This window comes from Arachis hypogaea, chromosome 17 (assembly GCF_003086295.3).
Source record: "Arachis hypogaea cultivar Tifrunner chromosome 17, arahy.Tifrunner.gnm2.J5K5, whole genome shotgun sequence".
Taxonomy (NCBI): Eukaryota; Viridiplantae; Streptophyta; class Magnoliopsida; order Fabales; family Fabaceae; genus Arachis; species Arachis hypogaea.
In genome coordinates, this window is record NC_092052.1 from 129109316 (window position 1) to 129181404 (window position 72089).

The 72089-nt window shown below is 34.6% G+C and overlaps 3 protein-coding genes and 2 non-coding genes across 7 annotated transcripts; 1 reads left to right on the plus strand and 4 right to left on the minus strand.

Moving 5' to 3' along the window:
- Positions 1–17791: 17791 nt before the first annotated feature.
- On the minus strand, positions 17792–17899 carry LOC112767686 (small nucleolar RNA R71). The gene has a single exon (XR_003185127.1). It is a non-coding gene; the product is annotated as a small nucleolar RNA R71 (small nucleolar RNA).
- Positions 17900–26701: 8802 nt separating this feature from the next.
- Positions 26702–30472, plus strand: LOC112765037 (uncharacterized). 2 transcript variants are annotated; one of them, XM_025810894.3, is made up of 5 exons: positions 26702–27198; positions 27587–28034; positions 28139–29438; positions 29542–29688; positions 29798–30472. In XM_025810894.3, the coding sequence occupies exons 2-5, from the start codon at positions 27972–27974 to the stop codon at positions 30274–30276; spliced, it is 1989 nt and encodes a 662-aa protein (XP_025666679.1). In that variant the 5' UTR covers positions 26702–27198; positions 27587–27971; the 3' UTR covers positions 30277–30472. The 2 variants fall into 2 exon arrangements, with proteins under 2 accessions (XP_025666679.1, XP_025666680.1); XM_025810895.3 differs by lacking the exon at positions 26702–27198 and adding an exon at positions 27203–27383.
- Positions 29834–33203, minus strand: LOC112765039 (protein WHAT'S THIS FACTOR 1 homolog, chloroplastic). The gene is made up of 2 exons (XM_072223601.1): positions 31081–33203; positions 29834–30560 (listed from the first exon to the last, which is right to left on the minus strand). Exon 1 carries the CDS (start codon positions 32681–32683, stop codon positions 31466–31468), a length of 1218 nt encoding a protein of 405 aa, XP_072079702.1. The 5' UTR covers positions 32684–33203; the 3' UTR covers positions 29834–30560; positions 31081–31465.
- Positions 33204–46029: 12826 nt separating this feature from the next.
- TRNAY-GUA (transfer RNA tyrosine (anticodon GUA)) lies at positions 46030–46121 on the minus strand. The gene is given in 2 exon segments: positions 46030–46065; positions 46085–46121. It is a non-coding gene; the product is annotated as a tRNA-Tyr (tRNA).
- Positions 46122–46992: 871 nt separating this feature from the next.
- On the minus strand, positions 46993–53275 carry LOC112762841 (probable pectin methyltransferase QUA2). 2 transcript variants are annotated; one of them, XM_025808669.3, is made up of 9 exons: positions 52646–53275; positions 51175–52028; positions 50957–51089; positions 50299–50539; positions 49359–49572; positions 49069–49244; positions 48645–48948; positions 48077–48215; positions 46993–47685 (listed from the first exon to the last, which is right to left on the minus strand). In XM_025808669.3, exons 2-9 carry the CDS (start codon positions 51879–51881, stop codon positions 47527–47529), a joined length of 2073 nt encoding a protein of 690 aa, XP_025664454.1. In that variant the 5' UTR covers positions 51882–52028; positions 52646–53275; the 3' UTR covers positions 46993–47526. The 2 variants fall into 2 exon arrangements, with proteins under 2 accessions (XP_025664454.1, XP_025664453.1); XM_025808668.3 differs by having other exon boundaries at positions 52884–53229.
- Positions 53276–72089: the final 18814 nt, after the last annotated feature.

Here is a 72089-nt window from a genome sequence, read left to right on the forward strand (position 1 = left end):
TAATACAATGCATGTGGATAGCTCTCGGAGGATCCCATGCTCCATTACTATGGGCTATGGCTGAAGTAATGGACTCATGACAATCAGAAATAAGACCCACACCATCCTGAGTCACGACATGTCTTCTCAAATTAGAAAGGAAAAAGTACAATACATCAGCAGTCTCCCCTTCGACAATGGCAAAGGCAATAGTCACAATATTTTCGTTGCCATCCTGTGATACTGCAACCATCAGAACTCCCTTGTATTTTCCATATAAGTGTGTGCCATCTACCTGCACAACTTGTTTGCAATGTCTGAATGCTCTAATACAAGGATAAAAACTCCAGAACACATGCTGTAATACTCGGGTATCCCGAGCCAACTCATCTCCTCGATAATCAGGCAATGTTTCAAACTACACAGCTGCTAATGGTTCTTTGTTACACATAGCTTCAAACCATGTTGGCAGAGCCTCATATGAGGCCTCCCAACCACCAAAAATCTTCTCCACTGCTTTTTGTTTTGCCAACCATGCTTTCCGATAGCTCACGATGTAATTGAACTTTGCTTGCACATCTGCAATCACAGATTGCCAGAGATGGGTTAACTTCAACTAATGGCTTTATCGCTTCTGCAATTGTGTTTGAGTTTAGCTTGCAGTGATCTTGAGAAATGGTAGATCTGGTGCAAGTGTGGCTACTATTGTAACGTCTTATTTTCCAACAATATTTCTTTCGGATCAAACTTACCCTGATAAGCCAATCACAATTGTTGCCATATTGTACACATTTGGCATAAAATGTCGTTGGTTCAGACTCGTAAACCCGATAGTCAACTCCTCTACAAATTGTATAGTCTTTGATGGCTGCAACCACAAAAGCAATTATACAAGAGGAGTGCTAGAGGACCAGCAAGTTTTGTGATTTTTAGCCATTAATTAGCCATCATTGGTGATTTTAATGGTGTGAGATTTCATTCAAGGGTATGAGATTACTCGCTTTGCTTTTGCTGGTTAAGTGCTGGCCAGATTTCAATAAAACTGCTGGCCCCTAGACTTTTCCATTATACAATATGATTTACCAACCACGGTAGAATCATCATCTCATAGCACAGAAAATATATCTACTCTCTTAATATCATATTCACATACCAGCAGTCACATACTCAGGAAACTCTGGTGTACTCAACGCCGCAAGGTCCAAAGCACGTATAAAAGACAGCTCCCCAAATGGATGGCTTGCTAGGACATTTACCACTTCTTTTACATCTGGCTCATTAATGCAATCAACATCGTCTCCATCTACGTTTAGATCATCTATTTCATAGTTGCCTTCAAATTCGTCTTCGCTTTTACTATTGTAGCCTTCCCAATCCATGTCTCCATCAGCTTCTTCAACACCATAAGTCAAGTGTTCGAACTCAACGTATAGCTCGATGACAAAGTCATGTGGTCGACTTTCGTGATATATTGAAAACATTTCTTGCATCGTTGCTTCATCAATGACATACTTCATCTCGAATTGTATGAATTCTCTAAATACTATTACAAGATATTTGTACACAATACTAGTCACTCTTTTCAATATCTGAGGATCTATCCTTTCACAAATTATACATTTTAGTTCTTCAAATAATATGGTGAAAGGGATAACAATATCACATGGATTTTCACACATAAATTTTACACCTTCAGATGTCTGAAATAAAATTTGGCCATTATAATACACTCTCAAACGAACTCTATCACCCATTTTTTCCAATATTTTTTTTAAAAAATAGATACAACAGCAACAAATTACTAGAATAAAAAAAAACAGAAACATAGAGTAGGAATGAAGAACAACAAGATGAGGAAGATGAATGTGAAGCCTGGCTGAGACCTTATTTGTAGCCGCTACAATTCATTTTTTTTCTGGACAAATCGCCCTCTTTATACGTCAAGTCGCCCCCACCATCTTTCAATTCGCCCCCTCCATTTTGTTCTATTAAAAAAAACTCCCTACACCTGTGCAGTAATCGCCCCTTTCATTTTCTAGCTTTTCTTTGTTGTTTTTCGTTCCTCCACAAATCGCTGGCAGCGATTTCTGCCTCTAACCAATATTCAAGTAAAACACGAATTCACATCATAATGGGAAATAACAGTAAAGGCACTCCAATATTAAAAAAATGAGCCTACTTATGTCCATTTGTTTTGGAAGATTTGATGGTAATCAGTGGCTAAGAGAAGGGGGGTTGAATCTTAGCCCCTTTTTGCTGAGTATCACTTTCTGCCTTTTTAGATTAGTTTCAAGAGATATTTCTGTTTTTGTCTCGTAACTAGTCAAGAGACATTTTATTTTTGTCTTGTAACCGGTTAGGAGATATTTTTCAATTTTGTCTCCTACGCAACAGAATCAGAAATGGAGTAGAAGAGAAAGAGAGAATCACACCCAGAAGTATCCTGGTTCAACTGCTAAGTGCAATGCAGCCTACATCCAGTCTCCATCACAACAGTGACGGAATTTCACTATAATCAACTGATTACATACACCAATTCTTTCCTAGGAACTATCCATTCCTATCCGGAATAGGTTCAGAATCTATCCCCAAAACTGAACTTGACTTGGACACCTACTAAGCTTTCAACCACAAAGTGCTAACCCAACTTGCAAGGGAATCTCCACAAGATCATAAAACACAACACAGATGAACAAAGGAACTCTTAGACATCTATGGCTTTTTCTTTAATTTTGCTCTCTCTGCCTTTTTTCTCTCGCTAGCTTTTTCTTACAAACCTTACTCTACTTGCCTTTTTCACCATGAGACTCAGACAGACAAAACTAAAGAAAAGAAAACAAAATGTAACACATTGAAGGAGAAGAACTTCGGTTAGCTTAGGTAGCTATGAGAACTCTGTGCTTACTCTCCTTGCTTCAACCCTTGGCCGTTCACCCTTATTATAGAAGGGGAAGCTTCCAAGGTTGAAACCTGTTCAACCAAGCCACCAATCCTCTTCTCCAACACAAGGCCGGTTTGGACAGAGAGAAGAGAGAGGGAAACCGAAAGCAAAACCAACATGCATGTACCTCTCTCTCATCCCTTCTCATCAAGCTTCATCCATCTGAGCCTTCCATCTTGACTTTGTCCCCAAGAAAGAATTCTGACCGTTGATGAACTCTTGATCCTTAACAGCTCCTTCTGTTCCATATTTGCTCCTTTCTCAACGTAGCTCCAGTAGCTACCTTCTGTGATGATGAAAAAAAAAGTGAAAACGAGCTTCACCTCAGAGATCTTCTTCTCTGATCGAGCTGATTGCTTCTACATTTGGTATGAAGATCTTGAAGCTTCTTCTTCACATCTTACCTTTAGTGGCAACAATCTTGCCACAGCCATGCTTTAGATCTTCTTTTCTCAAGGCCATCATCATCCTAGCCTTTTTTCTTCTTCATAGCTTCACTGCTTTTCTGATTGTTTCTTCTTTCTTCCTTCCTGCATGACATGACCGAAGAAGAGAGAGAGGAGACAAAAGAGAGAAAAAGCTTTCAATAGAAATAACGAATGAAATTAAAATGAATTAATTTCTACTTCCATTCCCTTATGCATAGTAACGTGTGGGGGTTAAGTACTGAAATCGTCCCTAAAGTCTGGGGTGAAAATTAAAATCGTCCCCGACCTTTTTTTGTTATTAAAATCATCCTCAACGTTACAAAACGTTATAAAATCGTCCTTTTCCACTTCAATTTTATTTTTTTTACCATATTACCCTTCATTATTAATAAAAATAATTAAAAATAATATTAAAAAATTAAAACAAACCCCACCTCTCCCCCCCCAAACTCCCACCCCTCAACCATCCCCCACTCCGCCCTCCCCCTCCCTCCCGCCTCCCCCCTCAGCCCACTCCCTCACCCCCACCCCTCAACCCTCCCCCCTCCGCCCTCCCTCACTCCCTCCCGCCTCCCCCCTCAGCCCACTCGCTCACCCCCCACCCCTCAACCCTCACCCCTCCCCCTTCCTGTAACATCCCTCACCCATCACCCCACTACCGACTCCCTTCACTCTCTCACCCCCTCAGCCCACTCCCCTCACCCTCCCGTAACCCCCTCACCCCACTCCCGTAACCCCCTCTCCCAGCAATAACAATAATCAAAACTCAGCAACAATTCAACAAATTCAACAACAACAATAATCAAAACTCAGCAAAACTTAGCAATAAGCAATAATCAAAAGTCAGCAATAAGCAATAATCAAAACTCAGCAACAATTCACAAAAAATTCAAAAATTCTACAACAAAAATCCAGTTCACAGAAGAAGAAGAAGAAGAAGAGTGGCGGATCACAGGCGGCAGGGCGGCGGTGCAGCGGTGGCGGTGGTAGCGAAGATCGGCGGCGGCGGCGAGGACCCTTCCCCTTCCCCTTCCCCCTCTTCTTCCCGAAACCCCCTCTTCTCCCTTCGCGTTCCCTTCCCCCTTTCCCCGAGGAGCAGAGCAGCGAAGATCAGCGGCGACAGCGAAGAACAGCGGCGCACGGCAATGAAGAGCAGCGGCGCGCGACAACGAAGAGCGGCGGCGGTAATAAAGACCGGTGGCGGTGGCGAAGAGAGAAGAAGAAGAAGAAGAAGAAGAAGAAGAAGAAGGTGGTGCGGTGCGGCAGGGCGGCAAGGCGGCGGGCGGCGGTGCGGTGGTGCGGCGGTCCCCTTCCCTCCCCCCTCCACCCCCGCCCCCTTTTTCTCGCCCCCTTTCTTTCTCTCCCCACCCCCTTCTCTGATCTATCCCTTTCTTTCTTTTCTTTTTTATTTATTTTATATTTATATTTTATTTTATAATTTTTTTAATGAGGGGTAGTTTGGTAATAAAAAAAATAAAATTGGTGAAAATGACGATTTTAAAGCGTTTTTGAACGTTGAGGATGATTTTAATAACGAAAAAAGGCCAGGGACGATTTTGATTTTGACCCAAGACGTTAGGGACGATTTCAGTACTTAACCCTAACGTGTGGAGCATTAAAAGCAATCAAATCAATTTGAATTTTCTCTTTCTTGTTACCAATGCATTCAATTAATTTAATTAAACTTTAAAGTCCATAACCCATGAAAAAATGTAGTCGTGGAAAGCATGCTACCAATTCCTTTCTTTCTTCTTTAATTTCGGACTAACACTTTGTTGGATCAAAGAAATTTGTTTTGGGCTTTCATTTGTTTCCTGGCCTAATAAACATTTGCTTATGCATCAAAAATAATTCAGCCACTTTGTTTAAAATTATTTTTGCACCAAAATTAAATACTTTTTCATTCTATTGGACTCATGTGAATTTTGGCCTAATAACAAAATCAGCATATTAACAAAATTATTAATCAACCAATTGAAATAAAAAAATCAACTTAATAATTTTGTAATTAATATTTTTAATAATGTTTGATCATCATCAAATTTCAAGTTTTTCAAACTCAACAAGATTTTCAATTTGATATGTTTTGTTGTGCAAGTGTGAATCACCCATTTATTTCTAATGAAATAAAATAAATACCTATCTTTATCTAAAAAAGTAAATAAATAATTGTACAAGTAAAGTTGTCAAATAAACCTGTAAATAATGAATTCAATCCAACTTGTCATAAGAGACAAAGCAAAAAGAGAAATATTATTTGTACACTAAAATTAGTTATTAAAATTAGCTATCAATATATTTGTGTATAAATATATGTGTGATTTAATTTATTTTCAATGTGTATTTGTATTCCAGCATATATTTTATACTGGTGGCTGACTTTAGTGGTTAATTTTAGTGTACACATAGCATAACTAGGGGTGGCAAATGGGCCTAAACCCGCCGGGCCGGCCCGCGTAACCCGCCAAAAAAGGCGGGCCGGGCTGGAAAATTGGGACCGCCAAATAGCAAAAGCCCGCTTAACCCGCACCGCTTAAACCGCGGGTTTTGGCGGGCTTTGACGGGGCGGGGCGGGCTTCCCCGCCGGGCTTAGTATTTTTTTAGTAAGGGGTATTTTTACAATTTTTTTTACCAAAACCCAACTTCCCCCAACCCAACTTACAAGAGAATGAAGATGAAAATTGAGTGTTTTAAATTATGTTTGTTTTGTTTTAGAGACAATATTGTTAATTATGTTTTAGATTATGTTTATTTTGCTTTGGAAACAATATTTATAATTATGTTTTGGATGAAAACTTGATTTATAATCATGTTTATTAGATATTTATAATTACAAAGATTTTAATGTTTGTGAATACAAAAATTATAATTTGTTTATACTTTTAGAAATTATAATAGTTAAAAGTAAAAAATAAAAAAAAATTTATATCTTTATATATATTATTTTAATAGTTAAAAGTAAAAAAAAAAAAAAAGAGGATATTTGGCGGGCTTAGCCCGCCGGCCCGCCAGCCCGCCGTTAGGCGGGGCGGGCTGGGATTCTGAGACCGCCTCACTAGGCTGGGCGGGGCGGGCCAGCCCGCCAAATGGCGAACTTATGGCGGGGCAGGGCGGGGCGGGCTTCCCCGCTTGCCACCCCTAAGCATAACCCAAGAAAAAATGAAAAATCAAATTAGCCTACTTTATGAGCCAAAATGATTGAGCTAAAGAATTAAACAAATACTAACTCATATTTTATTTATTTGTTATTAAAAAAAAACTAGTTTCTTAAGTGGAAAAAGAATTTAAACAACTTTGTCTAGACATTTATACAAATTTTTATTACACATTCATATATTTTCATATGAACTTTAAAAGTCTAGTGTTTAATATAAAATTGTTATATTTATATTATTTTCTTAAAATAAAATATAAAAAAAAAAACTAAAAACGATCTATTAAAACTCCAAGACTCAAATTCGCATAATTCGCCTTTTTAGGATTCCCCGAGCCAACTTGCAAATTTCAATTATTTTTGAACGGCTCTATATGTACATACAACTTTTGCTTAAGATAAATATACTCCACAAAACTTGAAAAGTATTACCCGCACAAGCCTCCAATAATTTTAACCGTCGCATTCTTGTTTCATAATCACCCAATCTTAGATATATATGCAATATGCAATTATGCATGCGTCCGTGGTGACGTCAGCTTTTAACTAATTGCTACCAACTGGCCAATTGGATTCGTTGAAGCTTACGAGTTAGTCAGTCACTACACACTTCAAAGAACAGTAGTGGATGTTATTCATTTAATTAAGGTTGTTAATTAGCGATTAAAACAATAATAATGGCAACGATGACTAGCTAGAGAGTGGTGAATTGACGATAGTTGTAGCCGCCGGCGACTCAACTACACTGACGGTGGCACGGTGAAGAGTCAATAAGCTCAGTTGATTAACTTTAATTTGCTTATTGTGACTTTAATTTCTTGGTCGTATTCACTGCAGCAGTGTCACACACACACACCAACTAATGTGAACATAAATTGTTGGTTAGTTGAACATCAATTCTATCGTCACTTAGTTCCCAAATTATTGCTACTATAATAATGTCTCATTTAAGATTAATTAATCGTTTGGGCTTTGAGTTATGAACTATTCAAAACAAAAATCCGTTTTTAATGTTACGTTAAGACTTTAATAATAATAATAATAATAATAATATCATCTATTAGTGAGTTATGTAATACACTAAGCTAGTAAAATATTATGCATATGGTGTAGTGATGTAGTCCCTAACTCAGTCCCAAACTCATGATCTGTTTTAGAGACGCTCAAACGTAAAATTGTGAAAGTGTCATACACCAGTCACAAGTTCTTGGTTTATGAATTAACAAGAGATTCTTTTTCTTTTTTGACGTTTGTTATTATCAACAAACAACAAATGAAGCATTGAATCTACCTTATCTTCTAATAAGGATTAAGGTTGTCTCGTGCAAATCAATACTTCTTTATCTCTATACCGTATTGAAGTGGCCATCACCCGGGTAGCTTTTGTTTTTAGAGAAATAACAGAACATGAAGAGACAATAAGATAGAGACATTAAAAGTTATTAAAAATTATGTACAAGACAGGAATGTAATGTCCAGTATTATGTTTGGATACACGTAAATAAGATTAAAATATTATATGAAATGATTAAAATAACCTTGTAATTTCAAATTTTTTGGTACAAATTAATTTAATAGAAAATGAGAGTACATAAGAATACAGACAAATGAGAACTTAAAAAAAGTATTTGAAAGGGCCAAAATTTTTAATAAAAAATTATATAATAGTATTTATATTAAAATAAAATTTATGAAGATAATTATTTTATTTTTAAACTTATTATTAATATGTAGGAATACATATGGTTAATATTAACAAAATAATAAATATGAGTTTGATTAATAAAAAATTTTGTTTAGGATGATAAAGCAAATTAATTTTAAATACAAAATCAGTTTTAAAAAAGAATCCGTTTTTACATGAAAAAAATTAGTTTTTGCACAAAAATTTATTTTTATTTAGAAAACCTAATTTTTTTTTATCTAGAAACTGATTTTTCTTTTCAAAAAATTGATTTTTTTTTAAATTATATAAAAGCAAATACAACTTATTAATTACTTTTTAGCATTTTAAAAGATCAATTTCACCTTTATAATATTTATCTTTCAAAAGTCTCAAGACTAATTATTTTTGTTATTATTTTTATTACAAATCAAATAATATAATACAAGGTTAAAATGATATTGAAATAAGAACGATAAGAAAAAAAAATTATCCAACCCAATAAAAATTTCTACAAAAAGGAGAGAGTACCTGACAAAAGAGAAAGAAGGAGAACATAGAGATTGAGAAAGAGAATGGAGAAGAAACCTTTCTGAGAACAAAAGTCCGCGTTAGGAAAAATAAGAAGGGGTAATAGTGGAATAATAAAAAATATCTATTGACAAAAAAGAAAAAAAATCATAAAAAAAGTCCGCGTCCCTCTTCCAAATTCCGTGTTCATCATTGTCTTTCATAAAAGAGTGAACACAAAAGTATAAAAAACTGTCTCGAAGACAATATGTTCAGTGTCCATGTCTTTGCTTCCAAACACTTTTTAAAGATGTGATGTCCATGTCTCCGTGTCTTGTCTCCGAAAACAAACGCTACCCTGCTGATGATATGCACACCGCCCACAGCCCCACATTTGTGTCGTGTCCTTGGATTGTCTAATAATCTCTATTCATTTTTTTCGTCAATCTTTACCTCTTTTGATGACCTAAATGGCTAATCACATAATTATACACTCTTCAATTAGGAGGAAAGGAAGGTGAATGTGGAGGGAAATGACATAGAAGAGGGTTATGTTTGGGATAGATTAAGGTCTGAAAAGGCGGGGCTTAGAATAAATTAAGGTTTGGAAAAGAGAGGATTTGGACAAAATTGGATTAAACTTAATTAATTGAGTCCTAATTCATTTAAATTTACTTTAAATTCTTATTAACTTAAGTATCAGAGTCCCTTGTAGGTACTATCCATTATTGACTTGCTAACACCAGTGAACAAGTAAGAACTTACACTCAAAAGAGTTTGGACTTTACGTCTGGGTCTATATCACCCTCGAAACATTGGCACCGTTGTTGGGGACTCAGAGATCAACCTTCAACTATAGTGGACGCACATCCTAAATATGGACGTATTGCATTTGACTCAGGATCACAAAGTAAATATCACCGTAACAATGATCGAGCACTCTCTATACTTTAGCATTGTGAAAGAAGAAAATGAGAGCAAAGAGAACGAAGCATGAGCTCCCAAGTTCACATCCTAGAAGGATCAGGAATTAGAAACACAGTAAATATCATGGGCTCGTCCATGGTTACCAAGGACGACTCGAACAACTAGAAATCGAGTTGGAAAAACAAAGAGAGTCTGAGCAACCGTTACGAAAAAAATTATGCAACTGCAAAGAGTTGGAAGACAAATTGAAGAAGTTGGAAACTGACTTCAAGAACAGAAAAAGTCGAGAAGAAAAGGACACAACTCCTTCAGGAAGTGATTCCTACTCGAAAGAGATTATGCGAACTAAAGTTCTCAAAAACTTTAAGAACCCAAACATAGATATCTGCAATGGTACCACCGACCTATGACATCACTTTAGCAACTTCAAGAATCATATGTACCTTAAAGCATTTTCAACCACACTGACTAAAGCAACAGTGAAGTGGTTTGACAACCTACTCCCAAGATCGATGACATATTTTGATGATTTGGAAAAGAATTTTTTCATCCAAAAGGAGAAAACTAAGCACGCCCCGAGTTTATTAGGAGTAAAATAAGAATAAGAAGAGTCCCTTAGAGCATATATGAAAAGGTTCAATAAAGGCTGCTTAAAAATCCAAATTCTACCAATAGAGGCGACCATAATGGAATTAGTGAATGGCCTCAAATTATAGACCATTCTCACAGTCAATTTCAAAGAGACACCTGAGCTCTCTTCACGAGGTCCAGAAAAAAGTAAAAAAAATATATATATATAAGCATGGAAGAAATTGCGCAAGTCAAAAAGTCTCACCAAAGCAAAGAAGTCGGATAGAATAGCAAAAAGGAGGAACAAAGAAAGAATGAAGACTATATTAGTCTAACAAAGAGGTATCACTCCTCTAGTCCCTTAATAGCATCCTTAGTTGAAGTTTTTAGAGGTATTTGTCAAGTTGAAAAGTTACCACCTCTATGACCTATCTAAAGCAATAAAGGAGAAAACATGTCATCTATGGCCACCCCACCAATGATTGCTACGACCTCAAAAATATTATTTAAAAGCTTGCACGAGAAGGTAAGCTCGATAAATATCTAAAGATTGACAAGTCGAATAGAAAATACAGGGCATCTAGAGAAGACCACAAAAGGAAAGGAAGAGAGGAGACTAATGAACCTAAGAGAACCCCAGAGCGTCATATCCATATGATCGTAGGAGGATTCGCAGGGAGAGTTTCAAAAACCTCTTAAAAAAAGGCACCTAAAAGAGGTATATCAGGTGGGAGCCGAAAAACAAGACCTTCGTCTACCCGAGATCACCTTTACCAAAGAGAATGCTCGAAATGTGTTACCAGACATGATGACTCAGTAGTAATCACGACGATTTTAGCAAATATTAACTTGCACAGAACTTTAGTTGACCAAGAAAGCTAGACCAATATTCTTTTCAAGGAGACATTCGACAAACTCAGACTGGATGCGAAAGGTCTAAAGGCATACCCGAACACTTTGTTTGGGTTAGGAAAAACATCCATCCACCCTCTCGGTTTCATCAATTTGTATATGACCTTTGGAAAAAGTCTAAGAAGTAGCACCATAAAGATCGACTACATAGTGGTCATATCCCTTCAGCTTATATTGCACTCATTAGAAGAGGTACATTGAATCGGTTAGCAGTGATGGTCTCTACACCATATTTGTGCATAAAGTTCCCAACAAAGGAAGAAATTGCAATAATTCACGGAGATCAAGCCCTTAGAAGACGATGATACAATGACAGTTTGAGTCTCAAAGGGACAAAAGCAGAAGAACTGGTTTTTGTGCTAAAAATCAGTAGTCCAAGGGAACGGAATTCTCTCCAACCTCATCTGAAAGGAAAGTTAGAAGAAGTTTAAATCGAAAAAATATCTGAGCAGACCACAAGTGTAGGAGTAAAACTCCATCAAAAGCTCAAGCAGGAGTTGATTCAACTCTTACAAGAGAACTAATATTTGTTTGCATGAAAAGCGTCCAACATGCTAGGCATCTCACCTGAGTTAATGTCACGTACGTTGTTAATATATCCTAGCTCAAGGACAATTCAACAAAAAAAAAATCTCACTAAGGAGAGAGCCTGTGTAATAGAAGAACAAGTGGATTCACTCTTAGAGGTCGGGTTCATTAGGAAAGTGGAAATACCCGCTTTGGTTGGCTAATTTACTCTTGGTTAAGAAATAAAATGGAAAATAAAGGATGTGTGTTGACTACATCGACCTAAACAAAGTATGTCCTAAAGATCCCTATCCTCTACCTAGCATTGATGCTCTGGTACATGCAACATCAAGATACATATTTTTATCATTCATGGATGCTTATTTGGAGTACAACCAAATACCCATGCATGTCCAGACTAAGAAAAGACCTCATTCATCATCTCAAAGGCAAATTATTGCTATGTAGTAACACTATTTGGATTAAAAAATATAGGGGCTACATACCAATGCTAATGAACAAAATATTCCATGAACATCTCGAGTCCCTGATGGAAGTATATGTGGATGACACGCTTATTAAAAGTAAGGAGAAAGCAACTTTAGTGCCCGACCTACAGAAGATGGTTGGTATGATCAGAAAGCATAACATAAGGCTCAAGCTTGCTAAATGTGCGTTTGCAATAGGAACAGGAAAGTTTCTAGGGTTTGCTCACCCAAAAAGGGATAGAAGCTAACTTGAACAAATGTTCTACCATTTTAAACATGTCGAGTCCGATTTGTCTCAAAGAGGTACAGTAATTGAATGGGAGATTGACGGGTCTTTTTCGATTTATTGCAGGAACAACTCTCAAGTCCTTGCTCTTGTTCTCCCTGTTAAAGAAAAGCGCCGACTTCAAATGGATCGACAAATGCAAAAAGACATTCCAATAATTCAAAGAATACCTAGCTCAACCTCCAAGTTTAACAAAGCCAAAACTCGGGGACGAGCTGATAATCTACCTAGAAGTAGCTACGAAGGCTGTGGCAACAACTCTTGTCCAATAAGAAAAATGAGAGCAACAACCTATATACTTCACAAGTAAAGCACTACAAGGAGCTAAATTCAATTACTAGAAGATTGAAAAGGTAGTCTACGCATTTGTATTGGCATCCAGAAGGTTGCAACCTTACTTTCAAGTCCATATGGTCAGAGTTCGGACCAACCAACCCTTGAAGAATATCTTACAAAAAAAAACGACGAAGCAGGTCCAATGTTGCAATGGACAGTGGAGTATTAGAAGAAATCCATGCAAGAATTTTCATACCACTACTCAAGTGCATCCCGACATCCAAAGCTGAAGAAGTATTGGAAGAAATCCATGTAAAAATTTGCAGAAATCATCTCGGAGCTTGGCCATTAGCCAAAAAATAATCCGAGTTGGGTTATACTGGCCTACTATGCCACCAATTAAGTTCAGAAATGTCCGACTTGTGTCCATGCCAACTTTCCTCTCAGCCTCCCACTTGGTCTTTTCTTTTTCAAACCCAACGACTCTAGCACGGAACTCCTCCACCTCGACCTGGAAAGGGCCAAGAAGAGTTTGTCAAAGCTTTTTTATAATAGCAATACAAACCCTAGCCGTTCGGATTCCTCCCTTCACCAACATCTCCAAGTTCCTCTCCAGGTTTGCATCATTCAGAGATATCTGACTGTCCGACATGATGTAATATTCGCTAAAACCTATCACGTCAAAATCAGGGTTGAACACACTGCCATACCTATTGTAAAGGGTTTTGCGCTTGTGAGAAGCCCCAGATTCTGAGTCTTTTGAGGGCTCGAAGAATTTAGGGATATGAGGAACTTGGGGAGAAATCTGCAGTTGAGATTGAGGATGATGTGGAAGAGGCGTCGCCATCTAAGAAGAAGTTGGACCCGAATTTGACGATAAAGTCAGGTTGCTCCCGATTTTTCTGCCTTAAGCTTCTTAGCTTGACGTGCATCTATATTCTTCTTGGCCAATTTGAACTTCTTGTATGTGTCTGAGTTGTTCACTGATGAGCGGATAATTTATACGCTTTTTGACATTGTTTTTAGTATGTTTTTAGTAGGATCTGGTTACTTTTAGGGATGTTTTCATTAGTTTTTATGTTAAATTCACATTTCTGGACTTTACTATGAGTTTGTGTGTTTTTCTGTGATTTCAGGTATTTTCTGGCTGAAATTGAGGGACTTGAGCAGAAATCAGATTCAGAGGTTGAAAAAGGACTGCTGATGCTGTTGGATTCTGACCTCCCTGCACTCAAAGTGGATTTTCTGGAGCTACAGAACTTGAAATGGCGCGTTTCCAATTGCGTTGGAAAGTAGACATCTAGGGCTTTCCAGCAATATATAATAGTCCATACTTTGGCCAAGAATTGACGATGTAAACTGGCGTTCAACGCCAGCCTTCTACCCAAATCTGGCGTCCAGCGCCAGAAAAGGATCCAAAACCAGAGTTGAACGCCCAAACTGGCACAAAAGTTGGCGTTCAACTCCACAAATGGCCTCTGCACGTGGAACACTCAGGCTCAGCCCAAACACACACCAAGTGGGCCCCGGAAGTGGATTTATGCATCAATTACTTACTCATGTAAACCCTAGTAGCTAGTTTATTATAAATAGGACCTTTTACTAGTCTTTTTGACCATCTTTGGATTACCTTATGATCCTTTGATCACGTTTTAGGGGGCTGGCCATCTCGGCCATGCCTGGACCTTCACTTATGTATTTTCATACGGTAGAGTTTCTACACTCCATAGATTAAGGTGTGGAGCTCTGCTGTTCCTCAAAGATTAATGCAAAGTACTACTGTTTTCTATTCAATTCTTCTTATTTCGCTTCTAAGATATCCATTCGCACCCAAGAACGTGATGAAGGTGATGATTATGTGTGACGCTCATCATCCTTCTCCCTTATGAACGCGTGCCTGACAAACACTTCTGTTCTACATGAATTAAGCTAGAATGAGTATCTCTTAGATCTCCTAACCAGAATCTTCGTGGCGTAAGCTAGAATGATGGCGGCATTCAAGAGAATCCGGAAAGTCTAAACCTTGTCTGTGGTATTCCGAGTAGGATTCAATGATTGAATGACTGTGACGAGCTCCTAACTCGCGATTGCAGGGCGTTAGTGACAGACGCAAAAGGATAGTAAATCCTATTCCAGCACGATCGAGAACCGACAGATGAATAGCCGTGCCGTGACAGGGTGCGTGAGCATATTATTCACTGAGAGGATAAGATGAAGCCATTGGCAAGGGTGATGCCTCCAGACGATTAGCCGTGCCGTGACAGGGCATTGGATCATTTTCCCGAGAGATGACCGAAAGTAGCCATTGACAGTGGTGATGTATCACATAAAGCCAGCCATGGAAAGGAGTGAGACTGATTGGATGAAGATGGCAGGAAAGCAGAGGTTCAGAGGAACGAAAAGCATCTCCATTCGCTTATCTGAAATTCCTATCAATGAATTACATAAGTATTTCTATCCCTTCTTTTATTTATTATTCGAAAACACCCTTATCACTTTATATCTGCCTGACTGAGATTTACAAGGTGACCATAGCTTGCTTCATACCAACAATCTCCGTGGGATTCGACCCTTACTCACGTAAGGTATTACTTGGACGACCCAGTGCACTTGCTGGTTAGTTGTATCGAAGTTGTGACAATTATGAATTAAGATCAGAGCACCAAGCTTTGGAGCCATTACCAGGATTTGTTCGAGCCTGGAGATCACAATTTCGTGCACCAAGTTTTTGGCGCCGTTGCCGGGGATTGTTTGAGTTTGGACAACTGACGGTTCATCTTGTTGCTCAGATTAGGTAATTTTCTTTTTATTTTGTTTTCAAAATCTTTCAAAAATATTTTCAAAAAAATCTTCTCACCTGTTTTCGAAAAAAATAATAAAAATGTTTTCAAAAATTTTATTCAAAATTTTTAAGAATGAATTCTAGTGTTTCATGAAGCATGCGAAGCCTGGCTGGCTGTAAAGCCATGTCTAAATTCTTTTGGACTGAGGCTTGCAATTTGTTATCAAAGAGCAATATACTCTCGTGTTAAAGACTAAAGCTTGGCTGGCCATTGGCCATGTCTAGTGTTTTGGACTGGAGCTTTCATCAAAAGCTTGGCTGGCTAGTGAGCCATGTCTAATTCCTGGACTGAAGTTTTAGACTAACATGGCAAGATTCCTGGAATTCATATTAAAAATTTTGGAATCCTTATTTTTTCTTTCAATTTTCGAAAATATAAAATAAAAATCCAAAAAAAATTAGAAAATCATAAAAATCAAAAATATTTTCTGTTTTTCTGTTTGAGTCTTGAGTCACATTATAAGTTTGGTGTCAATTGCATATGCATTTTGCATTTTTCGAAAATATCATGCATTCATAGTGTTCTTCATAATCTTCAAGTTGTTCTTGGTAAGTCTTCTTGTTTGATCTTGATGATTTTTTGTTTTGTGTCTTTTCATGTTTATCATATGCATTCTTGAATTCTTGGTGCGTAAGCGTTAAAGAATTCTAAGTTTGGTGTCTTGCATATTTTCTTTGCATTAAAAATTTTTCAAAATTGTGTCTATGATGTTCATCTTGACATTCATAGTGTTCTTGGTGTTCATCTTGACATTCATAGCATTCTTGCATGCATTCATTGTTTTGATCTAAAAATTTCATGCATTGCATAATTTTCATGTTTTTCATAAAAATTTCAAAAATCAAAAAAATATCTTTCCCTTTTTCTCTCATCAAATTCGAAAAATTGAGTTGACTTTTTCAAAAAATTTTAAAAATCAAAGTTGTTTCTTATGAGTCAAATCAAATTTTCAATTTGAAAATCTTATCTTTTTCAAAATCTTTTTCAAAAATCAAATCTTTTTCAAATTTCTTAGTTATTTTCGAAAATTCCAAAAATCTTTTTCAAAAATCTTTTTCTTATTTTTATATAAAATTTTCGAAAATAACTAATCAATTAATGTTTTGATTCAAAAATTTCAAGTTTGTTACTTACTTGTTAAGAAAGATTCAAACTTTAAGTTCTAGAATCATATCTTGTGATTTCTTGTGAATCAAGTCATTAATTGTGGTTTTAAAAATCAAATCTTCTTCAAAACTAATTTCAATCATATCTTTTCAAAAATATCTTCTTATCTTATCTTTTTCAAAAATATCTTTTCAAATATCTTTTCTAACTTCCTAACTTCTTATCTTTTCAAAATTTGTTTCAACTAACTAACTAACTTTTTGTTTGTTTCTTAACTTTTTCAAAACTACCTAACTAACTCTCTCTCTCTAATTTTCGAAAATATCTTCCCTCTTTTTCAAAAATTTCTTTTTAATTAACTAATTATTTTTATTTTTTATTTTTTATTTCAAAAATTTTCGAAAAATACTAACATTTTTCAAAAACCATTTTCAAAAATCACTAACTCTTTTTCAAAATTATTTTCGAAAATTCTCCCTCTCCCATCTTATTCTATTTATTGATATACTAACATCTTTCCTTCAACTCACCAAAAATCCGAACCCTCTCTCTCTCTGAGTTCAGATTTTCTTTTCTTCTTTTCTCCTACTCACATAAGGGAACCTCTGTGCTTGGGCAAAAAGGATCCCTATTATTATTATTTTTCTGTGCCTTCTTCTTTGTCATATGAGCAGGAGCAAGGATAAGAACATTCTTGTGGAAGCAGATCCAGAACCTGAAAGGACTCTGAAGAGAAAATTAAGAGAAGCTAAAATACAACAATCCAGAGATAACCTTTCAGAAATTTTCGAACAGGCAGAGGAGATGGCAGCCGAAAATAATAATAATGTAAGGAAGATGCTTGGTGACTTTACTGTACCTAATTCCAATTTACATGGAAGAAGCATCTCCATTCCTGCCATTGGAGCAAACAACTTTGAGCTGAAACCTCAATTAGTTTCTCTGATGCAGCAGAACTGCAAGTTTCATGGACTTCCATCTGAAGATCCTTTTCAGTTCTTAACTGAATTCTTGCAGATATGTGATACTGTTAAGACTAATGGAGTAGATCCTGAAGTCTACAGGCTCATGCTTTTCCCTTTTGCTGTAAGAGACAGAGCTAGATTATGGTTGGATTCTCAACCCAAAGACAGCCTGAACTCTTGGGATAAGCTGGTCACGGCTTTCTTAGCCAAGTACTTTCCTCCTCAAAAGCTGAGCAAGCTTAGAGCTGATGTTCAAACCTTCAGACAGAAAGAAGGTGAATCCCTCTATGAAGCTTGGGAAAGATACAAACAGTTGACCAAAAAGTGTCCTTCTGACATGCTTTCAGAATGGACCATCCTGGATATATTCTATGATGGTCTGTCTGAGTTATCAAAGATGTCACTGGACACTTCTGCAGGTGGATCCATTCACCTAAAGAAAACGCCTACAGAAGCTCAAGAACTCATTGACATGGTTGCTAATAACCAGTTCATGTACACTTCTGAAAGGAATCCTGTGAGTAATGGGACGCCTATGATGAAGGGAGTTCTTGAGGTTGATACTCTGAATGCCATATTGGCTCAGAATAAAATATTGACTCAGCAAGTCAATATGATCTCTCAGAGGCTGCATGGAATGCAAGCTGCATCCAACAGTACTCAAGAAGCATCTTCTGAAGAAGAAGCTTATGATCCTGAGAACCCTGCAATAGCAGAGGTGAATTACTTAGGTGAACCTTATGGAAACACCTATAACTCAACATGGAGAAATCATCCAAATTTCTCATGGAAGGATCAAAAGCCCCAACAAGGCTTTAATAATGGTGGAAGAAACAGGTTTAGCAATAGCAAGCCTTTTCCATCATCAACTCAGCAACAGACAGAGAACTCTGAACAAAATGCTTCTAATTTAGCAAATCTAGTCTCTGATCTATCTAAGGCCACTGTAAGTTTCATGAATGAAACAAGGTCTTCCACTAGAAATCTGGAAGCACAAGTGGGCCAGCTGAGTAAAAGAATCACTGAAATCCCTCCTAGTACTCTCCCAAGCAATACAGAAGAGAACCCAAAAGGAGAGTGCAAGGCCATTGACATAAGCGCCATGGCCGAACCTGTGAGGAAAGGAGAGGACGTGAATCCCAAGGAGGAAGACCTCCTGGGACGTCCAGTGATCAATAAGGAGCTTCCCTCTGAGGAACCAAAGGACTCTGAGGCTCATCTAGAGACCATAGAGATTCCATTGAATCTCCTTATGCCCTTCATGAGCTCTGATGAGTATTCCTCTTCTGAAGAGAATGAGGATGTTACTGAAGAGCAAACTGCCAAGTTTCTTGGTGCAATCATGAAGCTGAATGCCAAATTGTTTGGCATTGATGCTTGGGAAGTTGAACCTCCCTTGTTCATCAATGAACTAAGTGATCTGGATCAACTGACATTGCCTCAAAAGAGACAGGATCCTGGAAAGTTCATAATACCCTGTACCATAGGCACCATGATCTTTAAGGCTCTGTGTGACCTTGGTTCAGGAATAAACCTCATGCCCCTCTCTGTAATAGAGAAACTGGGAATCTATGGGGTGCAAGCTGCTAAAATCTCACTGGAGATGGCAGACAGCTCAAGAAAACAGGCTTATGGACAAGTAGAAGATGTATTAGTAAAGGTTGAGGGCCTTTACATCCCTACTGATTTCATAGTCCTGGATACTGGAAAGAAAGAGGATGAATCCATCATCCTAGGAAGACCTTTCCTGGCCACAGCAAGAGCTGTGATTGATGTTGACAGAGGTGAAATAGTCCTTCAATGGAATGAGGACTCCCTTGTGTTTAAAACTCAAGGATCTCCCTCTGCAACCATGGGGAGGAAGCAGAAAAAGCTTCTCTCCAAACAGAGTCAACCAGAGCCCCCACAGTCAAACTCTAAGTTTGGTGTTGGGAGGCCACAACCAAACTCTAAGTTTGGTGTTGAACTCCCATATCCAAACTCTAATTTTGGTGTTGGAGAGTCTCAACAAAGCTCTGCACATCTGTGAGGCTCCATGAGAGCCCACTGTCAAGCTATTGACATTAAAGAAGCGCTTGTTGGGAGGCAACCCAATGTTTATCTAATTCTTATTTTTATTGTTCTTCATGTTTTCTTAGGTTCATGATCATGTGGAGTCACAAAATAAATAGAAAAATTGAAAACGGAATCAAAAACATCAGAAGAAAAATCACACCCTGGAGGAGCATCTGTCTGGCGTTCAAACGCCAGAACAGAGCATAGTTCTGGCGCTGAACGCCCAGAATGGGAGCATCCTGGCGCTGAACGCCCAGAACAAGCATGGTTCTGGCGTTTAACGCCAGAAATGGCAGCAAAGGGGCGTTGAACGCCCAAAATGGGCACCAACCTGGCGCTGAACGCCCAGAGTTGTGTGCAAGGGCATTTTGCATGCCTAAATTGGTGCAGGGATGTAAATGCCTTGACACCTCAGGATCTGTGGACCCCACAGGATCCCCACCTACCTTCACTCACTCTCTTCTCTCTTCTCAATCATCCTCTATTCCCAATAAACACTCATCCCTTCTGTCTTCCATTTACCACTCACATCCAAACACCCACTTTCCTTCAAAATTCAACATCTCTTTCCCACCCAATCCCACCCATATGGCCGAATACACATCTCCCTCCATCTCCTCCATATCTTCTTCTTATTCTTCTATTCTTTCTTCTTTTGCTCGAGGGCGAGCAACATTCTAAGTTTGGTGTGGTAAAAAGCATAGCTTTTTTGTTTTTTCCATAACCATTGATGGCACCTAAGGCCAGAGAAGCCTCTAGAAAGAGGAAAGGGAAGACAAAAGCTTCCATCAAGGGTCTATAGCTCAGTGGTAGAACATTTGACTGCAAATCAAGAGATCCCTGAGATACCTCAGAGGATACATTTTCTTCCACACAATTATTGGAAGCAACTAAGGGTGGAACATCAAGAACACTCCATCATCCTTCATGAAATCAGAGAAGATCTAAAAGCAATGAAGGAGGAGCAACAAAGACAAGGAAGAGACATAGAAGAGCTCAAGGACATCACTAAGGTGGACTCATTCCTTGTTCTTACTTTCTCTGTTTTTCATTTTCTATGTTATGTGCTTATCTATGTTTGTGTCTTCATTACATGATCATTAGTAGTAGTAACTATGTCTTAAAGTTATAAATGTCCTATGAATCCATCACCTCTCTTAAATGAAAAATGTTTTAAATCAAAAGAACAAGAAGTACATGAGTTCTGAATTTATCCTTGAATTTAGTTTAATTATATTGATGTGGTGACAATGCTTCTTGTTTTCTGAATGTATGCTTGAACAGTGCATATGTCTTTTGAAGTTGTTGTTTAAGAATGTTAAATATGTTGGCTCTTGAAAGAATGATGACTAGGAGACATGTTATTTGATAATCTGAAAAATCATAAAAATGATTCTTGAAGCAAGAAAAAGCAGCAAAGAACAAAGCTTGCAGAAAAAAAAATAAAAAAAAAATAGGCGAAAAAAAAATAGAGAGAAAAAGAAAAAGCAAGCAGAAAAAGCCAAAAGCTCTTAAAACCAAGAGGCAAGAGCAAAAAGCCAATAACCCTTAAAACCAAAAGGCAAGGGAAATAAAAAGGATCCCAAGGCTTTGAGCATCAGTGGATAGGAGGGCCTAAAGGAATAAAATCCTGGTCTAAGCGGCTAAATCAAGCTGTCCCTAACCATGTGCTTGTGGCGTGTAGGTGTCAAGTGAAAACTTGAGACTGAGCGGTTAAAGTCAAGGTCCAAAGCAAAAGAAGAGTGTGCTTAAGAACCCTGGACACCTCTAATTGGGGACTTTAGCAAAGCTGAGTCACAATCTGAAAAGGTTCACCCAATTATGTGTCTGTGGCATTTATGTATCCGGTGGTAATACTGGAAAACAAAGTGCTTAGGGCCACGGCCAAGACTCATAAAGAAGCTGTGTTCAAGAATCATCATACTGAAATAGGAGAGTCAATAACACTATTCGAAATCTGAAGTTCCTATAGATGCCAATCATTCTAAACTTCAATGGATAAAGTGAGATGCCAAAACTATTCAAGAGGCAAAAAGCTATAAGTCCCGCTCATATGATTGAAGCTCTGTTTCATTGATAGTTTGGAATTTATAGTATATTCTCTTCTTTTTATCCTATTTGATTTTCAGTTGCTTGGGGACAAGCAACAATTTAAGTTTGGTGTTGTGATGAGCGGATAATTTATACGCTTTTTGACATTGTTTTTAGTAGGATCTGGTTACTTTTAGGGATGTTTTCATTAGTTTTTATGTTAAATTCACATTTCTGGACTTTACTATGAGTTTGTGTGTTTTTCTGTGATTTCAGGTATTTTCTGGCTGAAATTGAGGGACTTGAGCAGAAATCAGATTCAGAGGTTGAAAAAGGACTGCTGATGCTGTTGGATTCTGACCTCCCTGCACTCAAAGTGGATTTTCTGGAGCTACAGAACTTGAAATGGCGCGCTTCCAATTGCGTTGGAAAGTAGACATCCAGGGCTTTCCAGCAATATATAATAGTCCATACTTTGGCCAAGAATTGACGATGTAAACTGGCGTTCAACGCCAGCCTTCTACCCAAATCTGGCGTCCAGCGCCAGAAAAGGATCCAAAACCAGAGTTGAACGCCCAAACTGGCACAAAAGCTGGCGTTCAACTCCACAAATGGCCTCTGCACGTGGAACACTCAGGCTCAGCCCAAACACACACCAAGTGGGCCCCGGAAGTGGATTTATGCATCAATTACTTACTCATGTAAACCCTAGTAGCTAGTTTATTATAAATAGGACCTTTTACTAGTCTTTTTGACCATCTTTGGATTACCTTATGATCCTTTGATCACGTTTTAGGGGGCTGGCCATCTCGGCCATGCCTGGACCTTCACTTATGTATTTTCATACGGTAGAGTTTCTACACTCCATAGATTAAGGTGTGGAGCTCTGCTGTTCCTCAAAGATTAATGCAAAGTACTACTGTTTTCTATTCAATTCTTCTTATTTCGCTTCTAAGATATCCATTCGCACCCAAGAACGTGATGAAGGTGATGATTATGTGTGACGCTCATCATCCTTCTCCCTTATGAACGCGTGCCTGACAAACACTTCTGTTCTACATGAATTAAGCTAGAATGAGTATCTCTTAGATCTCCTAACCAGAATCTTCGTGGCGTAAGCTAGAATGATGGCGGCATTCAAGAGAATCCGGAAAGTCTAAACCTTGTCTGTGGTATTCCGAGTAGGATTCAATGATTGAATGACTGTGACGAGCTCCTAACTCGCGATTGCAGGGCGTTAGTGATAGACGCAAAAGGATAGTAAATCCTATTCCAGCACGATCGAGAACCGACAGATGAATAGCCGTGCCGTGACAGGGTGCGTGAGCATATTATTCACTGAGAGGATAAGATGAAGCCATTGGCAAGGGTGATGCCTCCAGACGATTAGCCGTGCCGTGACAGGGCATTGGATCATTTTCCCGAGAGATGACCGAAAGTAGCCATTGACAGTGGTGATGTATCACATAAAGCCAGCCATGGAAAGGAGTGAGACTGATTGGATGAAGATGGCAGGAAAGCAGAGGTTCAGAGGAACGAAAAGCATCTCCATTCGCTTATCTGAAATTCCTATCAATGAATTACATAAGTATTTCTATCCCTTCTTTTATTTATTATTCGAAAACACCCTTATCACTTTATATCTGCCTGACTGAGATTTACAAGGTGACCATAGCTTGCTTCATACCAACAATCTCCGTGGGATTCGACCCTTACTCACGTAAGGTATTACTTGGACGACCCAGTGCACTTGCTGGTTAGTTGTATCGAAGTTGTGACAATTATGAATTAAGATCAGAGCACCAAGCTTTGGAGCCATTACCAGGATTTGTTCGAGCCTGGAGATCACAATTTCGTGCACCATTCACCATCCCCTCTACGAAGGAAGAAAGATATTAGCAAGAGACTTATATACAACTTATATTATCTATTACAAGAAATAAAGCCATCTACTTAACTCAGTTTGAAATAACTCATCTTGGCTATAAGAAATTTCTCGATATTGAGATTAGGAGCTCAACCCTAGCATTCTTGAAAGAGAGTCGCGATCATTTGCTCCTCCTCGTCAAGATCCTCAAAATCATACTTTATAATTGTTGATTCTTTCTCCCAATACAAATAAAAAATATATACTTGAATTTCTCATTAAAGTAAACAAGTTGATAACCCCTCTCTAGTCTAAATCTTAAAGTAATAGTTTTTCAAGTCGTGAAAAGACTCTTCAAAAATGAAAAACACCTTTCTACCCTAAATTGCTCGAAAAGAAGCTCACTATTATTTTTAGAGCTTAAAGGTTTTGTCAAATGAAAGAAATAGAAGAAAATCCTAAGAGAAACGGAGAGATCAAGTGTATGACTAACAAGATGATAAATCTTCGTAAAACCCTAAGAATTCGAGTAAAGTTGGGTAAGAGTAACTCAGCAAGTCAAAAAAATGTCTTGCTCGAAGTCGGTAAATAGAATTTTTACACCAAGTTTGAGAAAAAATGCAGTCATACATATAAAGAAAATGTGGGTCCGATTTGCTAAGTTGAGAATAACAAATTCTCTCCTCAAGATCAAGGGCAACTGAAACATAATTTTCCTCATCTTCCCTATTCCTACATATAAGATGAGCAAGTTGGAATCTTTCTAAAGTTTTCCTATCTATCACAGAAACAACTCCTAACACAGTACTATCTACCCAATCTAAATCCTTAGAGATTTTATAAGGCATTATATTTACTACAGAACGAGACATAGAAATCGGTATGCCTACAAAAGAAAAATAACTACACGTGCGAAGTAAAAGAAGTTGGCCACAACATAAAACAAATCGGTATCGTCTCCATCAAAAGAATCAAACAATCTTTACTATTTTTTACGATATCAAAGGCCAAGAAAGTAGCCAGAAACACAAAATTACTAGTGGCACTTTCATTAGAAGTAATAACACCACTACTCAGGGATAAGAAATATCCAAGGCACATAATAACAAAGATCAAGCAAAAATATCATTCCTTAAAAATCAGATTCCCAACAATAAATTTTCTTAGAAAATAACCCTCTCAAGAGCATCTCTCAGATATCAAAAGCAAACCATAAAACAATCTTTCAAAGTAACAATTGGCAACTATTATTAGCTTGTAAGAAAATCATAAAACCAAGAACAAATGAATGTTCAAAAAAATAAAAGAAAGAAGAAAAAACCAACCTTAAAACAGAAATAGCAAAGAAACAGCGAGTATTACTGGAAAACTTCAGAAGCACCAATGAAGGTGACGAAAGAAGATAATTTTGAGACGAAAACGACATGGTACGATTGGAACAATATGATAAAGAATAAGGGCTTTTTTTTTACTAGGAAGAGGAGAATTTTTTCGTAACAAAAAAAATGAAAAGTTGGAAAGAGAAGAGAAAAATTCAAATATATATGTAAGCAAGGGAAAAAAAGGGTAATTTTATCATGTTTTACTTGCAATAAACAGTTATAAAAAAAACTGAAAAGACGTGCGAATAGTTATAGAAAGACAAAGCGATGGTTTAAAAATCACATCGAGTTGACTGACTACATTTTCTTGAATGACATCGACAGTACCGGTCTCCTCAACATAAAGGAATTCTATTCTATGAATCTTCTCCAGAAAAGTGAAGGCTACAGGCTACAGCCCGACAAAATCCTTTGCTCAAGGCCCAAGTTCACTAAACTCGGCCATGAGCATGGTCATTGTTCATATAATAGCCCAATAAGGAGTGGATCCTCTCCAGTGAAAAAAAAACTGGATGATGTGCAGTGTTTAATCTAACTATTCATTACTCTCTCTCTCTTATTTATTTCTGATCCCACTTATAGAATCAAAGGTGAGAGATCACACTGGATTCTGTCAAGTGTTAAAAAAACTGGAGAGGATCCATTTCCTAGCCCAATAACCTAAGCCATAACCCAAGAAGGCTGGCCCACCCCTAGTGGGCCTCAAGGTGGTCTAAATCCAAATAGATCTGTCCCAAAATTATATGGGTTGAGTCACCCAATCTACTTGGGGCACAAGTACCACGACTTGTGTCTGACTCAATTTACATGGCAAGTATGGGCTTGCCATCCACTGCCTCAAATTTCATTAACATTTTGACCATTATCTTAACATAGGATAACTTCTTAAATACTAAGGAAGAAACCACCCATTATGGCTAGTGGAGAAACTTCAAAGTGATGGTCAAATCATCACCTCCCTCTATAAATACCCCATCAAATTCAAATATTTCTCAATTTCAGTTCACTTAAACTTGTCTCAAACTCTTGCTAACTTAAATATCAGAGTCCCTTGCAGGTACCTCCCACTATCATTCTAACCAAGACGTCGGATCGATTCGTCACACCAATGAACAAGTCAGAATTTACACCCAAAAGAGTCTGAAACTCACGTTTGTGCCTATATCACCTTGGTTTCAAGTATTGTCTCGGAATAAAACTCGAATCCGCAACAAACTAATCTTTTACCTACTATATTAGAAATACACGAAAGTATAAAAAAAAAAAAATTACGAACTTCAACTTCCATAGTCCAAATTCACATGATCTAAGTGATGATTTTAAATAAAAAAATTGATATTTGAATCACACTTTGATCTTCAATAAATTTTTATTAATTAAAGGTCTTTAAAAATTATTTTCGCTAGACATATTGATTATGTTATTGCTTTCAATCAAGTTTTTCGTATGCATGTTTGATAAACAAATTCCTAAAAATAATTATTATAAGACAATTAGGTGTTAAAATTTATTTTTATAAGATAAATTAGCTTTTTTTATAACGATAAAATGATTAATATGTCTGACAAGAGTATTCTTAAAACTTTATAGAAAAAAAATTATTAAAATCTAAAGTATTCAATTTAAAAATTTGAGAATTAATTTGATTATTATTTTTTTTTATATTAATTTGGTTACTAATTTTAATTATTACATATTTGCTTTAGAGAACTTTTAAGATAACCAAAAAAAAAAAAAAAGGAGAAAAAGAAATGAGGTCTTTCATAATAAGAAACAATTTAATTATCTCCCCAAACCAACAGCCCGCCTCCCCTGAAAAAACCAAAAAAAGAAAACCATCTAGTCGTGATTGTGATTGGCTAAATTATTGAGTGACAGAGCAACATGCAGGGGCCACACCTGAATCACAAGCTTCAGAGAGCATCACATGGCACAACCAGCTACACTAATATAGTAATATAAATACAAATACTTAGCAATTAGCAATTAGCAATTAGCATAATAGCATGCTACTAACCAGTAACTACTAAACTGATAACCGAACACGTCGTGTTGCTTGCGCGTACGTCTTTCATGGTCTCTTTCACAATCACAACAATTTCTACTAACCACACTCCAATTATATTCCACCATCATCGCCAACACACAACCTCAAAAACTTCAACCTACCCCAAGACTGTTTCACGTTCTTCCTCATAAAGCCACGACACAATTATTATCTTAATCTTCCTTCGAAGATTCAGAATCAATCCCCACTTCTGTGTGTTTCACTTACTCTGTAAACCTGGCGAAATTACGCTCCATCAGGTTTGCTCTTTTTTACCAAAATGTCCCCCTCTTCATGCTTATAGTTTTGTTCTTTCTTGTCTTTCTCTTTTGACTCTTATAGGTTATATATAACCATTGTGCCTGACGTTCTTCTTTTTTATTTATTTATTTTCTTCCCTCATGACTATGCAAGATAATTTCAAAGCCTATTTGATCGATGCAGTGTATGTGAATTATGTGAAGCTTTTAGAAATATCTAGATGTATATAAAATATAAAATTCCAAAAGAGAATTTATTCCTTCACCGCAAATTTTGTTTCCTTTTGGTATTCGATGCTGGGTTGCGGAATTTTCTAAACCAATGTTTCGCATATATTTTATTTATCCAAGTGTTTGGTCTTTAACTGGGTAAGGTGTCTATTTTCAGGGACAAATATTCTTGGAGCTTTGGTTTTGAAGGGGCGAACCATATTCAACTCTGGCCAACTCTTCAGCTATATCATCGTCTCCAATCGTAGCAGGACTTGGCCCTTGGTTTTCTTGTTCTTGGTTTTGTTTCTGTTTCGACACACTTCTGTCTCTGCTCCTGCGTCTCCCCACTGATTATGGCTAATCACTGCTACAATCCTTCTTCTTCGATGTGATCTTACATAGAATTAAGCGTTCTCTATCATTGTTTAGCTTTTCAATAGGGCAGAGATGTGAGCTGCAATAGAATTTGTGTACGTGCAAAGGATTTCAAAGCGCAAAACAAGATCAAATAACAGGAATATTAATAACAAGCTTGAAGCTTCATCGTCTAAATAATTAACATGGCCATGTGTAGGTGTGTCGATGTTGTTGATGTTTTGGTTGGGAAGAAGAAGAAAGACAAGGTAAGAACTAGTTGCATAGTGTGTCTAGTTTTGTTTTTGCTAAGGTTCTTGTAAACCATGTGAATTTACCTTGCTTGTGTCTTTCTGTTTTGCTTGATTTTCAGGGTGCTGAACGGTCTTCAAAGAAAGGACACATTAAAACTCTACTTGTTAAAGTAGAAGAAGCTAAGACGTCCTCGGGTTCACCAGCTTGCGATGTGAAGCCACTCACCGGAGATGTTGTAGTTCCTTGTGATATCCCGAAGAATTCAAGGTGCAACATGAGGGTCATGAATCTTGAGAGTCCTCTAAAGACTGAGATTGAGGAAGCTTATGAAGGGGAAGACGAGCGTGAAGATTCGCATTCCCTCAAAAGGGATCTATCTGATATTGATCTCCAAGCTCATGAAGCTGCCGTGTCAAGGGAAGTAAGGTCGGATCGAAGTCCAGCAACGGATAAAGAGACAAAATACAGCGAAAAAAGCGGTGAACTAATGCAAAGTGGGCATGTCAGTGATCCTGGGATTATTGGGAGGGGAGACTTCTGGGATTCTCCCAAGCTCACTCGATCATGCTCAAACCTGGAAAGAAGGGATGTTCTTGGTAATACAATTCATCAATTCCCAGATTCAAAGTCACAATCTTTCGAGAATTTACAGGAACTTACAGCAGGTAAAGTGGCTGCTAATCTTGAAAGCCCCAGGTCTGTGATGACTCACTGCAGTGCTGATAGAGTTATGTTGAGAAGGCATTCCTCAAGCCAAGTTCTTCCTTCTGGAAGTAAGAGACTCTGGTGGAAGATGTTCCTCTGGAGCCATAGGAACATACATAGACCTATTCCAAGCAAATCAACACAGGTGAATCCTGGTGTGGCTGCAACGCACAATCCATACGGGTACTCTTCCGACACCCTTGAACCGAAGCACAAGCAGTCACCAAGAAATGTGGAATCACCCTCACCAAGGTCATCAAATGGTGAATACTTTCGCAAAAGCTATAGTGATAAAAACATTGATCACCAAAGGAGGAGCAGATTCCAGGAGGAGAGTTTCGGTTTTTGGCCACAGAATCAATGGGTAGCCTTCTCAGGAGGATCATCATCCTTCAATAGAGTGGAGGAGTGGGTGCATGATCTTGAAATTCAGCAGGTGCCTCCAGAGGTTGATTTTGATAATGACAATGTGGGAAACATTGAGTTCCCACCTTCTCCTAATGCTGGTAGATCAATGTCAAGAACCGTATCTCAGTTAAGTCACCATACAGATGCAAATCTTTCAAAGGAGATTCTGCATGCCAATAGTTTGGTCCAATCCCTAAATCCAGCCTCAACTGTGGCACATATATCAGGTGTTGGTATAAAAGCGATTCCTGGTATTTCACACTTCTCCAGTCTCCGCTCTGTCAATTTGTCCAACAATTTCATAGGTATACACTTAGATTGAAGAAAGTAACCTCTACTATGAAACCATTTACTGATAATTATATAACCGGCTCCACTGATTGTCTCTTCTCTTCAATTTATTTGCAGTTCAAATTGTGCCTGGACTTCTCCCAAAGGGTATTCATGCACTTAATTTGTCAAGAAACAAGATCAGCACCATTGAGGGGATTAGAGATTTAACCCGGTTACGAGTACTTGACTTGAGTTATAATCGCATCTCAAGAATTGGACAAGGTTAGTTTTTTTATTAAGTTGATGCTCAATGGTGATTTTTCACATCTCAGATTTCATAGTCTTCGTCAAGTATTGTCTAAAATAAAACTCTGCAATGTGTCTTTGTCAGGTTTATCAAATTGCACACTTATCAAAGAGCTATATCTTGCTGGGAATAAGATAAGTGATGTTCAGGGACTACACAGATTACTGAAGCTAACAGTTCTGGATTTGAGCTTCAACAAGATCACAACAACAAAGGCATTAGGGGAACTTGTAGCTAACTACAACTCACTTCAGGCCTTGAATCTGCTTGGAAATCCAGTTCAAAACAACATCAGTGACGAGCAGTTGCGGAAATCAGTTTGCAGTCTTCTTCCAAAGCTTGGATACCTGAACAAGCAAGCCATCAAGCCTCAGAGGGCACGAGAAGTACTCACTGACAGTGTTGCCAAAGCTGCACTTGGTGACAGCAGCCGGAACTACAACCGAAAATCACCGAAGAGAGGCAACCATGGAGGTCCCAGTTCCTCAAATGCCCATAGAAGCAGTACTAGTGTTGTCCAGAAAAGTAAGAGCATGCCAAAGCTCCGAACAAGAAAGCATTAGTTGCCTTTAGAAGGAGCAACTCACGAGTCTCACTGTCTCAGTTTTCAAGACTCAATAAAGTGGATATCAGTATTTCCAAATGCTTGTATTCTGTAATGGCCTGCTTCAACCTGTAATGGTTGTGTTTGCTTAAACATGTTATCATGAGTGTGTGATTCTCAATTTCTACCATAAATGAGACTGTACTTGGTATCAACAGCCTCTCCATTTAGAAGCCTTGATATAATGCATTCTTCATTGTGTTTCACGTGCAACTAAACATCATCACTAGGGTCAGGTTTCATCTGTTATATGAACATTGAATACCAAGGCAAGTGATTAGTAATTAAAAGGAGACATTATCTAGCTTGGTCCATGATTAGTACATAAAAATGGAATATAACACAATGTTTGTGGCATATATTTAAAGGTTAACATCAAACTCGATGCAAAAAGCAGCTATGCAAAGTCAGGAGCAGTTATAATTATTTTGTCGGATATTTAACTGTTAGCCTAAATTCACATAAAACTGTGTTGGAAAAGACAATTTAGATAAAGCATATGGTGATGGAAACTAGAAAGCATATTTGAAAATTAGTATTTACTCCCCAATCAGAGGAGAGCTTTGTAATGCCAATAATTATGAAAGTCTTGAAACAAATGAAACCATGATATTATATTACACGTTAGTAGACAGAATCTTATAGTGTGGTTAGATGAGAGGATGTGGTCGACAAACTAAAATGGTTGCCACCTATGCAATGTTCATGTGTGCAAGCCAAACCATCTAAGACAAGACATTATCAACTTTAATTTCTCCCCAACCTCTTCTTTCATCCTGGGAACTGGTGAATACATGTCAAGCCAATCACCAGAACAGAATGAATTATCCAAAGAGACGTCGTGTTCATCTATAGTATCAGAAAGCCATTTCATTCTAATCTTTGAGTTTTCATCTTAGAGCACCCATCATTCCAAGCAGGAAGATCCTTTCTCAAGCCTGAGTTGAACTTGACTACCATTTATTGAAGTTCCAATGCGATGCTGTTATACAAAATTACAATTTATAGTTAAATCACCTGCCAGTTGCAACTAGTTCCATAAACATTCACTCATAAATCCACAACCTCATTTTTCAGGTTCATTCCAATCCCGGTAAATACAATAACACAACACAACACGGCATCGCCATTCAGAAAACTCAAGTTAATCATTCCATTTCCATAGCCTCAGAACCAGTTCCCATTTCTTGCATCTGAGCGTACTTAAACAACTTCTCATTGAACACCACCTGTGGATCCTTATCAACCAAATTACCACTCTCATCATAAGCATCCTTCAGGAACACAACCCAGTTCATCTCAGTCCCCGCCAAATAAAATGCCCTTGGCTGCTTCAACAGCATATGGTAAGTATGCTTTGTCAAACAAAACTCTTCCTTGAACTCCACAAGGTGGTGAATTGATGCCTTCTTCTCCAATGTCAAGCTCAAAAATTCATGAACCACACCAACCCTAAACTTCTCCGCTTCAATGGTCCACACATCCAACTTCGACCCATCCGAATAAGGCGAAACCAAAGGCAAAGTGTTCAACAAGTTCAGCTTCCTAGTATCCTCCAATTCCAAACCCAAATCCCGACCATACTTCACAGGAAACCTAAACTTCCTCTTAGCACCATCCTCATTAACCACGAATCCCCTCTCAATTGCGGTCACCGCTAACAGAGGATCCCAATTAACCAACTCAAGGACCCTCTTCCCGCCACCACCATCCACAACCCGAAAGTAATTCGGGTATTTCTTCACCCGGTCCCTGAAATCGTCAGGTATGCCGAACAAGGTTCTACAGTGGTGAATTTTGCTTAAAGGAACACGCTTTTGTGACGTCATCATGAGCAATTTTCGTACCTTTGCAACGCGGTCTTGCTCCATGGAATCCATGATTGCTTGCTCCTCCAAGAGAAGGTCTTCCATGAGATCAGTGAACCCTAACCACATCTTGCCGTCGGTGTGGCGGTAGGTCTGGAGGAGGAGCGGGTGGCGGAGGATGAAGCGCGTGACATTGCGGCCGCGAGGGAACCCTAGCTCGCGATGGAGTTTCCCGGCGTCGTCGAGGCGTAGCACGTGCTCCGGTTGGGCGGAGAGGAATTGCTTGGTTTTGTTGATGAATCTGAAGAGCGCGTCGCGTTCGACAATGCGCTCAAGGTGAGGAATGAGGTTGGGTTGGGTCTGAACGAGCTTGGTTCTTGGACTGTCCTTTTTCTTGCGCTTCTTTCGGAGCTTCTTTGGGGTTTTGGTGACGAGGAAGGAGGTGGACAATTGCGAACTGAAAATGGAGAAAATAGGGTTTGGAAGGGTTGGGATTAGGGCTTTGGAGGATTTATTGATGGCGTTGGTACGGAGGAGGAAGAAAAAGCGCGAAGCCATTGAAGCTCTCACGGTTGATGATGAATGAACGGTTATCAGGCAATGTTCTAAAAAATCGAACCGGACCGTACGGTCAAACCGTTTTAACCGGAAACCGATGTCTAGTCCGGTTCGGTTTATAAACAAAACAGTGATGAAGAGAAGAGATAGAGCAAGTAAAAACAAAAGGCGAGGGAGTCACGTTGCTGCTGGAGCAGAAGATAGGCTAAGGCTTTGAGGGAGTGACTTGGCCTGCTTCGCCTGTTGTTCTATTTTTATGGGAAGAAAGAATCAAGAGATGCACTGCCTCTAGAGTTACAATAGTTATATATGGTATTTGGGCCAAAATTTCTTAAGCCCAACGTAATGCAGTAAGCTAGTAATGCTCTTTTCTTTACTTTTTTTTTTTTTTTATAGTTATGAGAACCGAACCGATCATCAAATCGGTCAAGTTATTCGTTTATTAATTTATTAATTTAATCGATAAATTACTGGTTGAACCAGTGAAATCAGTTCCACATAAATAAAAAAATATAAAATACTAAATTCAGCAAAACAGCAACCTTAAATTCTCTATTTAGTAAGATAGCAACCTTAAATTCACAGAACGAACAGATTTATAATTTCATACTAAACAGATTACTTTAACATCACTTATTTCAACAAGCAGCTATTTCAACAATAGAAATTTCATCTATTCATCCTAAAAATTTCAACAAACATCTTCAAACATATTCAACAACCTTAAATGTTCTATTCAATATCACCTATTTCAACAAGATTCATACTAAAATTCATAATTTCAACAAGCATTAGAAGAACAGAACAGAACAACATATTCATAACAGCTTCATAATTTCAACAAGCATTAGAAGAACAGAGCAGAACAGAGAAAAACAACATATTCAACTAACTTGTTTGACAAAGCCGAGGACGAAGACGACGGCGACGGTGGCGACGCGACGACAACGACAACGAATATGAGAGCCAGGGACGAAGGTGAGACAAAGCAGAGCCACAATTCTGTTCCTTGAGAGTTCAGAATGGGTGTCGCGGTGAGGTCTTCTAAGGTAAGACGAAGAAGACGACGACAAATATGAGAGACAGGGACAAAGGTGAGACGAAGCGGAGCCGCAGTTCTGTTCCTTGAAAGTTTAGAATGGGTGTCGCGATGAGGTCTTCTAAGGTGAGACGAAGAAGACGACGGCGGGCGGCGGGCGGCGGTGGCACGGTGAGTGACAGAGTGAGCTAGTGAGGTGAGGTCGCGAGGTAATGAGGTGAGGGAGAGTGTTAGCCGTTATGGTTAGGGGATTAGGGTTGGGGAAACAGGGATTAGGGGTTGTTATTGGACGTCTGGTTCGTTCGAGTCTTTTTTTTTTAAACCCAAACGACGTCGTTTTGGCAAGCAAATAAAAAAAAAAGACTTCCGAACTGGCCGGTTGAATAAAAACCATCAATTCTCCAGTTTTTATCAGAATCGGTCGGTTCGACCCAATTTTCAACGATTCTATTTCTTATTCAATCATATTGATCAATCGGACCAACTAAAGATCCGATTTATCAGTTTTTTAGTCGAACTAATCGATTCGGTCTGATTCTTACGACTATGCTTTTTCTTTATTCATGAGTTTTTTTTTTCTTTTTCCTCTGTTAATATTTGTGTTGCTACTGAAGTTGAGACTTCTTTTCCTTTGTTAATATTTATTTGTTTTTTTTATTTTTATTATACATTAGATTCTTTTTTAAAATACTAATATAATAAATCCACTTTAAATTATAATATATATATATATATATATAGTAAAAGGATATAAAATATACAATTTTGTAAATTATTAATTTGCAGCAAATTTTTGTCGATTTTAATAATTGATGATAAATTTTTATGTTGGTATTTTATATTTAGATTTTTTTAATTATTTGACTTCTAGTTTATATTTTGATAAAATTATAAGGCTTTAATTGATATAGTTTGATAGAGTATTTTAAATTTTAAATGATATTTTAAAGTTTATATTAGATTATAATTATATTTTAGTATATTTATTTATTATTTTATTTTAAAATAATTTTGTTAATTAAAGCCATAATTAAATTGATTGAATCAATAAACTAATAATTAAAATAGTTGAATGTGTTGTGACTAGGAAAGGATAAGAATGGATGTCCATTTAATGGGCAACCCATTTTCTACGTTGAAGAGAACAAGTTCTTAGGATGAAAGAAATAAATGTAGTTTGAAAAGTAAACTTCTCTTTGCCTATAAAAGCATGATCTGAGGCAAGAGAATATACACAACAATAATAAAATCAAATACTCTCTCTTTATGTTACAATCAAATACTCTTCTCTTTATATTTCTACTACAGTTCTTTCTCTTCTTTTATTTTATAAGTATTTTAAATTCTATTTTCTATTACTCTTTACATATAATATTAATAGCAATATTAATCATCTTTATTATATTGAGATTGTAACAATAAACAAATGCGATTCTCTCTTTCTTTATTTTTAATACTTCTTTCTATCTTTGTATATATATACACAATACAACATATAATATTATTATATATATATAAATTATTATTGAGCTAATTATTTTAATACTAGAGTCTTCTATTTATACATCTTTATTTTATATATCTCTTTTATTTTACAACACGTTATCAGCACGAGACTCTGATCAAATTTTTAGGAAGACTCAGGTAACAAATTTTCATTATGTCGAAGCTCTCTCATCTTGAATTCAATGCTCTTGATATATCTGGAAACAATTATTTATCATGGATATTAGATGCTGAAATCCATCTTGATTCAATGGATCTTGGAGATACCATTAAGGCTGAAAATAATGCATCCCAGAAGGATAAAGCTAAAGCCATGATTTTTCTCCGTCGTCATCTTGACGAAGGGTTGAAAAATGAATATCTTACATTAAAAGATCCTGCAGATCTTTGGAAAGACCTTGAAGAAAGGTATAATCATCAGAAAATGGTGATACTTCCTCAGGCCCGATATGAATGGACGCATTTGCGTTTACAAGATTTTAAATCTATAAATGAATATAATTCTGCAATGTTTCGGATCACCTCACGAATGAAATTGTGTGGGGAAAAAATAACTGATCATGATATGTTGGAGAAAACTTTCTCAACCTTCCATGCCTCGAATGTGCTCCTGCAGCAGCAGTATCGAGAGAAAGGGTTTAAAAAATATTCTGAGTTAATTTCTTGCCTTCTTGTTGCTGAACGCAACAATGAGTTGTTATTGAAAAATCATGAAGCGCGTCCAGCTGGCGCTGCCCCATTTCCTGAAGTAAATGTGGCAAATTACCCCAGAAGAGGTAAATGGCAAGGTTTTAATAATAAGAAAAATTATGGAAGGAAAAAGAATTATGTTCAAAAGAGAGGATCTCACCAGAAGTGGGACAAAGAAAGGAATATCGGGCAGAATAAATCAACCGAGGAGACGTGTTTCCGTTGTGGTGGAAAGGGCCATTGGTCACGTACCTGTCGTACCCCAAGGCACCTAGTCGATCTTTACCAGGTATCTTTGAAAAAGAACGACAAAGGAAAGGAAACAAATTTTGTTTCAAATGATGCTGAGAACTCCACCACTCATTATGATGTATCTGATTTCTTTGAGGACCCTGAAGGAAATATTGGTCATTTGATCAATGATGGAATAGTTTAACATGTGGGATTGTGAAGTATATATGTAAATAAATAATGTAAAAAACTTATTGTTAAGTTTTATTTTCTATGTATTTAAGTTTCAAATGTGATGTACATAAATAATGAAATATTAATAAATTTTGAAATTATTAAATGTGTCAAATTTTAAAATAAAATTTTGGTATATGACATTATTTTATGTACAGTGTTTCTTAGAAAATAATTCTGATCAAGTATTCAATTTAACTGTGCATACTACTCATTTTATTATTATTTGTTTTTGAAGAGAATGGCAAGGATATGTAATGAAGATGTATGCCTTGCGGATAGTGCAAGCTCGCACACTATTCTCAAAAGTGATATATATTTTACCCATCTTGTGCCAAAAGAGGAATATGTTAACACTATTATTGGCTCAGGCAATGTGATAGAAGGCTCCGGAAGAGCTATAATTTTGTTTCCTGGAGGAACAAAATTTATAATAAATAATGCACTATTATCTACCAAGTCTCTGAGAAACTTGTTGAGTTTCAAAGATATTCGCCGAAATGGATATCATGTTGAGACGATGAATGAGGGAAATCATGAGTATTTATGTATAACAACTCATGATTCAAATAAGAAAGTTATATTAGAAAAATTACCCTCACTTTCATCTGGGTTGTATTATACCAAAATTAGTGCAATTGAATCACATGCCATTGTAAACCAGAAGTTTACTAGCTCAAATGAGTTCATAACTTGGCACGACCGATTGGGTCATCCGGGAACAACCATGATGAGGAGAATCATTGAAAACTCTCATGGACATTCACTAAAGAACCAGAAGATTCTTAAAACTAGTGAATTTTGTTGTGCTGCATGTTCTCAAGGGAAGTTAATTTTAAGGCCATCACCAGTAAAGATTGGATTTGAGTCCCCTGAATTCCTAGAAAGGATTCAAGGTGATATATGTGGACCTATTCATCCACCATGTGGATCTTTTAGATATTTTATGGTCCTGATAGACGCATCTTCGAGATGGTCACATGTGTGCTTATTATCTTCTCGCAACCTGGCGTTTGCGAGATTACTGGCTCAAATTATTCGATTAAAAGCACAATTTCCAGAAAATCCAATTAAAGCAATTCGTCTTGATAATGCTGGTGAATTTACTTCCCAAGCTTTTGATGCTTATTGTATGGCTAATGGAATAAGTGTTGAACATCCAGTAGCTTATGTTCACACACAAAATGGGTTAGCAGAATCACTTATTAAGCGCCTCCAATTAATTGCTAGACCCTTGCTTATGAGAACAAATCTCCCAACCTCGGTTTGGGGGCATGCTATTTTACATGCCGCAGCACTTATTCGTTTGAGGCCAACGAGTTATCATCAATTCTCTCCTATACAATTAGCTTTTGGCCAGCAGCCAAATATTTCCCATTTAAGAATATTTGGCTGTGCAATATATGTTCCCATTGCACCACCTAATCGCACCAAAATGGGACCCCAAAGAAAATTGGGGATATATGTTGGATATGATTCTCCCTCTATAGTGAGGTATCTTGAGATACAAACTGGTGATGTGTTTAAAGCCCGGTTTGCGGATTGTCATTTTGATGAATCAAAATTTCCAACATTAGGGGGAGAGAATAAGCTTCCTGAAAAGGAACTTAATTGGAATGCATCATCGTTGATGCATTTAGATCCTCGATCAGCGCAATGTGAACTAGAAGTTCAAAAGATTATACATTTGCAAAGAATAGCAAATGAATTGCCTGATGCATTTTCCGATACAAAGAGGATAACCAAATCTTATATACCAGCGGAAAATGCCCCAATTCGAATTGATGTCCCAGTAGGACAAGTAGCTACTGAAGCGAATTCACGCCAGAAGCGTGGCAGGGCGGAAAATGTCCCAATTCGAATTGATGTCCCAGTAGGACAAATAGCCACTGAAGCAAATACACGCCAAAAGCGTGGCAGGCCTGTCGGTTCCAAAGACAAAAATCCTCGAAAGAGAAAAGAGGTAAATACGATTCCTGTTGAAAAAGACATAGTAAAGACACCGGCAGTTGTCCAAAATTCTGATATAACGCCAGAAGACGTTCAGGTACCTGAAAATTGTGAAAATGACGAGATCTCGATAAATTATGCCTTTACAGGAGAGAAATGGGACCGAAATAAGACAATTGTCAATGAAATATTTGCATATAATGTGGCATTAGATATCATGCATGAAAGTAAGGATCTTGAGCCAAGATCAGTTGAAGAATGTCGACAAAGAAATGATTGGCCAAAATGGGAAGCAGCCATGAAGGCTGAATTAGACTCACTTGCAAAACGTGAAGTCTTTGGACCTGTAGTCCGTACACCTGAAGATGTAAAACCTGTTGGATATAAGTGGATATTTGTGAGAAAACGAAATGAGAAAAATGAAGTTGTGCGCTATAAAGCCCGACTTGTGGCACAAGGTTTTTCACAAAGGCCTGGTATAGATTATGAAGAAACGTATTCCCCTGTAGTGGATGCGATAACATTGCGTTATTTGGTCAGTTTATCTGCATATCATAAACTGCATATGCATTTAATGGATGTGGTAACAGCCTATTTGTACGGCTCATTAGATCGGGATATCTATATGAAAGTCCCTGAAGGACTAAAAATATCTAAACCATCCAATGAATATTCGCAAGGGTTATACTCAGTCAAATTGCAAAGATCTTTATATGGTCTAAAGCAATCCGGACGAATGTGGTATAATCGTCTTACTGAGTATTTGGCCAAAAACGGATTCAAGAATGATGATATCTGCCCATGTGTTTTCATAAAGAAAACTACATCTGGGTTCATTATAATTGCTGTGTACGTTGATGATTTAAATATCATTGGGACTCCTGAAGAGATTCCAACAATTATAAAAACTCTAAAGGAAGAGTTTGAGATGAAAGATCTTGGAAGAACTAAATTTTGTCTCGGCCTGCAGATCGAGCATATAAAAAGTGGAATCTTTATTCATCAAACAACATACACAGAAAAGATCTTGAAGAGATTTTATATGGATAAGTCACATCCATTAAGTACCCCAATGATCGTAAGATCTTTGGATGTGGAAAAGGATCAATTCCGTCCTAAAGAAGAGAATGAAGATATCCTTGGTCCTGAAGTACCATATCTTAGTGCCATTGGAGCACTAATGTATCTTGCTAATAATACGCGACCTGACATATTATTCGCGGTGAATTTACTAGCAAGGTATAGTTCCTCTCCAACCAGAAGACATTGGAGTGGAATCAAACAAATCTTTCGATATCTTCATGGGACGGTTGATATGGGATTGTTTTATCCCTATGGATCCAAGTCACAACTAGTTGGCTATGCAGATGCCGGATACTTGTCTGATCCACATAAAGGGAGATCTCAAACAGGATACTTATTCACATATGGTGGAACAGCTATATCATGGAGGTCTACGAAACAGACGATTGCTGCAACATCCTCTAATCATGCCGAAATACTGGCGATTCATGAAGCTAGTCGCGAGTATTTTTGGCTGAGGAGTCTGATTCAATATATTCTGTCATCATGTGGACTGATTGATCATAAGATAGCTCCAACTGTCCTGTTTGAAGATAATACAGCATGCATTGCTCAACTTAAGGGTGGATACATCAAAGGTGATAGAACAAAGCATATTTCTCCCAAATTCTTCTTCACTCATGACCTTCAAAATCAAGGGACAATTGATGTCCAACAGATCCGTTCAAGTGACAATCTGGCAGATTTATTTACAAAGTCACTCCCAAAATCCTCCTTTGAAAGATTGGTACATAAGATTGGGATGCGCCGATTTCGAGACATTAAATGATGTCAGCAAGAGGGGGAGACTGTACTCTTTTTCCCTTGGTCAAGTTTTTTTCCCATTGGGTTTTTCTTGACAAGGTTTTTAATGAGGCAGTTCTCATCACAAAGGATTTTGTACTCTTTTTCCTTCACTAAAGTTTTTTTCCCATTGGGTTTTTCTTTAATAAGGTTTTAACGAGGCATAATCCTAAATGGACATCCAAGGGGGAGTGTTGTGACTAGGAAAGGATAAGAATGGATGTCCATTTAATGGGCAACCCATTTTCTACGTTGAAGAGAACAAGTTCTTAGGATGAAAGAAATAAATGTAGTTTGAAAAGTAAACTTCTCTTTGCCTATAAAAGCATGATATGAGGCAAGAGAATATACACAACAATAATAAAATCAAATACTCTCTCTTTATGTTACAATCAAATACTCTTCTCTTTATATTTCTACTACAGTTCTTTCTCTTCTTTTATCTTATAAGTATTTTAAATTCTATTTTCTATTACTCTTTACATATAATATTAATAGCAATATTAATCATCTTTATTATATTGAGATTGTAACAATAAACAAATGCAATTCTCTCTTTCTTTATTTTTAATACTTCTTTCTATCTTTGTATATATATACACAATACAACATATAATATTAATTTATATACTAGCGGCTCAACAGGCACTATCGTGCCTGTTCAGCCGCTTTTCTATTATTTTTTAAAAAAATTAAATTTATTTTTTGCTAATATATTATTTATTTTTTAAATTTATTAAATAAATATTTTTTATTATTTTAATATTGGCATGACTTTATTTATATAATATTTTGTTAAAATTAAAACTATTATAAAAAAATTTTAAAATGTTAAATTATAAAAATATACAGTAAAGAAGTATATATATATATATATATAGTTCAAAAAATAATTATAATAATATTATCCTGATTCAAAAAAATTATATATAAATCAAAATACATATTAATTATTTACAAAAGTTAATTTTTATTTAAATGTCACAGATATTTATATTTGTCTTCATATTTTTTAAGTGGTAGGCCAAAATATGAATCTGAAGAGGTCTTCATTTTCTTATAAGTAATGAAAAAAAAAATGAAGAAATGAGAATGTTTATTTTTTTATTTTTAAATATCAAACTATAAGAATAATTAATAAATAAAATAGGAGAATATAAAAATTGTGTACCTGAAAACAATCTTCGTAATTCATCATATATATCCTTATTAATAATTTTTTGAGTCTTGAAAAACTGTCAGATTTATTGATTATAAAAATAACTATATAAACGCTTCAAGATTATTCAATTAAATTGATTCCTTAATATAGTAGGGACAAATTCAATTAATTATAGATTTGATAAAATAATTTAAAAATAAAAAATTTATTTAAAAATAAATATAAAAATTTTATAAGTTATTTTATTTTTTAATTTTATATTCATAATTTTAATAGATAAAAAATATTTTATTTTTTAAATTTTATATTCAATTTATTAAATTATCTTTAATTTAAATTTTTTTTAAATTATTAATGTATACTTTTATTATATCTTCTTATTGTATCACACACTATTATTTTCTCTTACTATTATTTCTATCGTACACTATTATTGCCTTATTCTCTTTTCTCATTTTCTTCTTCTCCTCACACCTTCTCTTTACCCAATCGTAATTAATTATCACAAAGTACTATTATCGCAACTTTCAATCTTGTCTATCACTTTGATCTATAATCATTTATTATGTTAACTTTTATGAGTCGTTGAAGTGTTGTTAAAGAATTGGTTTTTGTGTCTTCTGAATATCTAAATGTATGAAAACAGTAATTTTTTCTTGATGTGAATTTTAAGTTGTCTTATTATTCTATTAAAAAAATGTACGAAATAAAACATTCAAAATTTTTGCTCAAATTATCAAAATTTGATGTCAGTAATCCTTAAAAATAATATTAAATACATTATTTTAACTAATATAACAAAAATAGTATATTATTGTAAGTTTTTAACTAATAATTATAAAATTAAGTTGCAATTTAATATAGACCCTTAGAATAAAAGACTGTCATTACTTCTTACATTTGACTACTATTATATAAGTTGTATGTTTGTTTTATTCTTAATCATCACTTGATATAACTCATATTTAATAGGTTAAAAAATTCTTTCTTTCTCTCTCTTATATTCTTAACTTCTTCTATAATAAATTTTTTACATTATCTAATACATAAAATGTCACATCCTTACATTTATCTTAAAAGTTAAAAGTTAAAAGTTAAAAGTAAATTATATTAGTATTTTTAATAAAATTAAAATAAAAAAATAAAAAGCTACTGAAAAGAATAATATTAAATTTGAGTTATGCTATGTGTACACCAAAGTCCGCCACCCGTATAAAATACATGCTAGAATACAAATACACATTGAAAATAAATTAAACTATACATGTATTTATTATATACAAATACATTGGTGACTGATTTTGGTGTACAAATAGTATTTTTGATTAAATTTTATGTTCTTTTGTACCAGAATATTACAATTTATTAGATTATTATATTATCTTTGTACTACAGAACAAAAAATAAAATTCTATATCTTCTTATTTTTACTTATTTTACTTTATTTTTATTACAGTTTATTGTATTATTATATTATTTTTGTATTATATAACAAAAAGTGAAATTCTATATCTTCTTGTTGTTATTTATTTTAGTTTATTTTGGCTATCTAAATTAGCCTGTATAATATTGTAAAGGTTGAAACGGTTTTTAACAGAAAATTTAGATATTTATTGTGTTATCAGATTATTTAAAAAAACTAACTCATAGATATTATTATCCTACCATATCTTTAATGTTATATGTCAATCTAATATTTAATAAAAAAAAATATTAACCGACATAGAACTGATTAAAAATTTAAAAAATAATTAGCAAAATATCCTTGAGAGTTTTTTCACTTTATTATTGATACATACATTTTCTTTTCCATCTTTTATATGCCAATCAAATAATCAATACTATATACCAAACAAATAATATTTAATTAATTAATTTTTTTGAAATATAAATTATTTATTTTAATTGAATTATAAACAAATTTGCATATACTTAAATGTCAGAACTCTACATCGTTAATAGTTTAGGAAATAAACATATCAATATTTTAACAAATCATTGGTAGTTACAATTTTTTTTGCGTCTTTTTATGTCAATCAAATAAGAATTTAATTTTGATGTTCTATTAGTATAAAATAGTTTTACACGTACATCTAATCACCATCAAAATTAAACTCATCAAATAATCAGGACTATATGCCAAACAAATAATATTGTGGAATAAAAAATTAGTAAATTTTTTGTTGTATAATTGATTTAATTTAATTTAAAAATAAATATTTATATACTCAAATTTTAATTACAATACTTTATATAATCAATAATTTAGAAAATTAAAAAAATAACATCATTAAATACAAAACAGTTTAAAAAAATGAGATTTAACTAAAAGGTAAATATTGATGCACTTAAAATTTAAAAAAATATTCTACATAATTAATACTTTAAAAAATTTAAAAAATAATTTTATCTTGTACAAAATCGTTTAAAAAAATAAAAAAAAAATTAACAAAATAATTTATAAGAGTTCTTCGGTTCATTTTGATAGGTATATGCATATAAAAAAAATTAAAAAACAAATATCATATAAAAAAATAATTTTTTAAAAATTAAATTGATGAAAGAAAACTTTAGATGTGAAAGATAGATTAAAAATATATAAGAATTAATACAGTTTGGTAAGTAAACTGAAGAGAAAGGAAAATGAAGGTGAAAGTTATGCGTGAAATTAATAACTATAGTAAAACGGTATAAAATTTGCAATTGTAGTGAATGAAAGCGAGGAAAAGATGGAGGCGATACAATCACGATATTGAAGGAAGGAGAATGATGGCAACAGTAATAATACAGAAAAAGTGCACCTAATGGTGAGACGAGAAGCACTAAAAATTGAATAATGAGATTAACTATTGGTATAAAGTACTCACATAAAGAATATACCCAAAATAAAATGATAAGATCAATAAAAAAATTATTTATCACTCCTAATTATTTTTTTTCTCCTTTCATACATGGCGTCTAAAATCAACATTTAGCATAGTCACTATCTAGTTCAGAAAATCACAAAAACTTATCCAAATAATTGTTACATGCAGAGAAGCACATTTAGAATTGGAAAGAGAAATAAGAAAAATTGAAAACGGATAAAATTAATAAACGAATAAATTATTGGAATAAAGAATTAAAAAAGAGGTTAATCCGTATCGACATTATATATTGTTATAGATTTTTATTTGCCTGTTTTAATTGTAGTCAATCGGGCTACTCTTATGTTTGTGGTACCTCCACTTGTGTTTGGCATTGGAGTTGGAATTGAAGTTGTATCAATTAATATGACAACTTGTTTTCTTGTCGAATCATCTCCGAATAAGTTGCACGTCTTCTAGTCAGGTGTTGCTATCTTTGTTCTTCGGTCATTTTCTGTCTTCTTCGCCTAGCAGATTCTGTCCAAGTGGTCGACGTTGACGTGATTGTTGATTTCGTGATAGCAAGATGCAGAGAAGAAAAACCTTTGCGAGACCAAAATTGAAAGTGAAAGAGTAATTTAATTTTGTTGGGAATTAAGTACGACTGAAGGTGGATCAGTTTTTTATTGAAAGTGGGTCAGTTTTTAAATTGAGTACGTAGTGGTAGCAGTTTTTTATTGGAAGTAAATCAGTTTTAAAACATGTGGTGGGGTTGAAAGTGAATTAGTTTGATAAATTATTTTTTTGATAAAAAAAATAGAGGACGTAGTAACAGTTTGTTATATTGAATTCAGTGTTTAACAAACTTAAAAAAATAGGGGTAAAATAGAGAGAAAAAATTGGATACTAAATTTTTCTATCCCATTATATATTGGTATAATCCATTATATATTGGTATAAATTTGATTAAGGAGTACTCTTCTATATGTAATTTTTTTTTAAATATAAACAATAGACATCAGAAAAATATATAAACTGTGTATTATAATTTAATAAATTGGTATAGATTTAATTAAGAGTACACGTTTATATGTAATTTTTTTTAAGATAAACAATAGACATCAGAAGTATTTAAACCGTGTATTGTAATTTAATTAATTTTGTTATAGAATATCAACAAATTATGTTATTATTTGAAATAAAATGAATTAGTTTTAAATTTTGTCATAGGTAAAAATAATTTAAAAAAAATAAAAAAATTAAATACGTAGTAACAGTTTTTTTTATATTAAAAGTGAAGTGGGTAAAACATTTTCTTGAAAAAAAAAGAAGAAAGAGGGTAAAATGGGAAGAAAGAATTGGATACCAAACTCCTATATCCTCATTATATATTGGTATAGATATCAACAAATTATGTTATTATTTGAAATAAAATGAATTAGTTTTAAATTTTGTCATAGGTAAAAATAATTTAAAAAAAAAATAAAAAAATTAAATACGTAGTAACAGTTTTTTTTATATTAAAAGTGAAGTGGGTAAAACATTTTCTTGAAAAAAAAAAAGAAGAAAGAGGGTAAAATGGGAAGAAAGAATTGGATACCAAACTCCTATATCCCCATTATATATTGGTATAGATATAAATTATTATTGAGCTAATTATTTTAATACTAGAGTCTTCTATTTATACATCTTTATTTTATATATCTCTTTTAATTTACAACAGAATGACCGGTTTTTTAAAATTTGCGGTTATGATTTATGAGGGTAGTAGTGCAAGGGTAAAAGTGGAATTTCGAATTGGAAAAAAAGGAGGAAAAAAATATCCGACCTGCCGGATTCGAACCAGCGACCTAAGGATAGCTGAGGTTTTAATCCCACTACAGTCCTCCGCTCTACCAACTGAGCTAAGGTCGGAATTGGTTGTTAAGACACTATGATTTTAATTCATTATAAGTTTATAACACTTAAGTTTCAAAGTTTTAGAATTAGCTGATTAGCTCCATTAACTATGTACCGGGGGAATAAAAGTGTGACTAGAAATATGAAGTCTTTCTACATTGTTCGAGTTATAAATAATGACATCTCTCTTAAGAAAATCTTTTAAATACTTGATGAAATTTAAAAAATGAAAAACTTGACTAATTTTAAAAAATGGGTTGAATCTACCTTTTACATTAGTCTATAAATCATGAACACAATGAAATGTTGCCAGACTCATATATACAAGTTTTCCAGCAACTGAAAGAAGATAAAAAAAAAAAGACTAAAATCACAAAAGACTAATTATGTAAGAAAACCGAATTAGTATATGCTTGAACAAGCTTTACCAATTGATCTGGTTATAAACATACCATCTATATCAAATCTATGAAAATCACATGCAATTTCCTTGATAACTGACCTATGATTCTGACTAGACTAATATAATCCAAACCAACTTGGGTTGGTCGAGTGATCAGCTCACTCATCCGCTTAAGCAAGTATCGGGGGTTCGAATCCCACCTTGTGCATGCAACAACCCATTAGCCAGCGGCAGATCCTTAAATGGAGCTTAGATCCGCGGTGGATTAGTCCTTGACCTGTCGGGTTGGGAGATACCGTGGACAAAAAAAAAAAAAAATATACCTGTAATCTGTTTGCAGATTTTCATTTTAGACCAACTCTTTTAAGGATTAATTTCTTTAATTTACTTTCCTGTCAAATATCACTGATGTGCCTCTCTTCATTCACATGTAACTTGTTTCTGTTTAATCCAATCTACCATTGCTGACAAACCAACCAGGAGTTGAGGTAAATCTTGGACTAATGGAGAATATGATTTTATCATTACAACAAGAAGAAGAAGAAAGAACCTATAAAATGAGAGTAGGAAAATAATAATTCTATAATAGTAATAACAGAGAATTAACCACTGAGCACTTTTATACACCAAAGCAGACACAATAAACTTATTCTATGAATTAACTTTCCCAATCTTAATGAACAACATTCATGTGTCTATGTAACTGTGATAAGACATGGAATGAAAAATTAAAATCTACCAAGTATACTGCCTCATCTGCTCTTGCTCCTCTTTTTGGTAATTACATGGCCCTATGCATACACCTTGCGGCTACACAGGAGTTGTGGTTGTATCAGTATCACTGACAAGAATCCACTGTATTTTCCGTCTTCTACCGTCTTTTCCGGCTTCTTTCTGTCCAAAATTTTTCAATCCCCACTTCTGTATGTATGGCGGAGCATTATGAATATAAATGAACATTATGAAAATGAATTTATATGAATATTATGGGTCTGGTTTTTCCATCTCTTCAATGAATCAATTTGCTTGTCTCTTAAAGAACGGTTTCTGGCAGATTAGGAGTCTTTGATGGCTGTCGCTTTCGATTTCTACAACTCGTGCATCCCACTTCAACCGCGCTATTAGAGCTCTCGCCGACTCTACTAAAGGAATTGTGTCGCGAATTATAACCCATCCCTGCATGCATGGACCATTGTCAATGCCATATCAAAAGGCTTGCTCAAGTTTTTTAAAACAAGAAATTTGTCCTTCACCATTCAAAAAGGGTAACAAATAAGTCTTTCTATACAAAAAAATACAGGTAAAGGAATGGTGATAGACAAAGTTGTCTAGTAAGAAATGAATTTGTCATTTTCAAATCCCTTGGAACTACTTTGTCCCCTGTACTACTTTTATTAGGGATGACATTGGTGGATTCCTCTCATTTTATGGTAGTCATGACTCCTTGTTCTATATATTTATACCTCAACACCAAATAATTTTAATAGAAAATAAATAAATAACTAAATGACGTGAAGGAAAAGGACCATTAATAAGGAGTTAAGACCATAGAGTTAAGCTTACATACCTCAGGGCGAAGTATCCTGTCAATTTCTATAAACATATCAAGCATAGTGCATCTGCGCTGCTGAGAAGTCTCGAGGGATAGAAGTCCGTCTGCATGCACCAAATCGTAGGTTCTAGGGTACGTTGGAAAAGCCTCACACCTAGGAGCAACAAAAGATCATACATATAAGAAAATAGTAACACTTATTCACAAAATCATAATAGTAGTTGATAATTTAATATATCCTTGCACCCAGCCTACCACCAATAATAATTAAGTAGAATTTCTAAATATAACAACTTCTATATGCTTATGCCTATATCCCCCAAGAATTCTCGACTTGCACAGCATCATTAACTATTAAGCTCTTACACCTTTATTAACATATATTTTTTTAACCAATATCGTCGATCTCAATTATGCAAGTCTTTAAGAATACTTTAACCTTAGTGTGAATGTTATGGTGACCACAAAAAGAAAAAGGGGAAATTGAATAGGCATGTATATCAAAGCATCAATGCTTTTTTCACAGAAAAATCAGAAAATACATTGACATTAAAAAACAGAAGGAAAAAGCAGAGAAAAATACCAATCATGCAAGACACCAACATAACCCCTATCGTGAATCAACGGGAGATAGTTTGGCCCAGATATTGGTATGACATTCATGACCCACACAGATTTCCCAGCACGCAGCAATGCAGAATTAAAACCACCAAAATGGGCATTCATGTCTAGAATGTTTCTTAGCATGTTGTAAGGTGGTGGAGGGTCCTCTTCCCCAGGCCTCTTAGGATGATCAGAAAATATTAATGGAGACAAAAGAGACCAATAGTTCTGGACTGTTGTTCTCCAGCTTTCATTGTCCTCCATAATTTCATCGGATTGCAAACCTGAACACAAGTGAATAGGGGCAATAGTAAGATAACCTAGTGAGAAATTTCATTCAGTACATTGTGATAATTAAGAGTGCTATGCCACTATACACAAATGTTCAGGAATGTAACATTAACCATGGATTGCAAGCTCTTCTTTGTTCAAGTTATCCCGAGAAGGCCAGGTTGCCCTCTTATCAATAGAAATCCGTCGGCTGCTGTGTGTTCCTGCTATGCAGTTTTTCAGTTCCCGATAATATGGAGATTCCACATCATAACCTCTACCACATAAAGGAGGGGGAGAACCATTCTTTCTGAAAATATGAACAAATTGGGAATGCTAGGAATCAGGAATACTTGTTAATCTTTATGAAGTAAATTAAAAAAGTAAAATACTTATTCATATATGCATGCCACAGCAGCATTACCTTGAGCTGTAGCAATTTCTTTTACTGGTTTTCTTCCATACAACAGTTTCATCTTGCTGTGAAAGCATTTCCCAGCAAAGATTTTCGGTAAAATCATGTATAACCTTCCACCTTTCTTGATTATCTTTGTTTCGGGCGTTTACAAGCGGTGATGTCCAGACAAAGTAACCATCCAGTTTTAGCAGTCTATCAGCTTCAATCAAGAGAAGGCCATCTAAATGCAATATGAACATTCATAAGACCCATCAGAATCCAATAATTCATTGACCTTAAAGTGCCACAAAATTAGTGAACTAGAAAAACTCAAACTACAGTTTGAAGCTCAGAAAAAGTAAAAGAATCCAGATTCTACACGTTAAAAAAGGGGGATAGTAAAAGCAAATAAAGGAGGCTTGATGAATGAAATCCACAATTATGGGGGAGGAAGAATATGAAAAGATAACTTCATTTTGTTGGATAATCACCGATTATGGAAATAAACATAATAAGATGTCTCTACATATGACCAGATGCTTAAACTATGTTTAGTTTCACATCGGCAGCAACATACTTAATAAGCTGATTGAACTAGGGTGGTCAAAGATGGAAAAAGATTAATATATTTAACTTTAGGTAACTCCCTGTGTATAGTCTTTCTTCCTTAAAGCATATAGTGTTTCTTAATTTTGCATTTCAAAAGAAAAGTTACACCAACTTAAAAGTTCAATGCCTGAGAGCATATGAAAATACAAAGCCAAAGTTTTAAGAGACAGGATGATAGTTATTGCAATAATGGGTTTTATTTCTTGTTTTGTCATTTTTACTCTACTGCCAATGATATCTGTAATCTAACATCTTAATTTAGAAGGGCTTACAAATCCGGAAAATAAAAGCTTCATTCAAACAAATGCTTGAAACATAATTTACAAAACATAGCATAATGTTGGTTTTCAAAAAATACCTTTTTGGTCCCAATCAATTCCACATCTAGCACAATGCAACATATCAAACGAAAGAGATGGAAATGGCAATTGTTTTGAAGTGATAGAAGCAATCATAGCAGGCAGGCCTCTCTCAAGTGTGAGTTGAACTTGACTGCCTGAAGGCTCATAGTCAGCCACGCACATTGTTAAGAGCTGACTTTGAAAGAGGTGTGCTCCAAAACTACCATAGCCACAGCCAATGTCCAGAATGGTTCTAACCTGTAAATTACAGAATGTTATTCAGGAAAGGGATATATTTGTCAAACATTGAGAGCTAGTTTTTATTTACTACAACCATAATCAATCAGAAAATTCGATCACAAATTTGCCCAAATGCAAAGTACAATCCTACAATATGTTCAATAATCGAGTGTGATTCAATGGCACTTAAGAAAAATCTATTCTAGAATAAGGTATATGCTTAGAACAGCCCATAGTATCGTATATATAGTTATCAGGCATGCAGATGATTTTTTCGAGAACATACCCCCAAGACACTTAACAACCTACCATAGTTATATTTTCAATATTTAACATGTACCAACTAAGTGAAACAATAGATGACAGCCACTGCAAAATATAAGGATAGGCATACTCAATTACGCCATTTTCAATAGATAAAAAATAATTATTTACCCCAGCTTGAATGAAGTTAGATTCATTTCTGAGTCCAATCATCTCTGCAATTTGATGTGAGTAATCTTCAACACCATCAAACATAAGAGATGCTGAACGAAAGGAAATTTGCTCTTCATCGAGCATCATCATCCTGTAACCAAAGAAAATACATAATTTTTAACATCAAATGATAGCTGAAAGTATAACAGCTTCAAGGAGAGATGTATTTCGCTTACCTCTTGGTCAAGCTTCCAGAAGAAAGAACCTCCTGTGCAGTGATCTTAACATTAGCAACCCATATAACATCCCTTCCGGTAGGCCACCGAAGAGGAATTTTGTAATTTGTTGGTGAGAGAATCAAACAATTTTGCCTGAGCTCCGGGCCGCATTGCCGATCAAGCTGATCACCATCAGAATTACCCAAACCCATATTATCACTAATATTATAGCAAGGAACATAGTTTTCAAGCTCCGGCGAGCAAAATTCCAACTCTTTCATCTTTGAGGGAGCACTAGATAGTTCCCCAATATCCAACAGGTCTGACACAAGTTTCTCTTGGAGTCTTCTATAACCATGGTAAATTTGACCTCTTGATGTGGTCGAAATCGACACCGTCCACAAAAACGAACCAGCAAGTGCAAGAATAACTAGAAATACTAAACTACACTTCAACAAATGCAGAACCAATTTATGCCGGCTTCTCGCAGTTCCAATGAGTGGATCGGATGAGTAACCGTTCTCATTGGTGCCGAATTTAGAATGAGAATTATCTGAAAATAGCAACTTTAAGGGAGACTTCAGAGGTAAAGAGCTGTGATTTGAGGAACCCTTTTTATCCAAATCTTCCTTATCTACTTTATCTTTGTTATGAGACTCCCAAGAATCATGATTGTGTTCAGGTGTCCGAACCCCTGATACACCTCTATACAGAGGCCTGGACATTCTCTCTGAACAAGAAATTGATGGTTAACTGCAAACGCCTTATGAACACACCCCAGAATCCAACACAGAGGTGCTATTCTAACATCATTCTGATTTGTGTACACAAAATCATTGGGAGAATCCACATCCAGTTGAGCATATACAAACCTAACATAAAAAGAAAAGGAAAAGAAAATAGGTACCTTGTCAGCTTGATGTTGATGGTGTTAGCACAAAGCAAGTAACTATAAACAAGTTGGAGTGAACAAATTCAGTGAGCAAACAAAACAAACTTCATTTTCAGAGAATCAAAAGAGCATTGGAGTGGCGACAAGGTTAGCCATTAATTAATTAATTAATTCACCGCTACCAGATCCATCACGGACCAAACATTGAAATGTATATATACTAACAAAATATTATATAAATAAAAATCAGAACCCAAAAAAAAAAGGTTAAAATTTGGGTGATAATTACAAGTCTGAACTTAGAAAGAATAATGAAGTTGGAAAAAAAAATTTATAGTTGGTAGTAAAAGCAGATAGGTTGGTGAGTAACTAACATAAATCACTTGCAGCTAGTTCCATAACCATTACTCATAAAACCACAAGCTCATTTTTGTTCCAAAAAAAAAAAATCTATTTTGGAAAAGCAACCTTCATTGTGGTTCCTAATCTAAAACCCAGAAGCCAATCGGAACAATGGAAAGTAATTTCCCGAAAGAGTATATATTCTTTATTTTCAAAAAAGCAAAATAACAATAGTAATAATAAATAATAATTCACCTTCACTAAATGCAGAAAGTGCCATTATAAAAGGGCTACCTCATTTTCGGTACCAAAAATGAGATTTTGACGTATCCCAATTGAAATTCAGAGTGGAAAAAACATAAAAAAGTAAAAGAAACCCAGTTAGATCAATGCTGCAGCTGGAAACAACCCCAGATCAAACTCACTGAAACCAAGCACCAAAGCACAAAAACCCCAAAAAAAAAAAAAGAGCTTTTGAACCAGCAACAAGTACCTAATCCTCGTTGAGGAAGAAAAGGAAGAAGAGAAGAAGAAAGGGAGAAAAAAAATAGGGAATCCCAGTAAAATAGTGAATGAAATTGTGATGGGGTTGTAGGTTGCTCCCAAACGAATCAAAACGACAAGCTTCAATCTCTTTCGTTTCTGTTTTGTGTGTAAATTCTCATTCTAACACTGAGTGTGTTAGTGGATTATTACTAAAACAGTTGCTTACGAAACAAAAACGATAGACTGAAAAGAGGAAGCACGTTTTGTACTGATCCGATCGCGATTCATAACTCTTAGCTCTCAGGCCAAATAATAATATATTTTGGCAAAATAAATAAACAAATGAAATAGATAGAGTAAGAGTTATGAATAAATAAATAAATAAATATTAAATAGGACGCGCTCACAGGGAAAATCTTGAAAATATAAACATTAATAAAACCAATTTGGGTTGGTCGAGTAGTCTTGTCCGCTTAAGCAAGTGTCGATGGTTCGAATCATGCATTGTACATGCAGCAATTTATTGGCCAGCGACAGACCTTTAAATGGAGCTCCGATCTGCGATGTTTGACGGGTTTTTTGGTGACGGGTTTAGTTTAATACCGTAATATTAGAGAGATAAAAAACTAATTAATCTAAATTTATTTTATTTATTATTTATTTATTATAAAATATATTAAATAAAATTAAAAATAATAAATTTTGATAGTTTATTATTAATATTTTTTATTATTAAATAGAATATTTTTAAAATATTATTTTTTATATTTTTAATTAATTTAAAATTAAAATTTGTATTAAAATTAATAAATAAAATAAAATCGATTTTATTATTTTAAAAAAATAATATTATTTTAATAAATAATTAATTAAATTTTATTATTTGTATAATTATCTTAATAAAATTATTCATATAAATTTTTAATGAAATTGAAATTAAGTATTAGAGTGATAATTTTTTTTTAATTTTAAATAACTATTTGTGATTTATGATTCTATAAATACTAATATATTATTTAATGCGACTTCAAAATAAAATTAAACTTAAATCTAGTATTAGAAAATACTAAGGTATTAAATGGAAAATACTACTTTTGTAAAAGGAATAAAAGTTTTAGTAAATTTTTGTAGTATTTGTCACGTAAAAAAATTATAAAATTTGTTAAGGGTGTCGGTTAAGATATTTAATATAATATTACTTTTATTAAGAAACATTAAAGTTAAGTTTTTAAAATACATTTATTAAAAGATATGTATATAATTTTGTACTAGGATAACTTTAATAAGTATCTTAAACATAACTCAAGAATATATTAAAAAAAATAAAACTTTTCATCACTAGTAATCTTAACAAATATATTTAATAAGTATCTTTAGACCGTATTTGTATTGTTTTTTAGAAAAGAATATATAAAGATAATAAATACAAAAATCCATTTAATTATTGAAACAAAAAAAACATAAATTAAAATTATCCAAAAATAACTATGTCTACATTTTTTTTATTTCTGAAATTAAAGACAAAATATTTGTCTTTACCTCTTTATCTCTACATTTTTTGTGTTTCTATCTTTTTTAATTAAAATATAATTAATTTAATAGCCAAAATCATAAAACTATTACTAAACCCTATGCCTAAATGGAATTTTTTCGTTTTATTATATTCACCGATACTAGAGTATTTCTTTTATATGTATATATTTAATTGATTCGTCACCCAATAAAAAAATATTTAATTAATTAATAATTAACTCAAATAATTTAAAGTTATCTTGTTTAATATTTATTTATTATTAAATATTTTCGTTAATTAATCCTGTGCGCCTCAAGCGGCGAAACAGAAGAGAAAAATGGACTAAGAAAATGAAAGATAACAACTTAGGAAGCTGCCTAAAAAAGTGCCTCCAATTAATCATCCAAAACAAAAAGATTTTACTATTATATTCTACCCCACAATATGAAGAAAAAAATTATCAAATCTACGACCCATTTAGTAATTTACGCGTGTTTCTTCTAAATGAAGTATAAAGCCAGCTTGGCTTGTAAACAATAAATGAACGAAGTGTGGAAAGTGTGGATTTTTTGGCTTCTATAAAGTATAAATAATATCCAAAATATTTGGTAACTAAAGAAAATCAGTTAAAAATAGTCATAACTTGTCTTATTTAACATTCATTAATTGTTGCGATAATTAATTAATATTAAATAAGACAAATTCTGACTATTTTTTTTGTCTACCTATCATTACCCAATCAATAAAAAGAGGGTTTCTAGCTGTAAGAGAGAAAGGGTTGCGGAATGGGTAGATCTAAGTGAAGAATGATGGAGAGAGAATTAATATGGTGTGAGGTGATAGACTATTATATCACTATAGAGAGAAAACTCTCAGATTCAACGCATTGTTTGTAACTTTGTGGTATGTGTGACCGTAGAATTTGGCTTAGAGCATGAAAATGTGACATAATGCACTTAGACCCACACTTTAGTGTGTTGGCATGTTATGGTATTTTTTTATAGTTACTTAATTTATTTAAAAAAAAAAAAAGATAAAAGTTAATGTTTCGGAGGATGATATAAAATATAGATCAATAATTTTTAATATTTTAAACTAACATTTGAATTTAAATATTTTTTTTATTTTAGTTAAATAAGATAAGATGACAACGGTCTAAACTAGTTCTATAATCTCTAATTAATATCATCTCTCTTATTTTAATTAAGATAAGATAAGATGAAATAATTACCACCAGCTATATAAAGGAGAGTCAGAGATCATTTTAGGTACTCATTCATTCTATATACCTTCTACCTCTTAAATCTATTTTGACTTGAACGTCAGAGTGTGTTTACAGGTAATACTTTCGCCATTTTAAGAAGACTATCAGACAACTGTCTCGATTCGTAAGTTTTTGATTCATCTCACAATCCATACTAAAAACTTTTAGTACAGTTAATATTTAATTTAAAAATATAAAAATAAATAAATTTTAAATATTTAAAACTTATGATAAAAAATAAGGGAAAAAGTATGAGAAGTCAATAGAATATTTATACAATGTGTATAATGGAGGTTTAGGGAGTATTAGAAATATAACCATTAGTATTACCTTTTCTCATGAGCTGAAGCTTTTAGGATAAGTGGTATCATAACATAGTATTAAAACTCTAGATCCGATGTTCATTTTGTAATTTAATAACCATTATACACATTGTACAAATAATTCATTGTGTCCTTAACGCGAGTCAAAGTAAGGTGGATAATTTTGACACCAAACTTAATTATAACTACCAAAGAATTTGACTAGCGTGTTATCGCTTATCTTATCATCTCAAATATCGTTACTCAATAAATGCAAACAATTTGGGCGCTCTCACGCTTGCATGAGGTCACACGTTGCGTCTCATAAATATAATTACATTTAAGCAGTGGAGTGGGCTAAGGTGGCTATGGTCCCCAAAAAGTCTCATCTTTAAATAATATTAATTTAATTATATGTTAACACTTAATATGTATATGTGTATGTATGTTAGTGTATAGTGTGTTACGAAATTTGTTGCGCTACGAAGTTAGCAATTTTTTTTATTTATAACCATTAAATAGTTATAATAGTAATTTTTAATTATGTAAAATTTTATTCAATAGTATAAAATTATTCATTTTTTTATTAGTTATATACTAGTCAAAATTTAATAAAATTGTTGATTTTCTAAACTTTTTTATAATTTTATATGTATACTGTATCATGATATTATTTTTTTAACTTAAATTAATAAAAAATATATATATAAATAATTATATCTCTTCTTTTTATTTTATCTCAGGTTAAAAGTTAAAACATTGTTTTGTTAATAAAAATTAAATTCTAAATCTTTTAATCATAAAAATTCTAACATTTCTGTAAAGTTTAGCCACTATCTGTGAAAGGCTAAGACCCAATAATTTCGTTTAATAACGTGTTTTAATTTCGTTGGCAAAATAAACACTTTGTAGGTACACTGCTAGGTTGCTTTGACATCTCATCACTTTATTGAGATCTCGTTGTCTATGAAATGATTGCACTTTTGAGGATTAACAGGAGAATGTCATCATTTTCACTATATAATCACGAGACAGATTTTCAAACTTTAAAGCATACAAATTACTGTAGAGAAAATCTAAGGACTCAGCAGATTTTAGTGTTTTTAACCATCAATTAATTATAATAATATTTTTAATAGTATAAGATTATATTTAATGGTGTAGAATCATTCAATTTCTTTTTGATTATTAAATGCTGGCCAGAATTTAACAAAAGTACTGGTCCCTTAGCACTCCTCATTACGGTATATATACTAATGAAAAGTTATCGGAAATATCGGTGTTCCAGTTGTTTTAACCGTTGATCTAAATTATAAAAAAATATATATAATATACATTAATTAAGATCAACGGTTAAAATAATTAAAACACCGATATTTTCGGATACACTTGATAACTTTCCTATACTAATACATAATAATTAACATATTCATTTTGATGACCTGAGCCGTCACACCTAAGGCATACTAGGTAAGAGAATTATTTGGTATATCTAAATTAAAGTTTACATAAAGGACAAGTTATATGAATATAGAATAATAAATTAAAGAAAAGTGGTGTAGAAATTTATTCGAAAAAATTGATAATTATATATAAAAAATGACTTTTTTCTATTACACAATATTAAATAATATTATACTGCAAAAATAGTAAATCGAATCAACTAATTTCAATTTATATATATTTAGTGCATTGTTAATATATTAGTAGTAAGTCAAATCAAATTAATTCAATTTATATATATTTAATATAATAAATTCGATTTATATAAAGTTAATATAAATTAATAGTTTCAATTTACATAGAATTAATATAAAAAACAGACATATATAAGTTTTTTCGTTTTAAGATATTGATATAATATTATTCACTATTTGATTTGTTTGTGTGAATTATCCACACAATGTTAAATGATATTTGAAGAAGTAGCAGCAAGTTATAAATTTTAATCATAAGATTAGAGAACTTTAATTCGTTACGTTGTTACATTTTTCTTGATCTCCACTCTACTTCACATATATACATATCGAGTTAATGTTCAACTACTTTGGTTTCTTTCTTAATAAATTGATACCCCGAAATTGTGTTAAAAAATAAAGTTGTTTAGCAGTTTTAAGAAAGACCACTGCATATATCCTTTTATATAGAATTTTCTCTTGTTTTTGAAAAGTAAAATGATAACATATGATTAAAAGTAGGTGGACCAAAACAGTGACATGTCGGTCAGCATATAGGGATAAACCAAAATGTGTTTGGAATAGTACACACTTTAAATAGCTTTATTATTATGATCTTAGATAAATATTTAATAAAACTACTAAAGAATAAAAAAAATAAGAACATTGTACTTTGTATTTTTTGATTGATTGAATTAAATTGTAAATTATGAAAATAAAATTAAATATATATAGAACATTGACTTATAAAAGATAAAACAAATAAAGATAAGATAAAAATAAATAAAGATAAGATAAAGATGAAATAAGATAATAAAAGCTAAAATTGTAACTGAATTTATGTATTCTGTTGGGTTGAATTTGTGGATTGTGAAATTTTTTTATTGTTGTCGTGAGTTAAAGTGGAAGAGTGGTTTAATACACTCCCGCAAGCTAGTAGATGAAAGATGCCGATAATCCACAGCTTGCATAAATTCCGATAAAATAGTTGAGGAAGACGCATGTGGCGCGGTGATGCAAAAACATAGAAGGAGATGTCGTGTTTAAGGGAGAAAGAGCAAACAACAATCTTCAGAAGAGCGCGATAAAATTGATGTTCAGAGGGCGCGTACAGCGCAATAAGAATGATCTTCAGAGGGCGCGTACAGCGCGATAATAAAGGGCGCGTACAGCGCAATAAAAGAGGGCGCGTAGAACGAGGTTAGAAAGAGGGCGTGTAGAGCACGATAAGAAAGGACGCGTAGAGCGCAATAAAAGAGGGTGCGTAGAGCGCGATTAGAAAGAGGGCGCGTAGAGCGCGATAAGAAAGAGGCGCGTAGAGCGCGATAAGAAAGAGGAGATGCTGAAACAGAGTGTAGACGGGACTGCTGAAATAGAATGCAGATGGAACAGCTGAAAAAAGGCATAGACGGAACTGCAGATAGAGTTGCGGGAAGAAGGCGCAAATGAAACTACGGGAAGGAACTGCTGGAAGAATGCGTAGACAAAACTGTTGGAAAGAAGCTGATAAAGAATAGGGTAACCAAGACTGAGGTAGGGTTTTCATTTGGATGGATGTAACAACAATTGGTTGGATCCTGAGCTATATTGGAAGATTGATTATTCATTGTGCGAGGAGGTTGAAAAAGAAGTATGGTGATTTCTCACCGAAAAGATGATAACTTATATATTCTACTCAAGAAAGATACCATGGATCTGATACCATAATTTGTTTCTCTCATTCTTTTGGAAATTGTTTTTTATTTGAAATCGAGAGACAAGGAAACTTTGAAATAGTTATTGAAGATGAACATGAAAAGCTTAGATTTCTCTAGGGCCCTTGGCGTCTTAGTGTTAAGGAAAGCTCTGCAGCTCTACAGCGAAGAGAAACCTAGCCGAGATTAACATGTTCTTGGAATGGTTTTCGTTGCACTCCAGCTTTCCATGTCGTGTGCCCACAAAGCCAAGGTCCCCATCAAAGACGAAGATGAGACAAATTTTGTCATCTGATGTACTTCATATAAAAGATAATGGCAACAAACAAAAAATAAAGAACGCGACTCGTGAAGTATCTCATCATCAGAGTGAGACTAGCAGTGACGATAAAATCAAGAAATCAAGCAATAATGCTAAAAATGACAAAAAATGCAACTTCGTCGAGATCGGAATCATCAAGTATCGTTATTCCAGAACTACCGAAATTTTTCAAAGCGATAATCGTTTCACTAGGGGTACGAACGTAACTTTTATGATGCAGAAGGAAGTAAACAAAACGGATCTAGAGCGCAACAACAACTGGCTGGCGATACCAGAGAAGCAGATAAACGAGGAGTGCAAGTTCTTGGCACTCAAGGACCGATAATGATGAGGATTTTTGAGGTAAGGGATGAGAACAGTCGCCTAATTGGGACGGATGTGGGACTTATAGAACCCTCTGGCCAACCGTGCGATCAGGTTCTCAATAGGTGGAATATGACCTCTGCCTCTACTTACCATTTTGCTGGCTCTGATACTATAATAAAACTATGAAAGAATAAGAAAAAAAATGAAGAATATTGTACTTTATATTTTTTGATTGATTGAATTGAATTGTAAATTATGAAAGTAAAATTAAATATATATAAAGCATTAACCTATAAAAGATAAAACAAATAAAATTAAGATAATAAAAACTAAAACTATAATTAAATTTATGTATGCTGTTGTTGAATTTGTGAGTTCTAAGACTTTTTTATTGTTGTTATGAACTAAAGTTAAAGTAAAAGAATGGTTTAATATATTTATTTATTCAAATAGTGTTTGGCTTCAATTGAATTTTGAGAGGGATGCATATATATATATATTGTTTGTGTGATTGTGGCTTTTTGTGAGCGGTCAGTGGCGTAAACGCGGAATTAAACATTATTTCTTGTTTTTCTTGTGGAATTTGTTTTGTATGTCTTGTACTTTTTCAGTTTTTCTACTACGTCTAAATGAAATTAGTTATTGATTTAATTTATTAATGATCTAAATTAATTATTCTTCAACTAACCTCCACTATTTTGCTTCTAAGAGGCGATTTGATTTGAAAGTCTCTTAGGCAATCACCATGACCATGGGTTTGGGATGGAACAATGCCAAAGAAAGTATATAATGAGTAATCTAGTGGCTCAGATCTCAATATAAATAATCTTGTGCAATCTCTTATCAACCGCTGAGATTTAAGGCGTATTGTACACTCTGTGAGGTAAAGTTTACACCCTTCACCCACATTCCACCAAACACCAATAACCGAGGGAGTGAAAGATTTTATTGGGAGTATAAATTTTACTAATTAACCAGATACTCCCTAATTTAAAGTTGAGTAAAGTATCGTTTTTGTCTCCAACGTTTGGGATAAATTCTATTTGTGTCCCTAACGTTTAAATCGTCTTATTTGTATCTCTAACGTTTGTAAAAGTGATTCAATATTATCCTGCCATCAATTACACATCATAAGCACTTTAGTTTGAGTTTTAAAAATCTCTTCTTGAAGTTAGAATACAAATGTTTGGGATAGAATCAATGATCTACTCTGAAAAATAGCTCATCAAATATTGAAACTAATTCCTACAACATTTACATAATTCACTTTTCTAGAGACATAATTGAATCTAAACACAAATAGTAGGTATAATATTAAGATCGAATACATCCAAGTGAGACCTAATTGATAATGAATACATCCAAGTGAGAATAATTGAAAAATATAATCATATTTATTAGTATAATTGATAGTAGGATAACATTGAATTACTTTTATAAACGTTAAGGATACAAATAGGACGATTTAAACGTTAGGGACACAAATAGAACTTACTCCAAAACGTTGGGGACAAAAACGATACTTTACTCTTTAAAATTTGTCTTCATCTTCCCATAAAGTTCTGTATCTCAGGTGCCTTATATTAGTTAGCACTAGCATCAATAGTGGACCTATCTCACGATACAAATTTGCGTGCTCCTCCAAATTAACATGCAAATTTCAGCATTTGCTAATTCCTTTTACCATTGCATTTGTCCTAAATAAATGTCTAGAATTAATTACACATATAAATTAAGAAAATTATTATAAGTTATAAGTATTATAATGTAAGTTTTTTTAACCAAATTGAGTTGATTTAGTGGTTAATTCACTAGTTCGTTTAAGTAAGTATTGAGTGAATGCAGCAACTCAGTGACTAGCGACAAATCTTAAATGGAGCTCTCGAGTTTATTTTAACCTGATTCCGAAGTGATCCAAAAATAAACGGTTAAATAGAGTCGACCCGATATAAAATTAGTATATACAAATTTATAAATTTTATATATTAAAATAATAAAATTTTATTTTTAAAAATTAAATTTAACAAATATTATATCATATTTATATTAAAATAAATTATTTTAAAATAAAATAATATCGTATAATATAAAAAATATTAAGTAAAATATAAAAGTATATAGCATTACTAATTTCACTCTAAAATATATATTTTTATTGTAAAAGACAATTTTAAACTAAGTCAAATAACCAAAAATATAAATCCAACCCAACCCAAAAATAATAACGGAAAAAAAAAATAACAAATTCAAACCCAAAAAAATATGTTTTGGGTTCGATCCGGATTTTGTATCGAACCAAACCTTAAACACTCCTAAACCAAATAATGTAAATTTTCATCGGATACACTTTTATTTTCTAAAATTAGAAAACAATTCATTTGAAAAATTAACATTTTTAAACTAATAATCAGTTAACAAAAAAATTTAAACATTTTTTTTTATCAATTTTGACAAGAGAGATGAAAAAAAAGATAAAATTGACTAAATTTTTAATTAAAAAAATTGGTTTTTAAACTTTTTGGTAATTAAGAGGAGGAATATTCGAAAATATTTCTTGCAACCACACTTTAAAATATTGTGCTCCGAGTATTGCCTATATAGCCATTTGGCAATCCATCTGAAATTCCTTTTAGATATAAAAGATGTCAAGTGAACAAATTATTTTTATAATTTAATTTAATTTTTTTTTTCTTATACATTTTTTTTCTTTTTTTTAACTAATTTATATTATGTCAATAAATAATTATTGAACTAACTTAATTAAATTTAATTATCAAAATCATTTAATCATGTACCATCTCTGATATAAAATATAGATACATTCTTCTCAGATCTTGTCTAAGATACAGTGCACTTTCACCATTGTCCCCACCATCAAATTAAACACTGTATGTAGTGCAGAGTTGCAACAATCTGTACCCTCCATTGATTGTATTCCATTTTGCATGTTGATTTACTTTGAAAAAGAATTAGAAAATAAAAGAAAATAATCCCAAACTATATCCTTTCAAAATATGTTCTTGTTTGTGGGACACTTTCTTTGCTGACATTACAATTGATTCCTCTCACTCTTTCAATTTTTTTTCTTTTTGCTTTATATATATAATAATGGTAAGATTTTTTAAATCCGAATATTGCCTTGTCACCTGAGAGTTTATTTATTGATATCATTGTAGGAGCATCAAGTTGCTGTCTGGTTTACTTTTAAGAGAATAAATACCATTCATCATTATTGTTGAACCTGAAATCTTGAGACCCTTACACATTATTGCATCATAGCAATCTTTGAGGCTTGAAGAAGCTCAGCCAAATAATCAAACCTTCTCTAATACCAAATGAAAATCTAAAGTAATTAAGAAACTAATCTCACATTCTATCTAATTGTTAGAAAGAAGAAACTAAATTGGAGAAAGGATTTGTGTATTATTGAGTGTATTTAAGTTGTCTAGAATGATACAACATAGAACGATATTTATAGGTACTAAGAGAATCGAAATAATAAAAACGTAATATCCTATAATAAATATTCAGATATGCTAAATAATGTTAATTGATCCTAATTATATTCTAACATCCCCTTCTGATAACTTGAGTTTGAAACTTATTAAAAACAACGAATAGAACAGTGCAGACAAAACTGTCGGAAGGAAGCGCAGATGGAACTGCCGCTTGTCTGAAGGAAGCGCAGATAAAACTGTCGCTTTTCTGAAGGAAATGTAGACAGAACTGCCACAAAGAAACGCAGACAGAACTGCCTCAAGGAAACACAAACGAAACGTAGATGGAACTGCCACGAGAAAACGCAGACGGAACTGTCGAAAGAGAACGTAGACGGAACTGCTGCAAGAGTGGTCAACTATCAAAAAACTGCTGAAAAGATGGCGAACTGGCAGAAAACTGTTGAAAAGTAACAAAGTGCGAAGAGATGACAAACTATCGGAAGGTGACAAAAAATATATGGTTTCTCCATGAGAATAAGTAAGTAGTGGATGAGCTAATCGGTGAGGTCAGAAAAGCATCAAAGCATTAACAAAAGAGAAGGAAAAAAATGGCACAGAAAAAAAAGTATGAAAAGTATGATGATTTCACCAGAAGAAAATCAACTTATCCTCCTCAAGGAGGATACCATGACTCTGATGCCATGTTAGAAACAAGAGACTAAACTGGAGAAAGGACTTGTATATTATTGAGTGTATTCAAATTGTCTAGAATAATACAACATAGAACGGTATTTATAGGTGCTAAGAGAATCGAAATAATAAAGATGTAATATCCTATAATAAATATTCAGATATGTTAAATAATGCTAATTGATCATAATTGATCCTAATTATACTCTAATACTAATAATAATAATAAGGATTAAGTATTTTTTTTCGTCCCTAAGGTTTGGGGTGAAAATCAAATTTGTCCCCGACCTTTCTTTGTCATTAAATTCATTCTCAACGTTACTAAACGTTTTAAAATCATCATTTTCATAAAAAATAATAATGCTTTAACGATTTTGCCCTTAAAACAAAAATAAAAAATCTTTCCCTCTAACCCCCTTTGTCCTCCTACATCTTCATCATCTCTCTCTGTCTTTCTCTCTCTCCACCACCACCCACCACCACCACCACCACCAATTATCCTTAACTCTTTCCACTTGAATTTCTTACCCAACACAACTCAACACCCAACACAAAACCACACTCAGATCTCAACAAGCCCTAATAAAGAAAGTGAGGGTTTAGGGATGCGACGGAAAGTACAACAAGGAGGAAAGCCATTGCTGCTGCCACTAGCTCACCAGAGAGAGAGAGAGAAGGTATGCGACAAAAGGAGGGGTTATTGACGCGTTCGCCGCTATTGCTGCTAGTTCATCGCGGTTGCCACTAGTTCGTCGTTTCTGCCGTTGGAGCCTACCAAGTGTGAGTGTTATTCCGGTGATACCAAGTTATGCCTGAGACGATCCCGGTATTTAAAGCCATCAAGCTCTTCCACACTCCATCAGACTAATTCCGCCGCCGTTTAACCATTTGTGATTCTCACTTCAAAATTGAATTGCTGTTGTCATTTGTTGTTGTTGTTTAGATGAGAGGGTGACTGACATTGTGATAAATGAAGAATTATGATTGGTGTTAGAGTTAAGAATAGTGGATGGTATGGTAGTGGCAGTGTTAGAGATGAGAAAGAAAGAGAAAAAGAGATGTGCGTTGATATAGGGGACTTGATATAGGGGACAGAGGGTTAGTGGTGAGAGTGAGGAGAGGGGTTTTTTGTTTTTGTTTTAAGGACAAAATCATTAAAACATTATTATTTTTTATGAAAATGATAATTTTAAAACGTTTAGTAACGTTGAGGATGATTTTAATAAGGGAAAGTATGAGAAGCCAATGAAATATTTATACAATGTGTACAATGGATGTTTAGGGAGTACTAGAGATATAATCATTAGTGTTACCTTTTTCCATCAGCTGAAACTTTTGAGATGAGTGGTATCATGACATGATATTAGAGCACTAAATCTGAAAGGTCAAGAGTTCGATCTTTGGTGAATCCCAAAATCAGTTTAAACTTTTGGGAAGATGTTTATTATCGCTAGATAGTATGGGAGATGTTCATTTTGTAACTCAACCCATTGTACACATTGTACAAATAATCTATTATCTCCCTAATAGAATCCTTTTAATAATACAAAAAAATTGAGAACGAATTTGATTTTCATTCTAAACTTTAGAGACGAAAGAAAGTACTTAACCCTAATAATAATAATACATATCTACTTAATTTCTTGCTTTCGACCTAATTTTTATTTGGATGTAACCTCACCATAGATATCATAATTAATCAATATGACTAGTTGCAATATGGTTGGATATAAGTCCACCTGTTACGGTAATTAGTTCTAATTTCGAACCTTTGCAATGCTAATAACTGTCAAACTTCTAGAGATCTGCGATTAATAATTGCAGGCATTTAATTAAAAGCACTAACACACACACAGGTGGGGTGTATTTGTATTTGGAAATAGGAGCATTGACACAAACACAAACACACGGCCTAATGCAATTTCCACAAACTCGGTGGATCTTGGTCCTTAATTTGACCACACTAGTGTGTGCCTATGAATTCATAATGTTGCTGAAATCAATAAAATAATATATAGTTGCGAGAAAAGAATTAATTGGAGAATGGAGTGCAATTAATATATATAAAATTGGAAATAGTAGAAGGTCAAATTAAAACATTTCATGTGATGTGAGGTCGGCGCATCTAGAACTCTATCTTGGTTTTTCTTCAATATATAATAATGTTTGACTAATGTCTATAGCCTTTATTTTGTAGATCTATAGTGTATACGATTCGCATTCATACTTCAAACATCTATAACTACAAAATTATATTATATATCAGTGGGATAGATCCAATACCAAATATACAACGAAGTGCGCGGTTCAAATCTCAATACGATCCAAGAAGGGCACGTATTTAATGTATATCACTATGTGTTGAATAGAATTATTGTATTATAAGTGGGTAACTTCTTGATATAGCTATTATAACCCAATCAAAATGTCATAAATTGATTTTATGTGTTATAATTTGGTATCGTATATCATAATATTTTGATATGATATTATTCTTCTTTAATGTAAATAATTTCTAAAGCGTAACTATTAATATTTTGTCTTACATATAAAAGAGATAAAACACTTTATCAAAGGTATATTATACTTTTATATATTAACTAACTTAAACATGAAAAGTCCTTTACAGATATCCTCTTCTTTGTTCTTTCTGCACCAAGAGGCGTTCCTTTTCGAATAGGAAGCTCGGAATTAAGACAAAAAGTTCGGAGTTGACTATCAAGAGGACGAACTATACCTAATCAATCCACGCAAGAACAATTGGCGCCTACCGTGGGGTCTAAGAAATAAAACCCTCTTTTTCCTTTTCTAGACCCCAAAATTTTCTTATCCACTCATGGCTGATCAATCTCCTCCAACATCCTCCGAACTTCTTCGGATGGTAACTGAGTTGCAGTAGGCTAATCAGCGTATGGCGGAAGAAAATTAAAGAATGGCAAACTAAATCACCGAATTGACCAATGTTCGAATTGAAAATAATGACAATCATAATGAATGGCCAGAAGATGAGGAACACGAGTCTGATCCAACACATGTTTCTAAAACTCAATAGCACGAAGAAGGTCGACAAGCCGATGAAGATGATGAATTGGACAATGTCGTTGGTCCATTCACTACTAATGTCATGAACTTTCAAATGCCCAAAAGGTTCATGCTGCCAACGACCTTAACTTCCTATGATGGGTTGAGCGACCCGAAGAAGCACATCAAGAAATTTCGATCTATCATGATAGTAAACAGTGCTTCTGACCCTGTTTTATGTCGTTATTTTTCTACTTTTTTAGACGGTCCTACACTTGATTGGTTTTGTTCTTTGCTTGCAGATTCTATTTCTCGTTTTCAAGAATTGGCGAAACTTTTTGAAGACCAATTCGCTGCGTCTTCTATTTATTTACATAATTCTAATTATCTGAACACAATCAAACAAGGTCAAAATAAAATCCTGAAAGACTATATTACTCATTTTACAAAGGTAGCAATTACTATACCAAATCTTCACCCTGAGGTGCATTTACATGCCATCAAAAGCGGACTTCGGCCATAAAAATTTCAAAAAGCAATCACAGTAGCAAAGCCAAAAATACTCACCGAGTTCCGTGATTAGGCCAAAGGTCAAATGGAGATTGATGAGCTCCGTCAAGCTCGAAAATCAGAAAAAATCCACAGTAACAAGGGCGAGGATAAAACTCGGCAAAGCAAGAAGACCTTTAGGCTAACTCCCCGTTATGATTCATATACATAGTTCAACACAAAGAGAGACAGCATAATCAAAGAGATCCTAAATGCAAATCTCATCAAACCTCCCCGAAAGGCCAGTAATTATCAGGACATGAAGAACGTGGATAAATTCAAATATTGCACCTTCCACCAAAAAGCATGGATACACTACTGACGAGTGTGTGATCGCCAAAGATTTGTTAGAGCGATTAGCTCGGCAAGACCATTTGGACAAATACATCAGCGGCCATATTCAAAAGCGTACAACACACTCTACAGACAATTCTTCTGCAGGACAATATTCCCAATACAAGGAGAAGACGACTAATAATTATCCTGACCAACCACGAGAAGTCATTAACTGCATATCTGGTGGATTCGCAGGTGGGGGGACTTCGAATTCCGCCTGGAAACGAACCTACCGAGCTATGCTCTCGGTGGAGGGTAGTTTCAACGAGTCCCAGAAACTACCTTATTTCCCACAAATGACGTTCCAGCCATCAGACTTCAACACCATAACAACCAATCTAGATGATCCCGTTGTCATTTCTATCCAATTGGGAGACCTATTAGTACGAAAAGTATTGCTTGATCATGGAAGCAGCGTAGATGTCTTATTTTACTCCACATTCCAAAAAATGAAGCTGAGCAATAACATACTCCAACCATCCGCTAGAGATCTGGTAGGGTTCTCAGGTGAACATGTCCCGGTATTGGGATTTGTGTGGTTATAAACCACACTGGGTGAGCATCCTTTAGCTAAAACTTCTAATGTTCAATATCTGGTTGTTGATTTTTTCAGTCCTTATAATTTAATATTTGACCGACCTTTCTTAAATAAGTTTGGTGCTATAGTATCTACAATTTATCTCTATGTTAAGTTCCTTGTGCAGGACGACCTAACAGCAACAATTCACAGCGACCATCGTGAAGCTCGTCAGTGCTACAACATCAGCCTCAAGTCGCAAACTCCAAACCGAGCTATATGTGCACAAGTAAACACGGTCCAGAACTCTGGCGAGCATCCAGTACCAGCTGACCTAGATCCAAGAGCTGAGTTCCTCGAAAGGCCAACACCCATGGAGGAGTTACAAAAAGTTTACTTCACTAACGACTCAAACAAATTTACCTATGTAGGTACCACTCTAAGCGCGGAAGAGAAGGACACACTACAACACTTCTTACAGCAACATGCCGACCTATTTGCTTGGACTCCCGCTGATATGTCTAGTATTGATCCCTCAATAATTTCTCACAAGTTAGCACTCAATGCATCTGTCTGACCTATAGTTCAGAAGAAACACAACCTTGGCATTGAGAAGAAACAAGCTTCCTTGGTGGAAACTAAAAAGCTCATCAATGCCAGCTTCATACAAGAAATAAGGTTCATGACTTGGTTAGCCAACATCGTAATGGTAAAAAAAAACAATGATAAATGGCGCATGTGTGTTGATTTCACTGATCTTAACAAATCATGCCCAAAAGATGCTTATCATTTACCATCTATTGATTCTTTAGTTGATAATGCTTCAGGTTATGCAACATTAAGCTTTATGGACGCATATTCTGGTTATAACCAGATTCTAATGCATCCTTCTGATCAAAATAAAATTGTCTTTATTACTAAATATGGTAATTATCTCTACAAGGTTATGCCTTTTAGACTTAATAATGCAGGAGCAACCTATCAGCGTCTCATGGATAAGATATTTGCAAACCAAATTGGACGGAACATGGAGGTTTACGTTGATGATATGGTGGCAAAGACAAAGCTCGGCAACCAGCATGTTGATGATCTCACTAAAATTTTTAACCAAATTAGACGCTATAACATGCGACTCAATCTGAAAAAAATGTGCTTTCGGTGTACAGGAAGGCAAATTTTTAGGATTTTTACTTACAAGACGAGGTATAGAAGCCAATCCTGACAAGTGCCGCACTATACTGGACATGAAAAGCCCACAGACAATCAAAGAAGTCCAACGTTTAATAGAGAGACTTGTTGCCTTATCTAGATTCTTGCCATGCTTATCATCTAAATCTTTCTGTTTTTTCCAAACATTGAAAAAGAAAAACAATTTTAACTGGATTGATGAGTGTGAAAAAGCTTTTTTAAATCTCAAGGATATTCTTTCAAAACCCCCAATTTTACAAAAACCTTTTCAGGGGGAAGAACTTTATCTCTACCTATCCGTTACTGACTGGGCTATAAGCTCTATTCTTGTTACAGAAAGAGAAAAAGTACAACAGCTTATTTATTTTGCAAACAATTTATTATAGCATCCGAGCTTCGCTATCCGAAGATAGAGAAGCTAGCTCTTGCTTTGGTATTCTCAGCTAGATGTCTCCAACCATATTTCCAAATCCATGTCATCAATAGCCGAACTGACTAACCACTACGGCAAGTCCTCAATAAACCGGAACTAGCTGGCCGACTTATAAAATACTCAGTTGAGCTTTTCGAATTTGACATTAGATATCAAAGCAGAGGGCCAATCAAATCACACTACTTAGCAGATTTTGTTGCCGAATTCACTTCTCCAAATTTGGAAGCACATTCCATGGTGTGGACCCTTTATATGGATGGAGCATCCAATCCTCAAGGACGTAGCGCTGCAGTCCTCCTTGAAGATGGTAACAGATTTGTCTTTGAACACTCTTTACATCTTTCTTTCAAAACAAGTAACAACCAGACAGAGTACAAAGCTCTGATTGCGGGCTTAAGGTTAGCTACTGACCTACATAACTCAAAACTAAAGGTATATTGCGACTCTCTACTAGTCGTACAATAGGTAAACGATCTCTTTCAAGTCAAAGATCCTGTATTAGCAGAATACTTGGCTATTGTAAAATCTTTCATCACCAATTTTTCTAAGTTTGAAATCTATCACATACCTAGGGAAAATAATCACTGAGCTAACATTTTATCCAAGCTCGTAAGCACACAATCATATACTTCTTCTCTTTATCAATCTACGTTGCTTACACCAAGCATCAATCTAACAGAAGTTTTAAGTGTAACTCAGGAGGAAGATTGGCAGTAGCCCTATGTCCAGTATCTCAGTACTGGAAACATCCCACACAGTGTTAATAATGCTCGGAAATTCCGATGTCAAGCGTCTTTCTTTACATTATTCAATAATTGTCTATATAGACGAGGTTTTTCTCGACCTTTGTTAAAATGTCTTTCCAGTCCCGAGGCTGACCTAGCTATAGCAGAAGCTCATGAAGGTATTTGTAGAACACACATCAGAGCTCGAAGCTTATCTTCCATAATACTTCGTGCTGAATTCTTCTGGCCAACCTTACAGCAAGTTGCAATGCTAAAGTGAAAGCTTGTCCTAATTGTCAAAAACACTCTCTGATTACACATATTCCAACTGAGGTATTGCACTTTTCCGAAGTAAGTTGGCCATTCTATCAATGGGGGCTTGATATCATCGGCCCTTCCCCTTTAGCACCAGGCCAAGTAAAATTTTTAATAGTTGCTATCGATTATTTTTAAAAATGGATTGAGGCTCAACCCTTAGCTAAGATAACATCTCAACAAATGATCTCTTTTGTTTGGAAGCATATCATATGTAGATTTGGTATACCTCGACACATTATCGCTGACAATGATCGCCACTTTGCCGATAAAAAATTTACCTCTTTTTTGCAGAACTTAAAAATAACACAACACTTTTCTTCAGTGGAACACCCACAAACAAATGTCTTAACAGAAGCAGCGAACAAGGTTATTCTACATGCTTTACGCAAAAAGCTAGATGATGCTAAAGGATTGTGGACCGAGCTAATACCAGAAATTATATGGGGCTACAACACAACTATTCACTCAACAACCAAGGAAACACCTTTTTGACTGGTGTATGGGTCTGAAGACATGATCCCTCTGGAGATCTCTCAGTCATCCTTTCGAACTCAATTCATTGATCATCAATTTCAAGATACGGCTCGGCAGATTGATTTGGACACCATCGAAGAAATCCGAGGTATAGCAACCCTACATCACCGAGCTATGCAACAACATATAGCTTGGCGATACAACCAAAAGGGCAAACACCGATCTTTTCAAGTAAACGATTTGGTACTCAGAAAAACTGAACAAGCAAGGCGACCTCTGGCACATGAAAAGTTAGCCGCAAATTGGGAAGGTCATTTCCGAGATATTGAAATCTTAGAAAATAGTGCATACTGTTTGCAATCTTTAAATGGTATAACTCTACCTAATACATAGAATATATCCTCTTTAAAGCTTTATTATAGTTAAAAATCAGGATAGGTTGATA

Bases quoted from the DNA above. Each gene is read 5' to 3' on its own strand.
- LOC112765037 (XM_025810894.3), top strand. From the start codon at position 27,972: ATGGCCATGTGTAGGTGTGTCGATGTTGTTGATGTTTTGGTTGGGAAG. The intron at 28,035-28,138 runs GTAAGAACTAGT...CTTGATTTTCAG, and splicing joins GGAAGAAGAAGAAAGACAAG to GGTGCTGAACGGTCTTCAAA. The intron at 29,689-29,797 runs GTTAGTTTTTTT...TGTCTTTGTCAG, and splicing joins CATCTCAAGAATTGGACAAG to GTTTATCAAATTGCACACTT.
- LOC112765039 (XM_072223601.1), bottom strand. From the start codon at position 32,683: ATGGCTTCGCGCTTTTTCTTCCTCCTCCGTACCAACGCCATCAATAAA.
- LOC112762841 (XM_025808669.3), bottom strand. From the start codon at position 51,881: ATGTCCAGGCCTCTGTATAGAGGTGTATCAGGGGTTCGGACACCTGAA. The intron at 50,540-50,956 runs GTAAATAATTAT...TGTAATTTACAG, and splicing joins CTAACTTCATTCAAGCTGGG to GTTAGAACCATTCTGGACAT. The intron at 49,573-50,298 runs GTATTTTTTGAA...TATTGCATTTAG, and splicing joins AATTGATTGGGACCAAAAAG to ATGGCCTTCTCTTGATTGAA.